The sequence below is a fragment of the Oncorhynchus gorbuscha genome, unplaced genomic scaffold (assembly GCF_021184085.1).
Source record: "Oncorhynchus gorbuscha isolate QuinsamMale2020 ecotype Even-year unplaced genomic scaffold, OgorEven_v1.0 Un_scaffold_536, whole genome shotgun sequence".
Classification (NCBI taxonomy): domain Eukaryota; kingdom Metazoa; phylum Chordata; class Actinopteri; order Salmoniformes; family Salmonidae; genus Oncorhynchus; species Oncorhynchus gorbuscha.
The window spans coordinates 337,136-408,784 of record NW_025745360.1 but is presented as its reverse complement, the minus strand read 5'-3'; the positions used below and the strand labels follow the sequence as shown (position 1 = coordinate 408,784).

General features: G+C 45.2%; 4 protein-coding genes across 4 annotated transcripts in view; 1 reads left to right on the top strand and 3 right to left on the bottom strand.

The window, feature by feature from the left end:
• LOC124018513 (tumor protein p53-inducible protein 11-like) overlaps positions 1 to 2,449 on the bottom strand; it is a 73,207-nt gene extending 70,758 nt beyond the window's left edge. Inside the window, exon 1 of the mRNA XM_046333843.1 lies at positions 2,286 to 2,449. The gene's annotated coding sequence lies outside the window, so the exon portion shown is untranslated. The remainder of the gene's footprint in view (positions 1 to 2,285) is intronic.
• A 9,684-nt stretch (positions 2,450 to 12,133) lies between these two features.
• On the bottom strand, positions 12,134 to 42,406 carry LOC124018489 (histone-lysine N-methyltransferase KMT5B-like). The gene is made up of 11 exons (XM_046333818.1): positions 42,167 to 42,406; positions 31,738 to 31,988; positions 25,313 to 25,460; positions 24,653 to 24,818; positions 22,367 to 22,476; positions 21,733 to 21,899; positions 21,273 to 21,292; positions 17,596 to 17,732; positions 17,138 to 17,343; positions 15,987 to 16,893; positions 12,134 to 15,542 (listed from the first exon to the last, which is right to left on the bottom strand). Exons 2-11 carry the CDS (start codon positions 31,904 to 31,906, stop codon positions 14,819 to 14,821), a joined length of 2,754 nt encoding a protein of 917 aa, XP_046189774.1. The 5' UTR covers positions 31,907 to 31,988; positions 42,167 to 42,406; the 3' UTR covers positions 12,134 to 14,818.
• Positions 42,407 to 44,795: 2,389 nt separating this feature from the next.
• Positions 44,796 to 51,753, bottom strand: LOC124018504 (heat shock factor-binding protein 1-like). Its single transcript, XM_046333834.1, has 4 exons — positions 51,597 to 51,753; positions 51,017 to 51,083; positions 50,325 to 50,449; positions 44,796 to 44,866 (listed from the first exon to the last, which is right to left on the bottom strand). The coding sequence occupies exons 1-3, from the start codon at positions 51,642 to 51,644 to the stop codon at positions 50,328 to 50,330; spliced, it is 237 nt and encodes a 78-aa protein (XP_046189790.1). The 5' UTR covers positions 51,645 to 51,753; the 3' UTR covers positions 44,796 to 44,866; positions 50,325 to 50,327.
• Positions 51,754 to 52,253: 500 nt separating this feature from the next.
• On the top strand, positions 52,254 to 65,229 carry LOC124018503 (solute carrier family 66 member 2-like). Its single transcript, XM_046333833.1, has 6 exons — positions 52,254 to 52,520; positions 52,769 to 53,040; positions 53,483 to 53,616; positions 54,939 to 55,155; positions 62,952 to 63,054; positions 65,041 to 65,229. Exons 3-6 carry the CDS (start codon positions 53,529 to 53,531, stop codon positions 65,167 to 65,169), a joined length of 537 nt encoding a protein of 178 aa, XP_046189789.1. The 5' UTR covers positions 52,254 to 52,520; positions 52,769 to 53,040; positions 53,483 to 53,528; the 3' UTR covers positions 65,170 to 65,229.
• Positions 65,230 to 71,649: the final 6,420 nt, after the last annotated feature.

Sequence of the window (71,649 nt, the reverse complement as noted above, 5' to 3'; positions counted from 1 at the left end):
CAGAGCCCTATTCCCTATATAGTGGAACTACTATAGACCAGAGCCCTATTCCCTATATAGTGGAACTACTATAGACCAGAGCCCTATTCCCTATATAGTGGTACTACTATAGACCAGAGCCCTATTCCCTATATAGTGGAACTACTATAGACCAGAGCCCTATTCCCTATATAGTGGAACTACTATAGACCAGAGCCCTATTCCCTATATAGTGGAACTACTATAGACCAGAGCCCTATTCCCTATATAGTGGTACTACTATAGACCAGAGCCCTATTCCCTATATAGTGGTACTACTATAGACCAGAGCCCTATTCCCTATATAGTGGTACTACTATAGACCAGAGCCCTATTCCCTATATAGTGGTACTACTATAGACCAGAGCCCTATTCCCTATATAGTGGTACTACTATAGACCAGAGCCCTATTCCCTATATAGTGGTACTACTATAGACCAGAGCCCTATTCCCTATATAGTGGTACTACTATAGACCAGAGCCCTATTCCCTATATAGTGGTACTACTATAGACCAGAGCCCTATTCCCTATATAGTGGTACTACTATAGACCAGAGCCCTATTCCCTATATATAGTGGTACTACTATAGACCAGAGCCCTATTCCCTATATATAGTGGTACTACTATAGACCAGAGCCCTATTCCCTATGTAGTGGTACTACTATAGGCCAGAGCCCTATTCCCTATGTAGTGGTACTACTATAGGCCAGAGCCCTATTCCCTATATAGTGGTACTACTATAGACCAGAGCCCTATTCCCTATATAATGGAACTACTATAGACCAGAGCCTAAAAGGAGAGGTAAAACTCAATTCACTACCTGACTAAAAGGAGAGGTAAAACTCACTTCACTACCTGACTAAAAGGAGAGGTAAAACTCCCCACCTGACTAAAAGGAGAGGTAAAACTCCCCACCTGACTAAAAGGAGAGGTAAAACTCCCCACCTGACTAAAAGGAGAGGTAAAACTCCCCACCTGACTAAAAGGAGAGGTAAAACTCCCCACCTGACTAAAAGGAGAGGTAAAACTCCCCACCTGACTAAAAGGAGAGGTAAAACTCCCTACTTGACTAAAAGGAGAGGTAAAACTCCCTACTTGACTAAAAGGAGAGGTAAAACTCCCTACCTGACTAAAAGGAGAGGTAAAACTCCCTACCTGACTAAAAGGAATCCACGGATTACGGTACATACTTTTGTGCGTGAAATCCTCTCGTCATACCTGAACAGCAGACATTTTGAACATTACAAGCAATGGTTCATTGGATCAGTCTAAAACGTTGCACATACACTGTCGCCATCTAGTGGCCAAAGTCTAAATTGCACCTGGGCTGGAATAATACATTATGGCCTTTCTCTTGCATTTCAAAGATGATGGTACAAAACAAATGTCTTTGGCCAATTTCTTTGTATTTTCTGTTACCAGACCTATTATGTTATATTATATATCTACTAAATTAATTTAACATTTCCACAAACTCCAAAGTGTGTCCTTTCAAATGGTATCAATAATATGCATATTCTTGCTTCAGGTCCTGAGCTACAGGAAGTTAGATTTGGGTATGTCATCTCAGGCGAAAATTTAAAAAAAAGGGCGGATGCTTGGTTAATGTACATGACATTATGTGATGACTGTATAGTGTTAATGTATAGGCAGCTGTCCAACATCATTGGATGTGGACGAGAGGAGGACGAGAAGGGGGAAGGGGATGAGAGGAGGACGAGAAGGGGGAAGGGGATGACAAGGAGGACATACCACATTATTAACCCGGAGATATCCGCCTCCTGGCTGTTGTAAAACACGTGGGAATGAGAACAATTCAGGCTGCGTAGTCTGGTGTGGTAAAGAGAGGACGCTTCTCCATAGTAAGAATGAGCCATACAACTACAAGACAACAGCAAACAAGTGTACTGTATCCTACACACACGCGGGACAACAGTCAAATGCGGAGGAAAAGCTAAATAACATGTTGAAATCCATCAAAACCGATCAACAATGATGTTTTCTCTGTAATATTTAGGAGGATTTGATATATATTTACGAGTTGTTCAATGCGTAAATGCAATCATTTAGCCCATGTCGCCCAGTCTGTATGAACGTTAAGTCATGTGTGTAAAAACACAACATTGTTTACATAAATCGTCAGTTCACTGCACTTCGTATCAATAAATTAAACCTTGTAACGTTTCATAAAATAACATACCCACAAATAACACCACGAACACCTATTCTATTTTGAAAAAAAGTAGTAGTTTTTCGAGCGCCTTACCTTGTAGACAAAGAACTTTCCTTCCAATAGTTTACAGATCCAAGGCAGTATGTCTCTCGCAGAACGCCACGCTGACTACAGTCCAAACAGAACACAACACATTTACCGTAAAGGTGTGACAACCGGATTGCGCGGCGCAAAGGTATGTACCGTAATCCGTGGACTACACAACGCCTTCGAATAATTATTGATTGACAGGTTGAATTAATGCCATATTTCATGAATCCATGTCGTCCATTTTCGTTTTTAATCTGAATATATACAGTTATAATACAGAAGTAATAGTGCAGGTATATACAATGTATAGAGCTTTACACAAAAATATATTGACAACCTTGCTATGATTAACATATCCAGTATTATAGCTCGTTTTTTCAGTTCGCTGCAGCTAGCTGCAACAAACAGTCAAACTGGACAGTTTGATCTCAATCTCTTCATTCAAAGACTCGGACATGGACACTTACTTACTTAGTTGTGGCTGCTTTGTGTGATGTACTGTTGTCTCTACCTTTGTGCTGTGGTCTGTGCCCAATAATGTCTGTACCATGTTGTTGTGTTGCTACCATGTTGTGTTGTCATGTGTTGCTACCATGTTGTGTTGTCATGTGTTGCTACCATGTTGTGTTGTCATGTGTTGCTACCATGTTGTGTTGTCATGTGTTGCTACCATGTTGTGTTATGTGTTGCTGCCATGTTGTGTTGTCATGTGTTGCTGCCTTGCTATGTTGTTGTCTTGGGTCTCTCTTTATGTAGTGTTGTGTATCTCTTGTCCTGATGTGTGTTTTGTTATATATATATATATATATCTTTAAAAAAAATTTTTTATCCCAGCCCCGGTCCAACAGGAGGCCTTTTACCTTTTGGTGGGCCATCATTGTAAATAATAATTTGTTCTCAACTGACTTGCCTAGTTAAATAAAGATGAAATAAATCAAATAGCTTGTGAGGGGAAATTGATGTTGAGTGAGAAAGGGTAATGAAGGGAAGGTAGAAATATATATAATAGATCCCACAGATACAATATAGATATAGACAATAGGTAAAATATACAATATAGATAATATATATAATAGATACAATATAGACAATAGAGATAATAGACGACAAAGATATAGACAATATAAACAATAGATATAGACAATAGATATAATATACGATATACACTACCAGTCAAATGTTTTAGAACACCGACTCATGTGTTTTTCTTTATTTTCTACATTGCAGGATAATAGTGAAGACATCACAACTATGAAATAACACATATGGAATCATGTAGTAACCAACAAAAAGTGTTATATAAATTATATTTTGATTTGTTTATGAATTTCTTCAAATAGCTACCCTTTGCCTTGATGACAACTTTGCACACTCTTGGCATTCTCTCAACCAGCTTCACCTGGAATGCTTTTCCAACAGTCTGGAAGGAGTTCCCACATATGCTGAGAACTTGTTGGCTGCTTTTCCAACTCATCCCAAACCATCTCAATTGGGTTGAGATCGGGGGATTGTGGAGGCCAGATCATCTGATGCAGCACTCCATCACTCTCCTTCTTGGTCAAATAGCCCTTATGGCGTATCGCTGCAGAATGCTCTGATAGCCATGCCGGTTAAGTGTGCCTTGAATTCTGTAGACTGTCTCATCGTCGCTGGTGATTAGGCCTACCACCGTCATGTCATCAGCAAACTTGATGATGTTGTTGTAGTCATCGTGGGTACACAGGGAGTACAGGAGGGGACTAAGCACATACCCCTGTCAGCGTTGCCTACCCTCCCCACCCGGGGCCAGCCTAGCAGGAAGTCTAGCATCCAGTTGCAGAGGGAGGTGTCCAGCCCCAGAGTCTCAAGCTTGGTGATGAGCTTGGGGGGGACTATGGTGTTGAACGCTCTGTAGTTAATGAACAGCATTCTCACGTAGGTATTTTCCTCTCATCTAGGTGGGTGAGGACAGTGTGGAGTTGCAACTGAGATTGCGTAGTCAATGGATCTGATGGGAAGGTATGCAAATCGGAGAGTGGGTCTGGGATGATGGAGTTGATGTGTGCCATGCCTTTCAAAGCACTTTCTGATTACAGATGGTGAGTGCTACAGGGCTGTAGTCGTTGTGGCAGGAAGACCTTAAAGAGCCCCTGGGAACAGGAACGAGGGTGGTCAACTTGAGGACGTGGGGATTAACAGACTGGGACAAGGACAGGTTGGAAAAAAAATGACCATGAATATGCCTGCCAGTTGTTTTCTTCGCGTGCTCTGAAAACGCACCATGGGATACCGTCCGGCCCCGCGGCCTTGTGAGTGTTGACCTGATTAAAGCCGTCCGGCCGATATCCTGGTTCTGATATCCTGGTCTGGACAGATGGTTCTGATATCCTGGTTCTGATATCCTGGTCTGGACAGATGGTTCTGATATCCTGGTTCTGATATCCTGGTCTGGACAGATGGTTCTGATATCCTGGTCTGGACGGATGGTTCTGATATCCTGGTCTGGACGGATGGTTCTGATATCCTGGTCTGGACGGATGGTTCTGATATCCTGGTCTGGATGGTTCTGATATCCTGGTTCTGATATCCTGGTCTGGACAGATGGTTCTGATATCCTGGTCTGGATGGTTCTGATATCCTGGTTCTGATATCCTGGTCTGGACGGATGGTTCTGATATCCTGGTCTGGACGGATGGTTCTGATATCCTGGTCTGGACGGATGGTTCTGATATCCTGGTCTGGACAGACGGTTCTGATATCCTGGTCTGGACAGACGGTTCTGATATCCTGGTCTGGACAGACGGTTCTGATATCCTGGTCTGGATGGTTCTGATATCCTGGTTCTGATATCCTGGTCTGGACAGATGGTTCTGATATCCTGGTTCTGATATCCTGGTCTGGATGGTTCTGATATCCTGGTCTGGATGGATGGTTCTGATATCCTGGTCTGGATGGTTCTGATATCCTGGTCTGGACGGATGGTTCTGATATCCTGGTCTGGACGGATGGTTCTGATATCCTGGTCTGGACGGATGGTTCTGATATCCTGGTCTGGATGGTTCTGATATCCTGGTCTGGACGGATGGTTCTGATATCCTGGTCTGGACAGATGGTTCTGATATCCTGGTCTGGACAGATGGTTCTGATATCCTGGTCTGGACAGATGGTTCTGATATCCTGGTCTGGACAGATGGTTCTGATATCCTGGTCTGGACAGATGGTTCTGATATCCTGGTCTGGACAGATGGTTCTGATATCCTGGTCTGGATGGTTCTGATATCCTGGTCTGGACAGATGGTTCTGATATCCTGGTCTGGACAGATGGTTCTGATATCCTGGTCTGGACAGATGGTTCTGATATCCTGGTCTGGACAGATGGTTCTGATATCCTGGTCTGGACAGATGGTTCTGATATCCTGGTCTGGATGGTTCTGATATCCTGGTCTGGATGGTTCTGATATCCTGGTCTGGATGGTTCTGATATCCTGGTCTGGATGGTTCTGATATCCTGGTCTGGGATGGTTCTGATATCCTGGTCTGGACAGATGGTTCTGATATCCTGGTCTGGACAGATGGTTCTGATATCCTGGTCTGGACAGATGGTTCTGATATCCTGGTCTGGACAGATGGTTCTGATATCCTGGTCTGGATGGTTCTGATATCCTGGTCTGGACAGATGGTTCTGATATCCTGGTCTGGACAGATGGTTCTGATATCCTGGTCTGGACAGATGGTTCTGATATCCTGGTCTGGACAGATGGTTCTGATATCCTGGTCTGGACAGATGGTTCTGATATCCTGGTCTGGACAGATGGTTCTGATATCCTGGTCTGGACAGATGGTTCTGATATCCTGGTCTGGACAGATGGTTCTGATATCCTGGTCTGGATGGTTCTGATATCCTGGTCTGGATGGTTCTGATATCCTGGTCTGGATGGTTCTGATATCCTGGTCTAGATGGTTCTGATATCCTGGTCTGGACAGATGGTTCTGATATCCTGGTCTGGACAGATGGTTCTGATATCCTGGTCTGGATGGTTCTGATATCCTGGTCTGGATGGTTCTGATATCCTGGTCTGGATGGTTCTGATATCCTGGTCTGGATGGTTCTGATATCCTGGTCTGGATGGTTCTGATATCCTGGTCTGGATGGTTCTGATATCCTGGTCTGGATGGTTCTGATATCCTGGTCTGGATGGTTCTGATATACTGGTCTAGATGGTTCTGATATCCTGGTCTGGATGGTTCTGATATACTGGTCTGGATGGTTCTGATATCCTGGTCTGGACAGATGGTTCTGATATCCTGGTCTGGACAGATGGTTCTGATATATACTGGTCTGGACAGATGGTTCTGATATACTGGTCTGGACAGAGATGGTTCTGATATCCTGGTCTGGATGGTTCTGATATCCTGGTCTGGATGGTTCTGATATCCTGGTCTGGATGGTTCTGATATCCTGGTCTGGACAGATGGTTCTGATATCCTGGTCTGGACAGATGGTTCTGATATACTGGTCTGGACAGATGGTTCTGATATCCTGGTCTGGACAGATGGTTCTGATATACTGGTCTGGACAGATGGTTCTGATATACTGGTCTGGACAGATGGTTCTGATATCCTGGTCTGGATGGTTCTGATATCCTGGTCTGGACAGATGGTTCTGATATCCTGGTCTGGATGGTTCTGATATCCTGGTCTGGACAGATGGTTCTGATATCCTGGTCTGGATGGTTCTGATATCCTGGTCTGGACAGATGGTTCTGATATCCTGGTCTGGACAGATGGTTCTGATATCCTGGTCTGGACAGATGGTTCTGATATCCTGGTCTGGATGGTTCTGATATCCTGGTCTGGACAGATGGTTCTGATATCCTGGTCTGGACAGATGGTTCTGATATCCTGGTCTGGACAGATGGTTCTGATATCCTGGTCTGGATGGTTCTGATATCCTGGTCTGGATGGTTCTGATATCCTGGTCTGGATGGTTCTGATATACTGGTCTAGATGGTTCTGATATCCTGGTCTGGATGGTTCTGATATACTGGTCTGGATGGTTCTGATATCCTGGTCTGGACAGATGGTTCTGATATCCTGGTCTGGATGGTTCTGATATACTGGTCTGGACAGATGGTTCTGATATACTGGTCTGGACAGATGGTTCTGATATCCTGGTCTGGATGGTTCTGATATCCTGGTCTGGATGGTTCTGATATCCTGGTCTGGATGGTTCTGATATCCTGGTCTGGACGGATGGTTCTGATATCCTGGTCTGGACAGATGGTTCTGATATCCTGGTCTGGACAGATGGTTCTGATATACTGGTCTGGACAGATGGTTCTGTGGTCTGGACAGATGGTTCTGATATACTGGTCTGGACAGATGGTTCTGATATCCTGGTCTGGATGGTTCTGATATCCTGGTCTGGACAGATGGTTCTGATATCCTGGTCTGGATGGTTCTGATATCCTGGTCTGGACAGATGGTTCTGATATCCTGGTCTGGATGGTTCTGATATCCTGGTCTGGACAGATGGTTCTGATATCCTGGTCTGGACAGATGGTTCTGATATCCTGGTCTGGACAGATGGTTCTGATATCCTGGTCTGGATGGTTCTGATATCCTGGTCTGGACAGATGGTTCTGATATCCTGGTCTGGACAGATGGTTCTGATATCCTGGTCTGGACAGATGGTTCTGATATCCTGGTCTGGATGGTTCTGATATCCTGGTCTGGATGGTTCTGATATCCTGGTCTGGATGGTTCTGATATCCTGGTCTGGACAGATGGTTCTGATATACTGGTCTGATGGATGGTTCTGATATACTGGTCTGGACAGATGGTTCTGATATCCTGGTTCTGATATCATGGTCTGGATGGTTCTGATATCCTGGTCTGGACAGATGGTTCTGATATACTGGTCTGGACAGATGGTTCTGATATACTGGTCTGGACAGATGGTTCTGATATCCTGGTCTGGATGGTTCTGATATCCTGGTCTGGATGGTTCTGATATCCAGGTCTGGACAGATGGTTCTGATATACTGGTCTGGATGGTTCTGATATCCTGGTCTGGACAGATGGTTCTGATATCCTGGTCTGGACAGATGGTTCTGATATCCTGGTCTGGATGGTTCTGATATCCTGGTCTGGACAGATGGTTCTGATATCCTGGTCTGGATGGTTCTGATATCCTGGTCTGGACAGATGGTTCTGATATACTGGTCTGGATGGTTCTGATATACTGGTCTGGACAGATGGTTCTGATATCCTGGTCTGGATGGTTCTGATATCCTGGTCTATCCGGGATGGTTCTGATATCCTGGTCTGGATGGTTCTGATATCCTGGTCTGGATGGTTCTGATATTCTGATATCCTGGTCTGGATGGTTCTGATATACTGGTCTGGATGGTTCTGATATCCTGGTCTGGATGGTTCTGATATCCTGGTCTGGATGGTTCTGATATCCTGGTCTGGATGGTTCTGATATACTGGTCTGGATGGTTCTGATCTGAACAGCCAGTAGAACGCTGAGCTTTATTACCAAAGCCATTCTACTCAGAGATGTCTGGCTGACGGTAACACACACACCTCTCTCTCTCTCTGCTTCTGTTTAAGATATAACACATACAAGCCAGTGGATCTTATATGAATGCTTCCTGTGACCTTTACACTTTGAAAATGCAGTTTACTTTTCATCCGTTTTCCTCTGAGATGGCGACAAATAGATGCTTTTTTAAAACTTTGCGGTCTGATGATTCTGTATCTACTGCTGGGCAAAGGCCATTTATTTGATTCAGTGTTCCTCTGTGAGGGAGGGTTAAGAGATGGAGGGAGGGTTAAGAGATGGAGGGAGGGTTGAGAGACAGAGGGAGGGTTAAGAGACAGAGAGGGAGGGTTGAGAGACAGAGAGGGAGGGTTGAGAGACAGAGAGGGAGGGTTGAGAGACAGAGAGGGAGGGTTGAGAGACAGAGAGGGAGGGTTGAGAGACAGAGAGGGAGGGTTGAGAGACAGAGAGGGAGGGTTGAGAGACAGAGAGGGAGGGTTGAGAGACAGAGAGGGAGGGTTGAGAGACAGAGAGGGAGGGTTGAGAGACAGAGAGGGAGGGTTGAGAGACAGGGAGGGAGGGTTGAGAGACAGAGAGGGAGGGTTGAGAGACAGGGAGGGAGGGAGGGTTAAGTACATGTGACTGTCTGTCTCTAGGAGAGAGGGCTAAGTGCCTTTCAAGGCCTTGTAACTGTATTTTACTCTAAACCATGTTAAATACCAATAATTACTTTTTTCCTTGGAAAAACCCCCATTTTGGAATGTCCCAAGTCATTTTCCTGACTGAGAGACAGAGGGAGGGCTGAGAGACAGGGAGGGCTCTAGGAATATTTTAACCCAGTTAACCCCAAACTTCCCCAACTTTCCACCATCATCTCCATCTCCCCGTGCAGACCAAACAGAGGGTCTAGAGGCCTAACAGAGGGTCTAGAGGCCTAACAGAGGGTCTAGAGGCCTAACAGAGGGTCTAGAGGCCTAACAGTGATCCCCAAATTTATAAAGAGGGTGTGAACTGCCAGGAGATGCTCCAGTCTGAGGAGGGTGGGTAACAATGTTCACACAATTAAGAACAGCAAATCTCAATGGTCACAACACACACAAACAATCAATTAAGGACAATCAGTAGGTCAACTAAGGTCAATCAGTAGCTCAACTAAGGTCAATCAGTAGGTCAACTAAGGTCAATCAGTAGGTCAACTAAGGTCACTCAGTAGGTCAACTAAGGTCAATCATTAGGTCAACTAAGGTCAATCATTAGGTCAATCAGTAGGTCAACTAAGGTCAATCAGTAGGTCAACTAAGGTCAATCCGTAGGTCAACTAAGGTCAATCAGTAGGTCAACTAAGGTCAATCCGTAGGTCAACTAAGGTCAATCAGTAGGTCAACTAAGGTCAACTAAGTTCCATCATAAGTAAAAACATGCATCAGATTTATTGAAGTCTTGAAGCTGAAATCCCCCTTCTGTTACACAGGTTCATTATAGGAGGATGCAAACTGTCGTGGTAAAGACAGAGACTGCTCCCTCTGCTGGGTAGGGTTGTCCTGTCCTCCTGAATCCTCACCATTCTGGAATTAAACCTCCCTCATTTAGTATAATGTTCTTATCCAGAGTGACTCACAGTGTATTAAACTAAGCTAGGCTAGGCTACCACAGTCATTGTATTAAACTAAACTAGGCTAGGCTACCACAGTCAGTGTATTAAACTAAACTAGGCTAGGCTACCACAGTCAGTGTATTAAACTAAGCTAGGCTAGGCTACCACATATCACAGTCAGTGTATTAAACTAAGCTAGGCTACCACATATCACAGTCAGTGTATTGAACTAAGCTAGGCTACCACATAAATCACAGTCATTGTATTAAACTTAAACTACAGCTAGGCATATCACAGTCAGTGTATTAAACTAAGCTAGGCTAGGTTATCACAGTCATTGTATTAAACTAAGCTAGGCTACCACATATCACAGTCAGTGTATTAAAATAAACTAGGCTACCACATATCACAGTCATTGTATTAAACTAAGCTAGGCTACCACAGTCATTGTATTAAACTAAGCTAGCTACCACAGTCATTGTATTAAACTAAGCTAGGCTACCACAGTCAGTGTATTAAACTAAGCTAGGCTAGGCTACCACAGTCATTGTATTAAACTAAGCTAGGCTACCACAGTCATTGTATTAAACTAAGCTAGGCTACCACAGTCATTGTATTAAACTAAGCTAAGCTAGGCTACCACATATCACAGTCATTGTATTAAACTAAGCTAGGCTAGGCTACATATCACAGTCATTGTATTAAACTAAGCTAGTCTACCACAGTCATTGTATTAAACTAAGCTAGGCTACCACAGTCAGTGTATTGAACTAAGCTAGGCTACCACAGTCATTGTAAACTAAGCTAAGCTAGGCTACCACAGTCATTGTAAACTAAGCTAAGCTAGGCTACCACAGTCATTGTATTAAACTAAGCTAGTCTACCACAGTCATTGTATTAAACTAAGCTAGGCTACCACAGTCAGTGTATTGAACTAAGCTAGGCTACCACATATCACAGTCAGTGTATTGAACTAAGCTAGGCTACCACATATCACAGTCATTGTATTAAACTAAGCTAGTCTACCACAGTCAGTGTATTAAACTAAGCTAGGCTAGGCTATCACAGTCATTGTATTAAACTAAGCTAGGCTAGGCTACCACAGTCATTGTAAACTAAGCTAGGCTGAGTTGCAGCTAAGACATGGTCAGTTCCAGGAGGTGGTGCTCGGCCTGTTTTTAGTTGATACATTAGTCATGTAAAACCTGCCAGGGGCTGTGAAATGGGCTGTTGTTATGATATAGGTCAAACCAGACAAACATCCCCAACTCACTACATAGAAAACAACTTCCTGCTTAACCGCAGTATCCAGGCAACAGAGCCTAGTGAAAAATACATTAGTCCCAAGACTTAAAAAAAAAAGCCCTTTCAAAAAGCCCTCTATCATGAATGCCAGGGGTAGTCCGTACAACTTAGACGGTCCACTTCTCCAGTCCTACTTAGTGTTCATTCTCCCTGGTAGTTTGATCATATATATTGATTGGCTGGGAAGTGCATTCACTTTGGGTAGTATTCATTAGTGTACACCATAGGGAAAAACAGTTCTTATTGGACAAATTTTGGTAGATCCCTGCCATTTGGTTCCTAGTGAATACGAGACCCAGGCTCCACGCTCAGTAGGCTTAAAAAGTATTGGAAACATTTCAGATTAAAAAATAAAATAAAAAAAAACATTTAAAAAATAAGTGTAATAATTCCTTATTCTAACATGTTTAGAAGCAAGACATTAACCACAGAAAAATAGTTTATTCTCACAAAGAAGCTTTATGTTTTCAAGTATTCCAAAACGGTTAAATAAGTACAGGGTGTGTTCACGTGATTTTTGATTTTACATACTGGACATAAAAGCACTGCTCCGGTTTAAAGGTCTGTTTTTAAGTGTGTTTTCCCCCACTAACTCAACTCAACACTAAAAATGTCTGCAAACGATTCACATTTCTTTCATTTGTTTGTTTGTTTGTTGTTGTTGTTATTGAATTTCATCCAATCAGAAATGTCGACAGCTGGCTATTGAACATAAGATCACACAGTAACACCTGGAGAACAGTACAGAATGGAGAGTGACTGATGCTCATACAGGGGGAGGTACACGTATAGCCAGGGTTGTGTTCATTAGGGCACACAACAGAAAATGTTTTGCAACAGAAAAAAAAGTGACAATTTCTTATTGGACAAGTCAAGGAAGCCCCCTCCCATTTCAGTGAAGCCCCCGCCCCCCTCCCCTCCTCTTTTTGTGCCTTCATGAACACAACCCTTGTTTATCACTGTGATTCGCTGCTTGCTGGTGATATGAACAGTACAGGACAACAGAAAGTGGAGTTAACATTCATCTCAGCTGATCCCTTGATTACATTTGGCAGTTCAGTACTTCCACACTCAAAAGACGGGTTTCCCAGACAAGGATTAAAGACTTTAAAAACAAAACACGGTCGATGGAGAATAGCTTGGTAGATCGAGGCTAGTCTGAATATGTCTGGGAAACCAGCCCTAAAATAACTCAAATAGAAAGACTATACAGAAAGACTGGGGGGGGGAAGAAAGTGTTCCCATAGTTACAGTTACCGAGGGACGACCTACAGTTCTTCACCTTCTGATAATAATTTTTTCTAAAAAACTAGGCCTTCAACAGATACCCCAAGAGTTGTTTGTAAGGCACCTAATACTGTTTGTGAAAATGACTAATTTCGTTGGGGATAATATTCTATGAAGTTGTCATGTGTTCATTTATGTCTGATTTGGATCTGAGAAAAACAACAACTAAATAGTGAGTTTGAACTCGTTTTCCAGAACATGATTCAGTCTTTCTGTCACCTGACTTCTGGTCTTCTTTGTGTTACTTCCTGATGACGTGTTTAAAAACAGCACACAGCGTACACGCCGTGTATTCATTCAACTGATTAGTGTTTCAAACGTTAAACCACCCCTCTTGTGGCTAGACGGTATACAGCGTGTGTTCTATGGAGGGCTAAAGTGTATTGCAGGTTTTCGCTCCTCCACTTGTACTCGATTGATGAATCAAGGTCACCTAATTAGTAAGGAACTCCCTTCACCTGGTTGTCGAGGTCTTAAAGGAACAACCAACAAAAACAGCAGACACTTTGGCCCTCCATGGAATGAGTATGACACCCCTGGTATACAGCAAAAATATTAAACGTTGCACGTTGGAGTCGGGTAGAATATTAGCATTTCAGCTAACTCCAACCCGTTTCCTAACCTTTAACCTAATTCTCCTAACCTGCTAGGAAGTTAATTATGTCCGTAGCTGTATACGATCTAGTCAAAACCAAATCAGAGGCTCCAGAAATCAGAAATGAAGCTTAAAAATTACCAAAACATTGGTCCATTTGTTGGCTTGTCAATGACCCATTTTACCCATCATGCTGTAAACAGTACTGTGTGAGCTTTAAAACACATTGGGATATTGCAGCCAGGGTCAACGTTCTCTTAGAGAATAACAAAAAACACAGCCAGGAGGACAGGAGGAGCAGGGTTGGACTCAATTCCATTTCAATTCAGACAAGGAAGCAAACTGAGATTCCAATTCCAATTCGGAATTCCTGTTTGTTTCCGGAATTGGAATGGAGCTCAACCCCGATGAGCAGCTGATAGAACCCACTATGATTCCAGTGTGTTGGTGGGACTGACTTCATTCATGAGTTGAACGGTTATAGAAACCTGTCATTATTACTACAACTGAACGGATTGATCCCGATCAGAACGTTACTGGACCCATATCCCCATATAATATGGGTTTTTTACAAAAACTAAATTAAAAATAAAAACAAAAAGTCTGGTTTGCCAACAGAGTTTAGAATTGCGTACTGTGAGACAAAATCTAAAATAAAAAGTTCAATAAAGTCTGTCTGTGGGACAGAGGATAGTCACCATAATATCTGTACACCTTCTACAATATTCAAGTTCATTATGAATATTAATCATGACAGAAGTGCATTCACTTTTCATTTATACAAACATCTTCCTTCTGATTCGCTTTTTTTTTTTTTTTTTTTTGTTCCAACTTTTAAAGTTTTAATTTTTAATTTTTAAATGACTGTACTTCTTTAAACATCAACACAACAGTTGATTAGTGAGTCAAGTGTTTTCTGTACATGTAAAGGTGGAGTGATGGACTGCGTCCCAAAACGGCACCCTATTCCCTACCTAGTGTCCTGCTATTTACCACATACAAAGTAGTGCACTGCACAGGGAACAGTTTGACATTTGGGACGCAGATATGAACTCCATTCAGAGAGCTTTATCAGGCGTTTAGCCTCAGAGACTGGTCCTCTCTCCTCCGGGATGAGATATCAGATATGAACTCCATTCAGAGAGCTTTATCAGGCGTTTAGCCTCAGAGACTGGTCCTCTCTCCTCCGGGATGAGATATCAGATATGAACTCCATTCAGAGAGCTTTATCAGGCGTTTAGCCTCAGAGACTGGTCCTCTCTCCTCCGAGATGAGATATCGATGTCTATTGAGTCTTTCCCCACGATGAGACGCAACCGCTTCGCCGGTGGGAGTGGAATGAAATCGTCCTCAAACTCATCGTCAAAGTAGTCATCGTCGTCATCCTCCTCTTCCTCCTCCTCCTCATCAGACGAAGACTCATCTACCACAATGTTTTGTATCCTGTGCCCTCCGTGGTTCCCACCATTCCTGGCTTCCAGGCCGAAGGCCCCAACACCCAGACCGCAGCCCTCCTTGTCCCCCCTGTTGTCAGTGTGCGTCTGGGCCCGTCCGTCGTCCTCCCTCTTCAGCTGGATCTTCAGCTTGGTGGAGCTGCTGGTGGTGTGGAGCCCGGGAGGCCCAAACCCGTTCAGCTTGGACACGTGGTAGGAGCTGCAGGAACTGCCCTTCTCCCTGTCCTGAGACGGGTCCTTCCTGAACATAATGCTGATCTTGGACGTTGATGAGGAGGAGGATGACGAAGAGGAGTTGACCGGGGGTTGGGCGGTAGGCTGCGGCGTCGTGGTGGTGCTGCTAGCCTGCTGCTGCGTGCTGATTGGCTCGCTGGGCTCGTTGGTCTTGCTGCTGCTGCTGTCTCTGCGCCGGCGGAGCGTCAGTTTGGGGATCCCTCCACTGTTCTCCAGGATCAGCTGGGCGTCGTAGCGCGTGATCCTCTGTTTCTTCTTCCCTTTGCTCTGCGCTCTGTCCCCTCTGTGGCTCCGGTAACCTCCCTTCCCTTTATGCCGACGCCCTTTCTCCCTCCCCTTGTTCCTGTTCCTGTCCTCCCCCCGCTCTCTCCGGAGGGGCTCCCTCCCCTTGTCCCTGTCCCTGTCCTCCCCCCGCTCCCTCCGGAGGGGCTCCCTCCCCTTGTCCCTGTCCCTGTCCTCCCCCCGCTCTCTCCGGAGGGGCTCGCTCCCCCTGTCCTCCCCCCGCTCCCTCCGGAGGGCCTCGCTCCCCCTGTCCTCCCCTCGCTCCCTCCGGAGGGCCTCGCTCCCCCTGTCCCTGTTCCTGTCCTCCTCCCGCTCCCTCCGGAGGGCCTCGCTCCCCCTGTCCCTGTCCTCCTCCCGCTCCCTCCGGAGGGCTTCGCTCCCCTTGTCCTCCCCCCGGAGGGCCTCACTCCCCCTGTCCTCCCCTCGCTCCCTCCGGAGGGCTTCGCTCCCCTTGTAGTCCCAGTGGTGCTCTGGGACAGAGAGGCCCAGCAGCATCTTGTTGCAGTCTGCAGTGTCGGCAGTACTGTGGTGGTGACGGGGTTGTTGGGAGGACGCCACCGGGGCCACCCCTACCGGCGGGAACAGCTCGCCGTACGACGAGTCCTCGCGCTTTATCGTCCGTTCGGGCCGGAGCTGGGTGAGCTGGCTGCGTCTGGTACAGACCCCTCTGCTCGTGTAGCCAGCACCCACACCTCCGCCCAGCTCCGAGCCCAACCCATGGCCCAGGTACTGCTCCAGGTCAGCAGGCTCCGTTTTAATCTCCACCCCTCCAGGGACGGTGCCGTGGCCCTCCAGGCCCCCAGGCTCCAGTTTAACCCCAGCTGGCCCGGCTACAGCGTCCTGGACCTTTACCAGGGTCCTGGTGGACCTGCGAGTCCTGGAAGTGCAAGGTTGGCTCTGGCTGCCCTCGCAGACTGCCGGGGTGTTGTTCTCCTTGGTCGCATGGCGGGTCAGACACCCCCGCTGGCCCAGTGCTGTCTGGGCTGGTCCCTGTGCATCCTTCTCCTTCTTCACCGACACGCCCGCCTTACACAGCGACGACGTCCTCGGCTCCCGGAGACCCAGGCGACCAGGCCCGGTGGTACCCAGCACCTCCCCTCGGGCCGACGCCGCTTTGGGCTCCGAACCTCTGCCCCTGCTGCATCTACTGCGCAACCGGACCTTGGAGAGCGAAGGCGTGGCGGGTTTGGATCGGAGTCTCTTTGGTATCCTGCCAGTGTTTCTGTGACTTTGTTTAGAAGGTGAGGTAGAGGTTAGTGCTCTGGAAAGAGACGATCTGCTTTGAGTTCTGGTTCTGCTGAACTTCATATTGGAGGAAGTCCTTTTCCTTCCAGCTGAGGGGGGGAGAAGAGGGGGAAACTAAACATCAGATCATTTCGAAATTCAATTTAAACGTCATTCCTGAAGTAACTGTTGAAATTGTGGTTCGTTTTATACATTTCAAATAAAATAAAAAATCCCCAAATTCAGCATAGAGAATTCTAACAATACAAGGGGAGGGGATCCACCTAAAGCCCCAAACTGAATGAACCCCAAACCTCAGTCCTAATTTCAACCCTGGTTTCTACCTGTTCTTACATGTGTGTGTGTTTGGTGTGTCCTGAGAGTCTATGTCAGTGTGGGAGCCCACAGAGTGGCTGTCGGAGTTCCTGCTGCCTTCTCCTGCCTCCATCTTCTTCAGCCGGTTCAGACGCTTGTCCGTCTCCCGTAACCCGTACGCGCTGTTGATCACCGGAGCCTCCGCCGGCAGCCCGGCCTTGGATTTGAACGCGCCAGTGAGACGTCTGTAAAACAACAAACAAACAAAGGACCAGTAAAGGTCACAACATGTGCCTTGGGTAACGCCCTGTTTTCATATTCCTCCAGCCAAATTAATAAACACTGCTTATTAAAAAAAAAAAGTGTTTTAATGTTTTTTTGTTGTTGTATTTAATTGTGCCATTACGTCACATGACCTCAAACGATGTACAAAAACAAAAGGAGATTTGTGTTGTTATTCAGATCAATAGAAAATGGATGTCAAGACCATTACATACCGTTCACACGTGTAGCATTCACAATATTCGTTGTTCTCCCCGAAGAATCCGTCGCCGTAGTAACAGGAGATCTCCTCTCCCGGTTCGATGTCCCTTAGCACCTTGACACAGGCCGTGTCACGACCCGTCGACACAAACTGGAACACACCAAGACACTCATTTAACACCTTCAGCCATCTAGATACACAACTAAAACACCAAGACACTCATTTAACACCTTCAGCCATCTAGACACACAACTAAAACACCAAGACACTCATTTAACACCTTCAGCCATCTAGACACACAACTAAAACACCAAGACACTCATTTAACACCTTCAGCCATCTAGATACACAACTAAAACACCAAGACACTCATTTAACACCTTCAGCCATCTAGACACACAACTAAAACACCAAGACACTCATTTAACACCTTCAGCCATCTAGATAACACAACTAAAACACCAAGACACTCATTTAACACCTTCAGCCATCTAGACACACAACTAAAACACCAAGACACTCATTTAACACCTTCAGCCATCTAGACACACAACTAAAACACCAAGACACTCATTTAACACCTTCAGCCATCTAGATACACAACTAAAACACCAAGACACTCATTTAACACCTTCAGCCATCTAGACACACAACTAAAACACCAAGACACCCATTTAACGGTAAGGTTGGTGCTGGGTACCGGGGCATTTAACGGTGCTGGGTACCGGGGCATTTAACGGTGCTGGGTACCGGTGCATTTAACGGTGCTGGGTACCGGGCATTTAACGGTGCTGGGTACCGGGGCATTTAACGGTGCTGGGTACCGGGGCATTTAACGGTGCTGGGTACCGGTGCATTTAACGGTGCTGGGTACCGGGGCATTTAACGGTGCTGGGTACCGGTGCATTTAACGGTGCTGGGTACCGGTGCATTTAACGGTGCTGGGTACCGGTGCATTTAACGGTGCTGGGTACCGGTGCATTTAACGGTGCTGGGTACCGGTGCATTTAACGGTGCTGGGTACCGGTGCATTTAACGGTGCTGGGTACCGGTGCATTTAACGAAAAAATTACCAATAATATATTTTATTGTCTGTGTGTGAACCACAAGTGTATTGTGTTAACCTCTTCTGCCTATTGTATTGATCTTAATCAAGCCCTGGGCTGCTGGGTACCGGTGCATTTAACGGTGCTGGGTACCGGGGCATTTAACGGTGCTGGGTACCGGGGCATTTAACGGTGCTGGGTACCGGGGCATTTAACGGTGCTGGGTAAAGGTGCTGGGTACCGGTGCATTTAACGGTGCTGGGTAACGGGGCATTTAACGGTGCTGGGTAACGGTTGCATTCGGCGCATATGACAAAATACAATTTGATGAATACGATCATATGGAGGGGAAGGACACGATCCTAAAATCAGCACTTTATAAATATGGACCCTGAGGTCACCTTTAATCACAGGTGGGAAGCAGAATCCAAACACTGAAGGGAACCATTCAAAGCAAAGGAAAATTATTAAAAACTTTTAATGAAGTGAATATTTCCAGTCACAACTTTAAGGTGTGATTTACCAAACTTTTGTTGTCACCAAGAAAGAAAAAATTACAAATAATAATATATTTTATTGTCTGTGTGTGAACCACCCTCTTTCTGCCATCTTAATCAATACACCAAGTGTATTGTGTTAACCTCATTCCACACCAAGGGTAGCAGCCTATTGTATTGAGCCCTGGGCTTCGTCACTCTCACCAAGGGTAGCAGCCTATTGTATTGAGCCCTGGGGGCTTCGTCACCTCTCACCAAGGGTAGCAGCCTATTGTATTGAGCCCTGGGCTTCGTCACCTCTCACCAAGGGTAGCAGCCTATTGTATTGAGCCCTGGGGGCTTCATCACTCTCACCAAGGGTAGCAGCCTATTGTATTGAGCCCTGGGGGCTTCATCACTCTCACCAAGGGTAGCAGCCTATTGTATTGAGCCCTGGGCTTCATCACTCTCACCAAGGGTAGCAGCCTATTGTATTGAGCCCTGGAGGCTTCATCACTCTCACCAAGGGTAGCAGCCTATTGTATTGAGCCCTGGGCTTCACTCTCACCAAGGGTAGCAGCCTATTGTATTGAGCCCTGGGGGCTTCATCACTCTCACCAAGGGTAGCAGCTTATTGTATTGAGCCCTGGGGGCTTCATCACTCTCACCAAGGGTAGCAGCCTATTGTATTGAGCCCTGGGCTTCATCACTCTCACCAAGGGTAGCAGCCTATTGTATTGAGCCCTGGGCTTCGTCACCTCTCACCAAGGGTAGCAGCCTATTGTATTGAGCCCTGGGCTTCGTCACCTCTCACCAAGGGTAGCGGCCTATAGTATTGAGCCCTGGGCTTCGTCACCTCTCACCAAGGGTAGCAGCCTATTGTATTGAGCCCTGGGGGCTTCATCACTCTCACCAAGGGTAGCAGCCTATTGTATTGAGCCCTGGGGGCTTCATCACTCTCACCAAGGGTAGCAGCCTATTGTATTGAGCCCTGGGCTTCATCACTCTCACCAAGGGTAGCAGCCTATTGTATTGAGCCCTGGGGGCTTCATCACTCTCACCAAGGGTAGCAGCCTATTGTATTGAGCCCTGGGGGCTTCATCACTCTCACCAAGGGTAGCAGCCTATAGTATTGAGCCCTGGGGGCTTCACCTCTCTCACCAAGGGTAGCAGCCTTGTATTCAGCCCCTCTCACCAAGGGTAGCAGCCTATTGTATTGAGCCCTGGGCTTCGTCACCTCTCACCAAGGGTAGCAGCCTATAGTATTGAGCCCTGGGCTTCGTCACCTCTCACCAAGGGTAGCAGCCTATAGTATTGAGCCCTGGGCTTCGTCACTCTCACCAAGGGTAGCAGCCTATTGTATTGAGCCCTGGGGCTTCTCTCTCACCAAGGGTAGCAGCCTATTGTATTGAGCCCTGGGCTTCATCACCTCTCACCAAGGGTAGCAGCCTATTGTATTGAGCCCTGGGCTTCATCACCTCTCACCAAGGGTAGCAGCCTATTGTATTGAGCCCTGGGCTTCATCCCTCACCAAGGGTAGCAGCCTATTGTATTGAGCCCTGGGGGCTTCATCACTCTCACCAAGGGTAGCAGCCTATTGTATTGAGCCCAAGGGTAGCAGCCTATAGTATTGAGCCCTGGGCTTCGTCACCTCTCACCAAGGGTAGCAGCCTATTGTATTGAGCCCTGGGCTTCGTCACCTCTCACCAAGGGTAGCAGCCTATAGTATTGAGCCCTGGGCTTCGTCACCTCTCACCAAGGGTAGCAGCCTATTGTATTGAGCCCTGGGCTTCGTCACTCTCACCAAGGGTAGCAGCCTATAGTATTGAGCCCTGGGCTTCGTCACCTCTCACCAAGGGTAGCAGCCTATTGTATTGAGCCCTGGGCTTCGTCACCTCTCACCAAGGGTAGCAGCCTATTGTATTGAGCCCTCACCAAGGGTAGCAGGGCTTGAGCCCTGGGTCACTCTCACCAAGGGTAGCAGCCTATTGTATTGAGCCCTGGGCTTCGTCACCTCTCACCAAGGGTAGCAGCCTATTGTATTGAGCCCTGGGCTTCGTCACCTCTCACCAAGGGTAGCAGCCTATTGTATTGAGCCCTGGGGGCTTCGTCACTCTCACCAAGGGTAGCAGCCTATTGTATTGAGCCCTGGGCTTCGTCACACTCACCTTGCAATTTGGCCGGCAATCTGAAAAAACAAAGCAACACAGAAGATTAGGATCCTAGTTTCCTCACAGAGAGAGACTGCAGCATAACTTCCATTGTTCTTCTGGAACACTTGACAAAGGGTCGCGCCCCAAACGACACCCTAGTACTTATTTAGTGCACTACTTTAGACCAGGGTCTGATAATAAACACCTATTATCTGTTTCCGTGTTGGAGACGGACCCAAACATCCATTGTAACTGTCCAGAATAAATCAGTCCATTGTAACTACCCAGAATACATCTATGGGTAAACTCTATTTGGGAGTGCTGGCTGTATTTTTTTTTCATGTAAGTTGTTTTAGTTTTTATATTTTGATTCATTTAAAATGTGGTGTAGTAATTTATACAGGTAAGTGAATGAAGAGCCCGTTGGTATTTTCAATGACAACCTGTACTGTGTTGGCAGTGGAGACTGACGTACCGTGGTTGATGAAGGCTGCAGGCCCCAGCCACAGCTGAGCACAGTTCTTGCGTGTCGAGTACATGACACTGAAGTCATTCTCCCCGTGACGCAGAAGCATGTTCTCCTCGCTCTCCGACAGCTCGGCGATGCAGCCCACCAAGTACTCAATCTTATCGTTCCTTTTCCTGAAGTACAAGAGAAAGAAAGAGAGAAATAAAGGAAGAAAACGAGAGAGAGAAATAAAGAGAGAGAGAAATAAAGAAAGAGAGAAAGAGTGAGAAAAAGAAAGAAAGAGAGAGAGAAATAAAGAGAGAAATAAAGAAATAAAGAAAGAGAGAGAGAAATAAAGAGAGAAATAAAGAAATAAAGAGAGAAATAAAGAGAGAAATAGAGAGAGAAATAAAGAAAGAGAGAGAGAAATAAAGAAAGAGAGAGAGAAATAAAGAGAGAAATAAAGAAATAAAGAGAGAAAGAAAGAAAGAGAAAGAAAGAAAGAAAGAGAAAGAAAGAAAGAAAGAGAAAGAAAGGTCCATTTCAATGACAACGATGATGTCAGAACAACAGGAAGTGTGACGGTCGGTCCATTTCAATGACGACGATGATGTCAGAACAACAGGAAGTGTGAAGAAGAAGAAAACCCAGCATTCCTCACCATTCCTTTGTGGCCACGATCTTGGCTCCGTTCTGCTCAGAGGAGTAGCGGTTACACGGGAGAATCTCAAACCCACTGTCAGCCGCAAACATCCGCAGATACACAAACACCTGGAACAAAATGGAAAACAAACAAACAAGTTACAAGGAAAAGGGACTGGATGTTGTGGAAAACCAAACTAATAAAATATCTGTTGTTGAATCAGTTGATTGGTACAGACTCTACTTCATTTAGTATTATTCATTGAACCTTGGTTTAACTGGTCAAGTCAGTTAAGAACAAATTCCTATTTTACAATGACGGCCTACACCCGGGCCAAACCCCAACCTGAACGACGCCCGGGCCAAACCCCAACCTGAACCGGGCCAAACCCCAACCTGAACCGGGCCAAACCCCAACCTGAACCACGCCCGGGCCAAACCCCAACCTGAACCACGCCCGGGCCAAACCCCAACCTGAACCACGCCGGGCCAAACCCCAACCTGAACCACGCCAAACCCTAACCTGAACCACGCCGGGCCAAACCCCAACCTGAACCACGCCAAACCCCAACCTGAACCACGCCGGGCCAAACCCTAACCTGAACCACGCCAAACCCTAACCTGAACCACGCCAAACCCTAACCTGAACCACGCCCGGGCCAAACCCCAACCTGAACCACGCCCTGGCCAAACCCCAACCTGAACCGGGCCAAACTCCAACCTGAACCACGCCCTGGCCAAACCCCAACCTGAACCGGGCCAAACCCCAACCTGAACCACGCCTGGCCAAACCCCAACCTGAACCGGGCCAAACCCCAACCTGAACCACGCCCTGGCCAAACCCCAACCTGAACCGGGCCAAACCCCAACCTGAACCACGCCTGGCCAAACCCCAACCTGAACCGGGCCAAACCCCAACCTGAACCACGCCCGGGCCAAACCCCAACCTGAACCACACCCGGGCCAAACCCCAACCTGAACCACGCCCGGGCCAAACCCCAACCTGAACCACGCCAAACCCTAACCTGAACCACGCCGGGCCAAACCCCAACCTGAACCACGCCAAACCCCAACCTGAACCACACCGGGCCAAACCCTAACCTGAACCACGCCCTGGCCAAACCCCAACCTGAACCGGGCCAAACCCCAACCTGAACCACGCCCTGGCCAAACCCCAACCTGAACCGGGCCAAACCCCAACCTGAACCACGCCCTGGCCAAACCCCAACCTGAACCGGGCCAAACCCCAACCTGAACCACGCCCGGGCCAAACCCCAACCTGAACCGGGCCAAACCCCAACCTGAACCACGCCCTGGCCAAACCCCAACCTGAACCGGGCCAAACCCCAACCTGAACCACGCCCGGGCCAAACCCCAACCTGAACCACGCCCGGGCCAAACCCCAACCTGAACCACGCCCGGGCCAAACCCCAACCTGAACCACGCCCGGGCCAAACCCCAACCTGAACCACGCCCGGGCCAAACCCTAACCTGAACCTGCGCTACTCGGGAGCCTTATATAATGACTATTCATCAGCCCAGCACCTCATCAATAAGAGATATGTGTTGCCTTATATAATGACTATTCATCAGCCCAGCACCCCATCAATAAGAGATATGTGTTGCCTTACATAATGACTGTTCATCAGCCCAGCACCTCATCAATAAGAGAGATGTGTTGCCTTACATAATGACTATTCATCAGCCCAGCACCTCATCAATAAGAGATATGTGTTGCCTTATATAATGACTATTCATCAGCCCAGCACCCCATCAACAAGAGATATGTGTTGCCTTACATAATGACTGTTCATCAGCCCAACACCTCATCAATAAGAGATATGTGTTGCCTTACATAATGACTATTCATCAGCCCAGCACCTCATCAATAAGAGATGTGTTGCCTTACATAATGACTGTTCATCAGCCCAGCACCTCATCAATAAGAGATGTGTTGCCTTACATAATGACTGTTCATCAGCCCAACACCTCATCAATAAGAGATATGTGTTGCCTTACATAATGACTGTTCATCAGCCCAGCACCTCATCAATAAGAGATATGTGTTGCCTTACATAATGACTGTTCATCAGCCCAGCACCTCATCAATAAGAGATATGTGTTGCCTTACATAATGACTGTTCATCAGCCCAGCACCTCATCAATAAGAGATATGTGTTTCACTATCAACCCTGCTACTTGTGGGCGTGCATCCCAAATGATACAGTGCACTACTTTTCACCAGAGTCCTATATGTGACCTGGCATCGGGTGTCATGTGTTACTCTGTGGTGTTGTAATCTCACGTGCTGTTTGAAGAGCTTCTCCTGGGCTTTAGACTTGTGTAGGAAGTGGTGTCTGGACCAGTCTCCAGAGGTGAGTGCTCTGAAAGCCTTCTCCAAGTTGTCGTGCTTCTTGAACCGCTCGATAATCTCCTTCAGCTCTTCCTGTCTTCCCTTGATTGGTCGAAACCTGTCACGACATCACAGGTGTCGTCGATAACAACAAAACATTCCGGTTTCCAAATACCATTTATATTATCTAGCAAAACGTTCTTGCCAAAATATCACACTCTTTAAAGTAAAGTGACTGTTCCACTGGATGTCATAAGGTGAATGCACCAATTTGTAAGTCGCTCTGGATAAGAGCGTCTGCCAAATGACTTAAATGTAATGTAAATGTAAAATCAGTCTAGAGTTTAGCAAGGGAAGCCCAGGTATTGGATGAGGATGAGGGTCAGAGTCAGGTTTAAGATTAGGGTTAAGGCCCCAGACTGACCTGGTGTTCATCTTGTGTGTCTGGAAGCCCAGATAAGGGTCGAGGATGAGGGTCAGAGTCAGGTTTAAGGTTAGGGTTAAGGCCCCAGACTGACCTGGTGTTCATCTTGTGTGTCTGGAAGCCCAGATAAGGGTCGAGGATGAGGGTCAGAGTCAGGTTTAAGGTTAGGGTTAAGGCCCCAAACTGACCTGGTGTTCATCTTGTGTGTCTGGAAGCCCAGATAAGGGTCGAGGATGAGGCTGGTGGTGAGGTCATCGTGCTCACACAGCTCCTTGGCGGTCATCCCAGAGGACGGGATACAGCGTCGCTCCGCCTCCAGGCTGGCCGCACTGAACCCTGGGAAAAACATGAGAGTAAATGAGTATGGTGAAGTTACCCCTAAGACCAGCGGTTCCCAACCTTTTCCATTCCGGGGAAACACACAAATCAGTATTTAAAAGCTCGAGGACACCATACTCGGAACCATTTTAACATGTCTTGGCGGTCATATTATTATTAACTATTTGCATTGTGAAGAGTAATGTAATATCGATTATAATACGATTAATACTCCCAACTGTAATTCATTTAAAAAAGAACAATAAAAAAACATTTTGTAAAAATAAATAAATTTAAATTGTGGACCAACGTGGACGTTCGTCAAATTATTATTATGATTTATAAATGTTTTCTTCCACAAAATGAATAACAATTGGGAGTATATAATCATAAGCAATGTTACATTCAAAATTAATATCAATAATAACTAATAATATGCCTTTAATTTGTTATATTCACTGCAAAGATTGACAACATTTGACCGCCGATTTATTTAGTTAACTTCTTATGGGCAGGTGAGACAGTAGCGTCCCACCTGGCCAACATCCGGTGAAATGGCAGGTGAGACAGTAGCGTCCCACCTGGCCAACATCCGGTGAAATGGCAGGTGAGACCGTAGCGTAGCGTTTAACTTCTTGTTAATCCAGATTTCAAAAAGGCTTTACACCATGTGATTATCTGAGGACAGCGCCCCGCATACAAAAGCATGAAAAACATATTTCAATCAGGCAGGTGCGCCACAAAAGTAAGAAATAGCGATATAATAAATGCCTTACCTTTGAAGATCTTCTTCTGTTGGCACTCCAAAAGGTCCCAGATACATCACAAATGGTCCTTTTGTTCGATAATGTCCTTCTTTATATGCATAAAAACTCAGTTTAGCTGGCGCGCTTCAGTCAATAATCCACCCAGTTTCCCTCCATCAAAATGCATACGAAATGAATCCCAAACGTTACCAATAAAATTATCCAAACAAGTCAAACAACGTTTATAATCAAACCTCAGGTACCCTAATACGTCAATAAACAAAACAAAAGTAAGACGGAGAAACGTTATCGTCTTTCCCAGAGAAAAATACCAAAGAACGCGCTCTCTTCCACACGCTTGGAAACACTACAGCCAAAATGGGAGCCACCTAGAAAAACTACAATTTCTGGCTCATTTGTCTCTAGCTTTGTGTGACAACACCAGTATCAGGTCTTATTAGGTTCTTCATCTCCAGGTTTGTATTTCAACTGGTTTTCACTGTGGAGAAAGAAAGTGCTTATTGCCCTCTAGCTAAATAAAGATCCAGTCTGTCGAACAGCTCCCAGCTAAAAAAAGGTCTGTGCCCAAAGTAATGTGTCATGTGAAAAAATACATTGGAAAACAGTGACCATAATTCTGAACGGACAGGCAGGGAATTATGGGAGAACAATTAAACATATTTTCAGTGTAATTTGGGGGGAGGAGGAACAGGGAAAGGACATGACTTATCACAACACCACATTATTGAGCAATCAACACTGGCTCCATACCATTCATACCGTTTTTTCCGGTTCCGGTTTGGAGAAACGCACGGCGTTCGCTCCCGCAGGTAGTATAACTTTTTTACATTTTACATTTAATTATATTTCATTATAGCACAACGGTTTGATTTGTCTAATCTTAGCAATTTCTTCTCAGCTAGCTACATAGCCGTCTTTGTATCAAAGATAATTGTGTAATTATCGTATTTCGCTGTCCTAACGTAGTCTTCACTAGCCAGCTAGCTAACGTCCACTGATTAGCTGCACTGGGAAAACTATTACACTCAACTGAACGACTTGATCAGTGTAGTGTTAGTTAGCTACATAGCTGTCTTTGCTGTCTTCGTATCTTCGTTCCAAGATAATTGTGTTGTTTAGGTCTAGAGTGTGTAGTCTTAGAGTGATTATCTTAATTTACCGAGGTTAGCTAGCCAGCTATTTGTCGTCCTTAACGTAGGAGACTCTGCTAGCTAGCCAACAGCTAGCCAACGCTAGCCAACGTCTTCTGAATAGAACTCAACAACCCGGTCGCATTCACAGGTAGTATCACATTTTCATTTCATTACAGTACAACGGTTTGATTTGTTTGATCGTAGCTAGCTACATAGCCGTCTTTGTATCAAAGATAATTGTGTAGTCTAGAGCGATTTTCTAGGTTAGCTAGCCAGCTATTGTCGTTCTTTTAACGCAACGTAACGTAAACAACACTACTAGCTAGCCAGCTAGCCCCCGAATAGCAGCACTGTAGAAACTATTACACTCAACGGAACGACTTGATTAGTGTAGTGTCAACAACACACCCACTGCCAGCTAGCCTACTTCAGCAGTACTGTATCATTTTAATCATTTTAGTCAATAAGATTCTTGCTACGTAGCTTAACTTTCTGAACATTCGAGACGTGTAGTCCACTTGTCATTCCAATCTCCTTTGCATTAGCGTAGCCTCTTCTGTAGCCTGTTAACTATGTGTCTGTTTATCCCTGTTCTCTCCTCTCTGCACAGACCATACAAACGCTCCACACCGCGTGAACGCGGCCACCCTAATCTGGTGGTCCCAGCGCGCACGACCCACGTGCAGTTCCAGGTCTCCGATAGCCTCTGGAATTGCAGATCTGCAGTCAACAAGGCAGAGCTCATCTCAGCCTATGCCTCCCTCCAGTCCCTCGACTTCTTGGCACTAACGGAAACATGGATCACCACAGACAACACTGCTACTCCTACTGCTCTCTCTTCGTCCGCCCACGTGTTCTCGCACACCCCGAGAGCTTCTGGTCAGCGGGGTGGTGGCACCGGGATCCTCATCTCTCCCAAGTGGTCATTCTCTCTTTCTCCCCTTACCCATCTGTCTATCGCCTCCTTTGAATTCCATGCTGTCACAGTTACCAGCCCTTTCAAGCTTAACATCCTTATCATTTATCGCCCTCCAGGTTCCCTCGGAGAGTTCATCAATGAGCTTGATGCCTTGATAAGCTCCTTTCCTGAGGACGGCTCACCTCTCACAGTTCTGGGCGACTTTAACCTCCCCACGTCTACCTTTGACTCATTCCTCTCTGCCTCCTTCTTTCCACTCCTCTCATCTTTTGACCTCACCCTCTCACCTTCCCCCCCTACTCACAAGGCAGGCAATACGCTCGACCTCATCTTTACTAGATGCTGTTCTTCCACTAACCTCATTGCAACTCCCCTCCAAGTCTCCGACCACTACCTTGTATCCTTTTCCCTCTCGCTCTCATCCAACACCTCCCACACTGCCCCTACTCGGATGGTATCGCGCCGTCCCAACCTTCGCTCTTCTCCCCCGCTACCCTCTCCTCTTCCATCCTATCATCTCTTCCCCCTGCTCAAACCTTCTCCAACCTATCTCCTGATTCTGCCTCCTCAACCCTCCTCTCCTCCCTCTCTGCATCCTTTGACTCTCTATGTCCCCTATCCTCCAGGCCGGCTCGGTCCTCCCCTCCCGCTCCGTGGCACGATGACTCATTGCGAGCTCACAGAACAGGGCTCCGGGCAGCCGAGCGGAAATGAAGGAAATGTTTCGCCTCCCTGCGGACCTGGCATCCTTTCACTCCCTCCTCTCTACATTTTCCTCCTCTGTCTCTGCTGCTAAAGCCACTTTCTACCACGCTAAATTCCAAGCATCTGCCTCTAACCCTAGGAAGCTCTTTGCCACCTTCTCCTCCCTCCTGAATCCTCCTCCCCCTCCCCCTCCTCCCTCTCTGCAGACGACTTCGTCAACCATTTTGAAAAGAAGGTCGCAGACATCCGATCCTCGTTTGCTAAGTCAAACGACACCGCTGGTTCTGCTCACACTGCCCTACCCTGTGCTCTGACCTCTTTCTCCCTCTCTCTCCAGATGAAATCTCGCGTCTTGTGACGGCCGGCCGCCCAACAACCTGCCCGCTTGACCCTATCCCCTCCCCTCTTCTCCAGACCATTTCCGGAGACCTTCTCCCTTACCTCACCTCGCTCATCAACTCATCACTGACCGCTGGCTACGTCCCTTCCGTCTTCAAGAGAGCGAGAGTTGCACCCCTTCTGAAAAAACCTACACTCGATCCCTCCGATGTCAACAATTACAGACCAGTATCCCTTCTTTCTTTTCTCTCCAAAACTCTTGAACGTGCCGTCCTTGGCCAGCTCTCCCGCTATCTCTCTCTGAATGACCTTCTTGATCCAAATCAGTCAGGTTTCAAGACTAGTCATTCAACTGAGACTGCTCTCCTCTGTATCACGGAGGCGCTCCGCACTGCTAAAGCTAACTCTCTCTCCTCTGCTCTCATCCTTCTAGATCTATCGGCTGCCTTCGATACTGTGAACCATCAGTTCCTCCTCTCCACCCTCTCCGAGTTGGGCATCTCCGGCGCGGCCCACGCTTGGATTGCGTCCTACCTGACAGGTCGCTCCTACCAGGTGGCGTGGCGAGAATCTGTCTCCTCACCACGCGCTCTCACCACTGGTGTCCCCCAGGGCTCTGTTCTAGGCCCTCTCCTATTCTCGCTATACACCAAGTCACTTGGCTCTGTCATAACCTCACATGGTCTCTCCTATCATTGCTATGCAGACGACACACAACTAATCTTCTCCTTTCCCCCTTCTGATGACCAGGTGGCGAATCGCATCTCTGCATGTCTGGCAGACATATCAGTGTGGATGACGGATCACCACCTCAAGCTGAACCTCGGCAAGACGGAGCTGCTCTTCCTCCCGGGAAGGACTGCCCGTTCCATGATCTCGCCATCACGGTTGACAACTCCATTGTGTCCTCCTCCCAGAGCGCTAAGAACCTTGGTGTGATCCTGGACAACACCCTGTCGTTCTCAACCAACATCAAGGCGGTGGCCCGTTCCAGGTTCATGCTCTACAACATCCGCAGAATACGACCCTGTCTCACACAGGAAGCGGCGCAGGTCCTAATCCAGGCACTTGTCATCTCCCGTCTGGATTACTGCAACTCGCTGTTGGCTGGGCTCCCTGCCTGTGCCATTAAACCCCTTCAACTCATCCAGAACGCCGCAGCCCGTCTGGTGTTCAATTCCCAAACGTCACCCCGGTTCTCTCCACTGGCTTCCAGTTGAATTCGCATCCGCCAAGACCATGGTGCTTGCCTACGGAGCTGTGAGGGGTACGGCACCTCAGTACCTCCAGGCTCTGATCAGGCCCTACACCCAAACAAGGGCACTGCGTTCATCCACCTCTGGCCTGCTCGCCTCCCTACCACTGAGGAATTACAGCTCCCGCTCAGCCCAGTCAAAACTGTTCGCTGCTCTGGCCCCCAATGGTGGAACAAACTCCTCACGACGCCAGGACAGCGGAGTCAATCACCACCTTCCGGAGACACCTGAAACCCCACCTCTTTAAGGAATACCTAGGATAGGATAAGTATTCCCTCCCCTTTAAGATTTAGATGCACTATTGTAAAGTGACTGTTCCACTGGATGTCATAAGGTGAATGCACCAATTTGTAAGTCACACTGGATAAGAGCGTCTGCTAAATGACTCAAATGTAAATGTAATGTAAATGTCATTTTTCCAAAAACCAGCAGTTCCTAGGGCTTCCACTAGATGTCAACAATCTGCGAGGACGTGTCGCCTTATAATAAAAGTGACAGCCATTGAAAACAGTGGTAGGCTGAACTTTTTTTGGGGGGGGGGGGGGGGGGGGGTTGTCCTCAGGGTTTCGCCTGCCATATCAGTTCTATTATCCTCACAGACATCATTTTAACGGTGTTAGAAACTTTAGAGTGTTTTCTTTCCAAATCTACCAATTATATGCATATCCTAGCCTCTGGGCCTGAGTAACAGGCAGTTTACTTTGGGCACGCTTTTCATCCGGACGTGAAAATACTGCCCCCTACCCAAGAGAGGTTAAAATGGTTCCGTGAATGGTGGAGCTTTTGACAGTGATTTGGTGTTCCCCGGGAACGGAAAAAGGTTGGGAACTGCTCCCAAGAAGCTAATCTTGTTGCATTTTCCCCACTATTGGTTAAGGTTAGGATAAGTGGGTCATTCCATAGCGAAACATTTTGCAACAGAAAGCTAAAACCTGTGCTGTTATTGGACAGTATCAAGTACACAGTAGGCCTACGGCTCCGTTTCAAAATGTTGTGTCCTAACTGAACTAGGCCCAGGGTCATTCACGAGGAAACAAACTGAACGTGTCCAATAAGAATAAGAAACTCTGTTTTTTGCTGCAAAATGTTTTCCCCATTGTAAAATGTTTTGATACGGTGTACACTTATGAATATGACCCACATATGATAGAATATATTCCCAGTCCCAGTACTCACGGCGGCTACATCTCCTGCTGCCAGTCCCTGGTCGGAGAGAGCTCCTCTGTGGGTGTAGCTGCTGCTGGGAGCGGGTCTGGCTCTGGCTCACGGGCTGCTGCTCACTGGTAGAGTACCTGCTGCCATTCAACACCATGCTCTTGGATTGGCCCAGCCACTTCATACCCATAAGCCCCCTGGTCCAGTTGCATTGAGTCTCTGAGTTGAGGGAGCACTCAGAGTGGGGAAGACTGGAAGCTAGGGGCTGTCACCTGGGGTGGGAAGAGGAATGGATGAAGGCCGGGTTAGACACACCATCTCATTACATCATCCAGTCATACTGAAGACATGGTCTCCACCCTGAAGAGATGGGTATGGGCCCGATCAAAGTGCTTGCGTACCCATATTTTAAGTCCGAGCCAGCCCTAGCATTTTGGGGCCCCTACGAGAAATTGTTGCCCCCCACCTTGCGAGCAAATCACTTTTAGTCCCCAAACATTTTCTTCTCTGCTGTCCGGTGAGGAGGAGGGGGGCTCCTCCTCACCGGACAGCAGAGAAGAAAATGTTTTATAATTCATTTCCTGCCATTCTACACATTTTGCCATGGGGCGAAGAAAAGATTTAGCAATTTTATAACTTCATGCAATTATACTGATTTTGCCAATAGGGCAGAAACAAAACCATGCAGTTTCACAGCTCATTTCCTGCAAATCTACACATTTTCCCATATGGTGGAGAGAAATGTTTGCAGTTTTTAATATGATATTTGAGTGAGAGAGAGAAACTAAAAATCAAAAGTGGTCGGTAATTCAACCATGACTACGACAAGTTTAGATAGCTAGCCGCTAGACAAACTTACAAATAGTTTTTTTTTTGCTGACAAGGGCTAATTGAGTGACTGTCAGTGAATGATGAGAGAAACTGCTGATGCACAACCACATTTATAATTTGCAACTTGTGTATTTGGTGAGGTGACGCTGCAACATGTCCCCCTGTGCAACTAGAGGCGACTTGATCTCCTTCACTCCACACAGAAACACATACAAAGCTCTCCCTCACCCACCATTTGGCCAAATATGACCATAACGATATCCTTCTGATTCCTGCTTACAAGTAAAAATTCTAAACAGGAAGTACCAGTGACGGAAGTGGTCCGATGAAGCGGTTGCTAAGCTACAGGACAATTCAAAACAGGAAGTACCGGTGACGGAAGTGGTCCGATGAAGCGGTTGCTAAGCTACAGGACAATTCAAAACAGGAAGTACCGGTGACGGAAGTGGTCCGATGAAGCGGTTGCTAAGCTACAGGACAATTCAAAACAGGGAAGTACCGGTTGCTAAGCTACAGGACAATTCAAAACAGGTGGTGACGGAAGTGGTCCGATGAAGCGGTTGCTAAGCTACAGGACAATTCAAAACGGGAAGTACCGGTGACGGAAGTGGTCCGTGAGCGGTTGCTAAGCTACAGGTCAAAACGGGAAGTACCGGTGACGGAAAGCGGTTGCTAAGCTACAGGACAATTCAAAACGGGAAGTAAATTGAATTAAATTGCCAAAATTACATAGAGAGGAGTAGGCTAATTAGGCTGTACAGAACTAAATCGAATCATTCATATAAGCTACTAAAGCATGATTTGGCCACAGAGGGTCATTAACTTCCCTAGCCGTAATGAATATATTTTAAATCACATTGCCTACAGTTGGAAGGAAAGGCAGGCCGCTTGGTAAATACCCTAATAGATGATTGAGTTGTGACAGTCAGTGTGAAGTAGAAGACGCCCAGCCAGGCATATCGCAACATTTATCAATTCAGTGTCGGGAAAACCTAGTTTGGAAAGCTACTGTTTTAAAAGAGAAGAAAATGAAAAGACGAAACCTATCGTTTAGTTCTAAACTTAATAGATGGGAACAACAGTAGGCCTCGAGCCCATCTCCTAAGCACCAGTGAAGAGCATCGGCCATATCCCCGGGTGAGTCATTTTATTGCACACATATGCAGTAAACATTTTGGGATTACATAATGAAAAGTTGGACAGCAGAAATACGCAGCATTGACGCGTTAATCCCCTCCTGTACTTCATGTTCACCAGGACTGCGTCGCCAGGCACGACTCCAAAAACACCATCATCAAGTTCTCTGACGACACGGCGGTGTTAGGCCTGACCACCAACGACCGCCTGTAGGGGAGGTGGTCAGTGACCTAGCAGTGTGTTGCCAGGACAACAACATTTCCTTCAACGTGTCAGCAAGACAAAAGGAGCCGATGGTGGACTACAGGAAACGGAGGGCCCGAGCCACCCCCAATCTACATCGACGGGGCTGTAGTGGAGCAGGTTGAAAGCTTCTCTGTGTCCACGTCACTAATCAATTATCATGGTCCACACACAACAACACAGGGGGTCGTTAAGAAGGCACGACAACGCCTCTTCCCTCTCAGGAGGCTGCAAAAAGATGTGCCATGGGTCATCAGATCCTCCGAAAGTTCTACAGCTACACCACTGAGAGCATCTTGACTGACTGCTTCACCGCCTGATATGGCAACTGCTTGGCATCCGACCACAAGGCGCTACAGGGGGTAGTGGGTACGGCCCAGTACATCCATGGTGTCGACCACAAGGCGCTACAGGGGGTCGTGGGTGCGGCCCAGTACATCCATGGTGTCGACCACAAGGCGCTACAGGGGTAGTGGGTACGGCCCAGTACATCCACGGTGTCAACCACAAGGCGCTACAGGGGGTAGTGGGTACGGCCCAGTACATCCATGGTGTCGAACCACAAGGCGCTACAGCTACAGGGGGGTAGTGGGTCCACGGTGTCGACCACAAGGCGCTACAGGGGGTAGTGGGTACGGCCCAGTACATCCACGGTGGACCATCCAGTACATCCACGGTGTCGAACCACAAGGCGCTACAGGGGGTAGTGGGTACGGCCCAGTAACATCACTAGTGGCGTGTTTTCTATTTGAAGAAACGTAATGCTGTTTGTTTGTTTGCCAGCATGCGGAGTTAAAGCCTCAATTCCCACCCTATCTGCAGTCTTCTTGTTTATGCAAACATTTGGTAATAGCGTAAACCCAAGGATGGTATGAAGGTATTGGGGAAAAATGGATACCGCCCTATTGTAAAACATCACTGCTCTATAGGAGATCTGCATGGAGGAATGGGCCAAAATACCAGCAACAGTGTGTGAAAACCTTGAAGACTTACAGAAAACGTTTGACCACTGTCATTGCCAACAAAGGGTATATAACAAAGTACTGAGATAAACTTTTGTTATTGGCCAAATACTTATTTTCCACCATAATTTGCAAATAAATTAATATAAACTCATACAATGTGATTTTCAGGATTTTTTTTCTCTCATTTTGTCTGTCATAGTTGAAGTGTACCTATGATGAAAATTACGGGCCTCTCATCTTTTTAAGTGGGAGAACTTGCACAATTGGTGGCTGACTAAATACTTTTTTGCCCCACCGTATACTGTTACACTGGCAATACTAAAGTGCCTATAAGAACTAGAGGTCGACCGATTATGATTTTTCAACACCGATACCGATTATTGGAGGACCAAAAAGGCCGATGCCGATTATTGGAGGACCAAAAAGGCCGATACCGATTATTGGAGGACCAAAAAAGCCGATACCGATTATTAGAGGACCAAAAAAGCCGATACCGATTAAGCTGCTGATTTGTACTTATTTATTTGTAATAATGACAATTACAACAATACTGAATGAACTTATTTTACCTTAATATACTACATCAATAAAATCAATTTAGCCTCAAGTAAATAATTAAACATGTTCAATTTGGTTTAAATAATGCAAAAACAAAGTGTTGGAGAAGAAAGTAAAAGTGAAATATGTGCCATGTAAGAAAGCTAACGTTTCAGTTCCTTGCACAGAACATGAGAACATATGAAAGCTGGTGGTTCCTTTTAACATGAGACTTCATTATTCCCAGGTAAGACGTTTTAAGTTGTAGTTATTATAGGAATTATAGGACTATTTCCCTCTATACCATTTGTGGAGAATTATGTGGATATATTGAAGCAACATCTCAGGACATCAGTCAGCTTGGTCGCAAATGGGTCTTCCAAATGGACAATGACTCCAAGCATACTTCCAAGGTTGTGGCAAAATGGCTTAAGGACAACAACGTCAAGGTATTGGGAGTGGCCATCACAAAGCCCTGACCTCAATCCTATAGAAAATTTGTGGGCAGAACTGAACTGGCCAAAATTCACCCAACTTATTGTGGGAAGCTTGTGGAAGGCTACCCGAAACATTTGACCCAAGTTAAACAATTTAAAGGCAACGCTACCAAATACTAATTGAGTGTATGTAAACTTTTGAACCACTGGGAATGTGATGAAAGAAATAAAAAGCTGAAATAAAATCACTCTACTATTATTCTGACATTTCACATTCTTAAAATAAAAGTGGTGATCCTAAGCGACCTAAGACAGGTTATTTTTACTATAATTAAATGTCAGGAATTGTGAAAAACAGAGTTGAAATGTATTTGGCTAAAAGGTGTATGCAAACATCCAGCTGTACATACCCCAACCAGAAGACATGGATTACAGGCAACATCCGCACTGAGCTAAAAGCCAGAGCTTTCAAGGAGCGGGGCTCTAACCCGGAAGCTTATAAGAAATCCTGCTATCCCCTCTGATGAACCATCAAACAGGAAAAGCGTCAATACAGGTCTAAGATCGAATCGTACAACACCGGCTCTGATGCTCGTCGGATGTGGCAGGGCTTGCAAACCATTAGAGACTACAAAGGGAAGCACATCCGAGAGCTGCCCAGTGAAAAGAGCTTACCAGACGAGCTAAACTACTTCTATGCTCGCTTCAAAGCAAATAACATTGAAACATTCATGAGAGCACCAGCTGTTCCATGCTCTCTGCAGTCGATGGGAGTAAGAACTTTAAACAGGTAAAAATTTGCAAGGCCAGACGAATTACCAGGACGTGTACGGCGAACATGCGCTGACCAACTGGCAAGTGTCTTCACTGACCTTTTCAATCTCTCCCTGCCCGAGTCTGTAATACCAACATGTTTTAAGCAGACCACCATAGTCCCTGTGCCCAAGAACGCTCAAGTAACCTGCCTAAATGATTACCTACATCTGTAGCCATGAAGTGCTTTGAAAGGCTGGTCATGGCTCACATCACGACCATTATCACAGAAACCCTAGACCCACTCCAATTTGCATACCGCCCTAACACATCCACAGATGATGTAATCTCTATTGCACTCCACACTGCCCTTTCCCACCTGGACAAAAGGAACATCTGTATGAGAATGCTATTCATTGACTACAGCTCAGTGTTCAACACTATAGTGCCCTCAATGCTCATCAATAAGCTAAGGAAACTGCAACAGGCCTACATTGAGACAGGTCTACATTGTCTGATGCTCTATGGCGCCGACTGATGCTGTCTGATGCTCTCAACTTCCGGCGCAGACTGAGATGGCCGCCTCGCTTCGCGTTCCTAGGAAACTATGCAGTTTTTAGTTTTTTTACGTGTTATTTCTTACATTAGTACCCCAGGTCATCTTAGGTTTCATTACATACAGTCGAGAAGAACTACTGAATATAAGATCAGCGTCAACTCACCATCAGTACGACCAAGAATATGTTTTCCGCGACGCGGATCCTGTGTTCTGCCTTACAAACAGGACAACGGAATGGATCGCATGCAGCGACCCAAGGAAACGACTCCGAAAAAGAGGGAAACGCGGCGGTGTTCTGGTCAGACTCCGAAAAAGGGCACATCGCGCACCACTTCCCAGTATTCTTCTTGCCAATGTCCAGTCTCTCGACAACAAGGTTGATGAAATCCGAGCAAGGGTGGCATTCCAGAGGGACATCAGAGACTGCAACGTTCTCTGCTTTACGGAAACATGGCTTACTGGGAAAACGCTATCCAGGGAGGTGCAGCCAACGGGTTTCTCCACGCATCGCGCCGACAGAAACAAACATCTATCTGGTAAGAAGAGTGGGGGGCGTATGCCTCATGACTAACGGGACATGGTGTGATGAAGGAAACATACAGGAACTCAAATCCTTCTGTTCACCTGATTTAGAATTCCTCACAATCAAATGTAGACCGCATTATCTTCCAAGAGAATTCTCTTCGATTATAATCACAGCCGTATATATCCCCCCAAGCAGACACATCGATGGCTCTGAACGAACTTTATTTAACTCTTTGCAAACTGGAAAACATTTATCCGGAGGCTGCATTCATTGTAGCTGGGGATTTTAACAAAGCCAATCTGAAAACAAGACTCCCTAAATTTTAACAGCATATCGATTGAGCAACCAGGGGTGGTAAAACCTTGGATCATTGTTACTCTAACTTCCGCGACGCATATAAGGCCCTGCCCCGCCCCCTTTCGGAAAAGCTGACCACGTCTCCATTTTGCTGATCCCTGCCTACAGACAGAAATTAAAACAAGAGGCTCCCACGCTGAGGTCTGTCCAACGCTGGTCAGACCAAGCTGACTCTACACTCCAAGACTGCTTCCATCACGTGGACTGGGACATGTTTCGTATTGCGTCAGATGGGAATATTGACGAATACGCTGATTCGGTGTGCGAGTTCATTAGAACGTGCGTCGAAGATGTCGTTCCCATAGCAACGATAAAAACATTCCCTAACCAGAAACCGTGGATTGATGGCAGCATTCGCGTGAAACTGAAAGCGCAAACCACTGCTTTTAATCAGGGCAAGGTGACTGGAAACATGACTGAATACAAACAGTGCAGCTATTCCCTCCGTAAGGCTATCAAACAAGCTAAGCGTCAGTACAGAGACAAAGTGGAATCTCAATTCAATGGCTCAGACACAAGAGGCATGTGGCAGGGTCTACAGTCAATCACGGACTACAAGATGAAATCCAGCCCAGTCACGGACCAGGATGTCTTGCTCCCAGGCAGACTAAATAACTTTTTTGCCCGCTTTGAGGACAATACAGTGCCACTGACACGGCCGGCAACGGAAACATGCAGTCTCTCCTTCACTGCAGCCGAGGTGAGTAAGACATTTAAACGTGTTAACCCTCGCAAGGCTGCAGGCCCAGACGGCATCCCCAGCCGCGCCCTCAGAGCATGCCTAGACCAGCTTGCCGGTGTGTTTACGGACATATTCAATCAATCCCTATACCAGTCTGCTTTTCCCACATGCTTCAAGAGGGCCACCATTGTTCCTGTTCCCAAGAAAGCTAAGGTAACTGAGCTAAACGACTACCGCCCCGTAGCACTCACTTCCGTCATCATGAAGTGCTTTGAGAGACTAGTCAAGGACCATATCACCTCCACCCTACCTGACACCCTAGACCCACTCCAATTTGCTTACCGCCCAAATAGGTCCACAGATGATGCAATCTCAACCACACTGCACACTGCCCTAACCCACCTGGACAAGAGGAATACCTATGTGAGAATGCTGTTCATCGTCTACAGCTCGGCATTCAACACCATAGTACCCTCCAAGCTCGTCATCAAGCTCGAGACCCTGGGTCTCGACCCCGCCCTGTGCAACTGGGTACTGGACTTCCTGACGGGCCGCCCCCAGGTGGTGAGGGTAGGCAACAACATCTCCTCCCCGCTGATCCTCAACACGGGGGCCCCACAAGGGTGCGTTCTGAGCCCTCTCCTGTACTCCCTGTTCACCCACGACTGCGTGGCCACGCACGCCTCCAACTCAATCATCAAGTTTGCGGACGACACAACAGTGGTAGGCTTGATTACCAACAACGACGAGACGGCCTACAGGGAGGAGGTGGGGCCCTCGGAGTGTGGTGTCAGGAAAATAACCTCACACTCAACGTCAACAAAACTAAGGAGATGATTGTGGACTTCAGGAAACAGCAGAGGGAACACCCCCTATCCACATCGATGGAACAGTAGTGGAGAGGGTAGCTAGTTTTAAGTTCCTCGGCATACACATCACAGACAAACTGAATTGGTCCACTCACACTGACAGCGTCGTGAAGAAGGCGCAGCAGCGCCTATTCAACCTCAGGAGGCTGAAGAAATTCGGCTTGTCACCAAAAGCACTCACAAACTTCTACAGATGCACAATCGAGAGCATCCTGGCGGGCTGTATCACCGCCTGGTACGGCAACTGCTCCGCCCTCAACCGTAAGGCTCTCCAGAGGGTAGTGAGGACTGCACAACGCATCACCGGGGGCAAACTACCTGCCCTCCAGGACACCTACACCACCCGTTGTTACAGGAAGGCCATAAAGATCATCAAGGACATCAACCACCCGAACCACTGCCTGTTCACCCCGCTATCATCCAGAAGGCGAGGTCAGTACAGGTGCATCAAAGCTGGGACCGAGAGACTGAAAAACAGCTTCTATCTCAAGGCCATCAGACTGTTAAACAGCCACCACTAACACTGAGTGGCTGCTGCCAACACACTGTCATTGACACTGACCCAACTCCAGCCATTTTAATAATGGGAATTGATGGGAAATTATGTAAATATATCACTAGCCACTTTAAACAATGCTACCTTATATAATGTTACTTAACCTACATTATTCATCTCATATGCATATGTATATACTGTACTCTACATCATCGACTGCATCCTTATGTAACACATGTATCACTAGCCACTTTAACTATGCCACTTTGTTTACTTTGTCTACACACTCATCTCATATGTATATACTGTACTCGATACCATCTACTGTATGCTGCTCTGTACCATCACTCATTCATATATCCTTATGTACATGTTCCTTATCCCCTTACACTGTGTATAAGACAGTAGTTTTGGAATTGTTAGATTACTTGTTGGTTATCACTGCATTGTCGGAACTAGAAGCACAAGCATTTCGCTACACTCGCATTAACATCTGCTAACCATGTGTATGTGACAAATAATTTGATTTGAAGATAGATCATAATGCATTTGATTTGTGTTAGACCTTTCTTACGTGTGTGGGGGGGGGGGGCGGGGCTTGAGTTTTCGGACAAGAAAATATAAAATATCATATTTCCTACCTGCTAAAAACGTTAAACCCTGATATCTTTCTATAATTATTATATTTTTCTCTCTGCATTGTTGGGAAGTAAGCATTTCACTGTTAGTCTACACCTGTTGTATTTACAAAGCATGTGACGAATAAAAAAGTTATTTATAGTTTAACTCTCAACAGTAAATTGAGACCCAGACTGAGTTCAACCCCAAAAAATCTATATAATAATCTAAAATATAAATAGTGTAGAATCTTCAGATTATATCTGCAGCGCCACTTAGTGGTCGAATGAGGGAAGCCGCGTTGGCCGACTCAAATTTGGTACGTTTGAGACGTGCGTGATGATGTCTTATTTGGCAGCCAGACACACACATAACAATAAAATATCGATCGGAAGTTAAGCTAAAGGGCAATAGAAGCCATGCATGTATTTTATGGAACAATGGATTTGGTTTAGCTAGCTGCACCCTTGAACACTTAGCAACAGAAATACGCCCCGGCGTAACGTCAGTACAAGCTAACAACAACACCGTCGGTTGTACCGACAGGGCCTCGTCAAAAACCAGCTGGCAAATTAGTGCAACACCTCATGCTGAGGGGGGTATATCAATGTCAGAAACGTTACCACATCATGTGCCAGTTTACGTTCGCTAGTTAGTTGACTGTTTTGAGAAAAGTGTTCAACGAGGAACCCGGAAGGACACCACTGATACATGTTTGTCAACTTTCCATTTCAAACAGAGGCCTGATGATAGCCAACTCGCCGTTAATGTGGTCTATTTGCATGTCAGAGGGTGGACATTACACAATATTTAGCGATGTTACATAGCTATGTAGGTTGGCCCGGGCATTAGCTTAACAATTTATGGAAAGGCTTGAAAACTTGAAAGCGACTTAACTATTTACAGAAAGTTGACATACGTCTCACTCACCGACACTGCTAATATTCGTTTCAATGCCTTGGTGTTAACAGGGTTTAGTAATGTTTAGTTAGCTAACATTAATCAATAACAGTAGAGTAAAACACCCGTGTTAACTTGCTAAAGCAAATCATCTGTATAGCTAGCTAATTATCTACCAGTTTAGATAGGTACCGAAACAATCTAGCTAGTGATTCAACACAAAAGTCGAGCCTAAATACACCTAATATACAAACAATGTACGATAAACACGTAGCTAAACGTTAACTATCTGTTTTTGAAAAAGCAAAATAGACAAAACACTCGCTCAGGCCCAATAACCGAGGTTAGCTAGCATCGCTAACGCTAGTTCAGGAAAACTGACTAGCTCGTCCATATCTCGTTTTGTTTTCTTTATTACTAGGTAACTTACTATCATGGCTGAGTTTGGAATGTTTACTAGTAGTTATCTACATGATCTGACAACTGTTACAGTAACTAGCTGACTATAAAAACGGCACAGTTGTTAGCGAGGTAACTTACGTTCTGAAAACATTTTTCCACCCATAGAAAAGTGTCAGGGACGTCTTGCAACGACCATTCACCGATTGAACAAATAACGTTTAAAAATAAAATAAAAAATACTCACTAAATATTTATTCCAAGATGAGCAGGAACATTAGATAATCCTTCAACAACAAAAAAAAAAAATAATAATCCAGAATTGGTACGATACTGTAATCGGGAAAAATATATCGTCGGAAACAAAAACATTTCAGAAATTAAAGATTAAAATTCAAGATGGCGGCTATAAGCGCAGGGATCGAGGAGAAAGGCGAAGCACTGCCATCCAGAAGAAATAGACCCGAGGAATACTCCAGCCATTCGGCATCAATCATGTCCAATAGTTTAAGATTAAACATATATTAAAAACCGTTTTCACAATTCAATTAAGTTAACTGATGATTTCGAGAAATAAAACACTTAATTCATGATTGTGTAAAAAAAAATATCGGATGTACACAAAAGTAGTGCTGCATAAACAAACCTCTAAAGCGCTTCCTAAGAATCCAACGACAGCTGATAGGATCTTCTGTAGTCAACACTCCGATAGAAAGCAAGTGAAGAGCAGCAAATATCGTGCAATAAGTCTATCTGCATAAAGATGGCATGTGAGCACAAAGGACTATTCTATACGGCAATACTACATTGACTCTCACCACTACTCTTTTTTTTATTCCAAGTACAATTTAACCAGTTGTTCAGAAACCGGTTTCCCGGTCGACCTATCTGTGGCACAAGTTGATGTACAGTAGCTATAGTTCTAAGGTATTTGTAGTTAAATCCATACACGCCAGCAAACGATATATCTATACATCTGGGCACAGAGGGGCAATACAGAAATCTGCAATTTAAACGACATTATTTGTCTAATCTCAGTTGTAAAGACACCTCTGCTGATGTCATGTTCAAAGCATTAATAGTCTTAATCACACAAAACATGAAGAAGCTAACGCTGCCAGCTGCAAGACTTTCTCTCTCACACACACACACAGCTGGGCCGATTTGGCTACAATGGGTGAATTGCCCTGTCCTGATGGACTTGCAAGACATTCTGCACCACATTTTCAAACGAAGCAAGATATTTCAGGGTTGTTGTTTTCTTATTTGACAGTGTAGATCAGTGCCCAAACCTATGTAATTCCATGGTATTCGGAGTAATGACACATTTGTAACATGTAACAGTTTGCAATGTGTCATACATTGACTTTCCAATTGAAAATATTAGAATAAATTGCAGTAGCATACAAGTTGTGCATTTCCATTTCAAGCGTCCCTCGGTTGCATTTTAAAACCCAACTCCTTGAGTATGGTAGATGTGGGTGTTCAGTGCTTTTTAAACTGGGCATTATATCCTTCCCTCTGTTGCATTTTAAAACCCAACTCCTTGAGTATGGTAGATGTGGGTGTTCACTGCTTTTTAAACTGGGCATTATATCCTTCCCTCTGTTACACTTTTAAAACCCAACTCCTTGAGTATGGTGGATGTGGGTGTTCAGTGCTTTTTAAACTGGGCATTATATCCTTCCCTCTGTTGCATTTTAAAACCCAACTCCTTGAGTATGGTGGATGTGGGTGTTCACTGCTTTTTAAACTGGGACATTTATTATATCCTTCCCTCATGTTGCGTTTTTTTGAGAGAAAAACCCAACTGGTTTATTGTCTTGAGTATGTTTTTGAACATTTGATTAGTAAATGTTTTGTGTTGAAATATTGTTAAAAATGTTCAATTCTAGATGACATAATCAGTTACTTTTTAAACTGGGCATTATTATATCAAGTTAAGTTAAATATCAATTCCCTCTGTTGCATTTTAAAAAAAAAAAAAAACTCCTTGAGTATGGTAGATGTGGGTGTTCACTTTTTAAACTGGGCATTATATATAAAACCCAACTCCATGTTACATAAACTGGGCATTATAATTAGATCTGTTACTTTTAAAACCCAACTCCTTGAGTATGGTGGATGTGGGTGTTCAGTGCTTTTTAAATGGGCATTATATCCTTCCCTCTGTTGCATTTTAAAACCCAACCTTGAGTATGGTGGATGAAGGTGTTCACTGCTTTTTAACTGGGCATTATATCCTCAATTCCCAAAATTTATTCAGAGATATTGACAGCTTCTTTGAAGCATTTACAGTGCTCATGTCCTCAGGCCGTTTTCAACCTGTATGAGAGAAGAGGAACAAACGTGTGTATGCAAGCCCTGGTTTATTGTCAAAACGACTGAAAGTAATGAAGACATTTTAACACACAACATGTTTTTATGTCTGAACATTTGATTAGCAGTAAATGCTTTTTGTGTTGAAATATTGTTAAAAATGTTCAATTGTATCAGCTAGATGACATAATCAGTTATGTCTGTATCAGCCCAGCGAGTCACCTGAGTGAGCCTGATGTCTGTATCCTGAGTGAGCCATTATTCAGGATAGTGTCTCAAGTTAAGTTAAATATCAATTCAAAAAATCAATGTCTGTATCAAAAAACAAAAAAAAGTCAAGAGTGAACATTATTACAAGAGTTAATATAAAACATGTTGTGTCTGTATCAGCACAGTAAATTAAAATACTTAGAGTAATAATTAAAACAAAAAAAAAAAAAAAAAGCTTAGAGTAAATATACAATATGTCTCCGGAAATGGTCTGTTTCCCATTTAGTCTCCACCATCCTGTTACTTGGAAACCTGATGGAAAGAGAAGCTTAAGCCATCTTAAATAAATGTCTGTATCAAAGATCTTTCAAATCACAAAAACAAAGTAGTTACTGGATGTCTGTATCCTGATGTCTTTATCACAGTGCCATCAGAAAATATTCAACGTTTGGTTGTGTTACATGTCTGTATCCTGAACTCAAAACGGATTACATGACCCCTCGGGTATGTCTGTATCCTCTCCTAATCAATGTCTGTATCACAATAACCCATGTCTGGTGAAAACACGTTTGTGTCTGTAAGCTTTTGTCTCATTTATTTAACATGAAATACAGAAATCTAATTTACATACATATTAACAGCTGAGTCTATACTTTGTGGAAGCATCGTTTGGAGGCAAAGATGTCTGTAGCCTTGAGTAGAGTAGGGTATGTCTGTATCAGTGTATGTCTGTATCTTAGAGTAGTGTCGGGTATGTCTGTATCAGCTTAGAGTAGTGTCGGGTATGTCTGTATCAGCTTAGAGTAGTGTCGGGTATGTCTGTATCAGCTTAGAGATGTCTGTATCAGCTTAGAGTAGGGTATGTCTGTATCAGCTTAGAGTAGTGTCGGGTATGTCTGTATCAGCTTAGAGTCGGGTATGTCTGTATCAGCTTAGAGTAGTCTTGGGTATGTCTGTATCAGCTTAGAGTCATGTTGGGTATGTCTGTATCAGCTTAGAGTATAATAATAGTGGGTATGTCTGTATCAGCTTAGAGCGTATCAGTCATGTGTGGGTATGTCTGTATCAGCTTAGAGTAGATGTCTGTATCAGCTTAGAGTCATCTTGGGTATGTCTGTATCAGCTTAGAGTCGTGTCGGGTATGTCTGTATCAGCTTAGAGAGTCTGTATCAGGGTATGTCTGTATCAGCTTAGAGTCATCTTGGGTATGTCTGTATCAGCTTAGAGTCATCTTGGGTATGTCTGTATCAGCTTAGAGTCATCTTCAGGGTATGTCTGTATCAGCTTAGAGTATCTTGGGTATGTCTGTATCAGCTTAGAGAGTGTCTTGGGTATGTCTGTATCAGCTTAGAGTAGTGTATGTCTGTATCAGCTTAGAGTAGTGTCGGGTATGTCTGTATCAGCTTAGAGTCATCTTGGGTATGTCTGTATCAGCTTAGAGTCGGTATGTGTTGGGTATGTCTGTATCAGCTTAGAGTCGTGTCGGGTATGTCTGTATCAGCTTAGAGTCGTGTCGGGTATGTCTGTCTTGGGTATGTCTGTATCAGCTTAGAGTCATCTTGGGTATGTCTGTATCAGCTTAGAGTGTGTCAGGGTATGTCTGTATCAGCTTAGAGTCAGTCTTGGGTATGTCTGTATCAGCTTAGAGTCATCTAGTGGGTATGTCTGTATCAGCTTAGAGTCATCTTGGGTATGTCTGTATCAGCTTAGAGTCATCTTGGGTATGTCTGTATCAGCTTAGAGTCATCTTGGGTATGTCTGTATCAGCTTAGAGTCATCAGTTGGGTATGTCTGTATCAGCTATCAGAGTCATCTTGGGTATGTCTGTATCAGCTTAGAGTCTCGGGTATGTCTGTATCAGCTTAGAGTAGTGTAGAGTCATCTTGGGTATGTCTGTATCAGCTTAGAGTCATCTTGGGTATGTCTGTATCAGCTTAGAGTCATCTTGGGTATGTCTGTATCAGCTTAGAGTCAGTAGTGTGGGTATGTCTGTATCAGCTTAGAGTATCTTGGGTATGTCTGTATCAGCTTAGAGTAGTGTCGGGTATGTCTGTATCAGCTTAGGTATGTCTGTATCAGCTTAGAGTCGTGTCGGGTATGTCTGTATCAGCTTAGAGTAGTGTTGGGTATGTCTGTATCAGCTTAGAGTAGTGTTGGGTATGTCTGTATCAGCTTAGAGTAGTGTATGTCTGTATCAGCTTTGGGTATGTCTGTATCAGCTTAGAGTCTGTGTAGAGGGTATGTCTGTATCAGCTTAGAGTCAGCTTAGAGTAGTGTATGTCTGTATCAGCTTAGAGTAGGGTATGTCTGTATCAGCTTAGAGTATGTCTGTATCAGCTTAGAGTAGGTATGTCTGTATCAGCTTAGAGTAGTGTAGGGTATGTCTGTATCAGCTTAGATGTCTGTCAGGGTATGTCTGTATCGGGTATGTCTGTATCAGCTTAGAGTATGTTGGGTATGTCTGTATCAGCTTAGAGTCATCTTGGGTATGTCTGTATCAGCTTAGAGTCATCTTGGGTATGTCTGTATCAGCTTAGAGTCATCTTGGGTATGTCTGTATCAGCTTAGAGTCAGTGTCTTGGGTATGTCTGTATCAGCTTAGAGTAGTGTAGGGTATGTCTGTATCAGCTTAGAGTAGTGTAGGGTATGTCTGTATCAGCTTAGAGTCAGCTTAGAGTAGTGTGTAGGGTATGTCTGTATCAGCTTAGAGTATGTCTGTATCAGCTTAGATGTATGTCTGTATCAGCTTAGAGTAATGTAGGGTATGTCTGTATCAGCTTAGAGTAGGGTATGTCTGTATCAGCTTAGAGTAGTGTAGGGTATGTCTGTATCAGCTTAGAGTAGTGTAGGGTATGTCTGTATCAGCTTAGATGTCTGTATAGCTTAGAGTAGGGTATGTCTGTATCAGCTTAGAGTAAGTGTAGGGTATGTCTGTATCAGCTTAGAGTAGTGTAGGGTATGTCTGTATCAGCTTAGAGTAGTAGTGTCGGGTATGTCTGTATCAGTATGTCTGTATCAGCTTAGAGTAGTGTAGGGTATGTCTGTATCAGCTTAGAGTAATGTCGGGTATGTCTGTATCAGCTTAGAGTAGTGTCGGGTATGTCTGTATCAGTGGTATGTCTGTATCAGCTTAGAGTGTGTCGGGTATGTCTGTATCAGCTTAGAGTAGTGTCGGGTATGTCTGTATCAGCTTAGAGTAGTGTAGGGTATGTCTGTATCAGCTTAGAGTAGTGTCGGGTATCTGTATCAGCTTAGAGTAGTGTCGGGTATGTCTGTATCAGCTTAGAGTAGTGTCGGGTATGTCTGTATCAGCTTAGAGTAGTGTAGGGTATGTCTGTATCAGCTTAGAGTAGTGTAGGGTATGTCTGTATCAGCTTAGAGTAGTGTCGGGTATGTCTGTATCAGCTTAGAGTAGTGTAGGGTATGTCTGTATCAGCTTAGAGTCTGTGTAGAGGGTATGTCTGTATCAGCTTAGAGTAGTGTCGGGTATGTCTGTATCAGCTTAGAGTAGTGTAGGGTATGTCTGTATCAGCTTAGAGTAATGTCGGGTATGTCTGTATCAGCTTAGAGTAGTGTCGGGTATGTCTGTATCAGCTTAGAGTAATGTCGGGTATGTCTGTATCAGCTTAGAGTAATGTCGGGTATGTCTGTATCAGCTTAGAGTAGTGTCAGGGTATGTCTGTATCAGCTTAGAGTAGTGTCGGGTATGTCTGTATCAGCTTAGAGTAGTGTAGGGTATGTCTGTATCAGCTTAGAGTAGTGTAGGGTATGTCTGTATCAGCTTAGAGTAGTGTAGGGTATGTCTGTATCAGCTTAGAGTAGTGTAGGGTATGTCTGTATCAGCTTAGAGTAGTGTAGGGTATGTCTGTATCAGCTTTGCACATCTGGATTTTGGGCATTTTCTCAAATTTTTCCATGCAGATTTTCTCAAGCTCTGTTAAATTAGATGGGGAGTGGCGGTGAACAGCAATCTTCAAGTTTTTCCACAGATTTTAAATGGGACTCAAGTCTAGGCCACTCAAGGACTTTCACATTCTTGTTCTGAAGCCATCCAAGCGTTGCTTTGGCTGTATGCTTTGGGGTCCTTGTCCTGTTGAAACGTAACTCTTTGCTCCCAGTCTCAGGTTGTTTGCGCTCTGAAGCAGGTTCTTATCACAGATGTTCCTGTACTTGGCTCCATTCATTGTTCCCTCTATCCTTTACCAGTCTCTGCTGCTGAAAAGCATCCCCATAGCGTGACACTGCCGCCACCATGCTTCACAGTAGGGAATGTGTTAAGATAGGTGATGAGCTGTGCCTGTTTTATTCCAGACACTGATTTACATTCACGCCAAAGAGTTATATATTTTGTCTCATCAGACCACAGGATATTTTGCCTCGTGCTCTCAGTCTTTTACATGCCTTTTTGCAAACACCAGGTCATGTACCTTTTCCTCAGGAGTGGCTTCCATCTGACCACTCTCTGTAGCTCAGTTGGTAGAGCATGGCGCTTGTAACGCCAGGGTAGTGGGTTCGATCCCCGGGACCACCCATACGTAGAATGTATGCACACATGACTGTAAGTCGCTTTGGATAAAAGCGTCTGCTAAATGGCATATATTATTATTATTATTAAGCCCAGATTGGTGTAGAGACTGTTGTCCTTCTGACAGGTTCTCCCATCTCAGCCAAGAAACTCTGTAGATCTGTTAAGAGTAGTCATTGGGTTCTTGCCCAATTGCTCAGTTAGGTCAGACAGCCAGCTCTAGGCAGTCTGGGTAGTTCCATATTTTTTATATTTCCTATGATGGAGACCACTGGGCTCATGGAAACTTCTTCAACACTGTAAACATGTTTTATACCCTTCCCCCAGATAGAATTGTGATTAATTAAGCATACAGTATATCTCAGAGCACTACGGACAGTTCCTTGGACTTCATGCTATAGTTTCTGCTCTGTCAACAGTGGGACTTTATGTACACACACAGCTGTGTTTCTTTCTCAATCATGTCCACATGTAGACTTCAAATCAAGTTGTAGTGACAAACCCAAGGATGATCAAAGGACATTGGAGGCAATTTGTAGCGTCATAGCAAAGAGGTGTGAATACTTATGTAAATTAGATATATATTTCCGTATTTCATTTTTCAATATATTTTCAAAAAAGAAACAACATGTTTTCACTTTGTTATTATAGGGTATTGTGTGTAGATAAATGGATTAGAAAAATCCATTAAATCCATTTTAAATTCATGTGTAATTAAGTCAAGGGGTACCAGTACTATCACCGATATTGTCCTTTTTAACCGCTAAATCGGTACGGGCGGATATTCACTGATAGCCGATATTGAATATATAGAATGAAACGAGGGAATCTCATGCTGATCTGAACACCTGCAGCCATTTTTTTTGCATGACATTATTATCGTCACAAAGTATGAAATCAACATTTGAAGCAGTTATTGGACAATTGCTCTTCTGGATCCCAATGTCTGAGAATTCAGAGTAGAAAGACAACACGTTTTCACTTCCCTCTCTAAAAAAAAACACACTATATATCGGCATCGGGAACTTTTGACACCCCAAAAATCGGAATCGGACCCCCCCCCAAAAAAAAAACATATGGATCTGGTTCTAGTAGTTACAACCTGAAAACATACACAGTGTTGTTGACAAATATTGGACAGTTTAATTGGAAAAACCCTTCGCACACACACACACACACACACACACACCCTATAGGAGATGACAAAAACAAGCAAGAACGCTCAGTGGACTCCATGTTGATTACCTTTTAAGCAGAGCCCTGTTCCTCCTTGACCTTGTTCTCCGCCTCCATCTCCTCCACACCAGCCTGGGTCATCAGGTCACCAATGTTCTTCTCCAGGTCATCGATGCGGCCGCTCATCTCATCGAGTACTCTTGTCAAGGAAGTGGGAACAACATTCAGGTACCATGCCTACTATACAAAACATCCCAAACTCCTATCCATAGAACTATGTAGCACCAATCCCTTTGGCCCAATCTGTCTGCTTGTTACAGCGGTCCATCAGGAATACAACGCCGATATTAATGTTCTGTATTTGGAAATGTTAGCAAAAAGTTGAACATTTCACTGTTAGTCTACAACTGTTGTTAATTAAGAAGCATGTGACAAATACAAGTGATTGATTTACACAATTGCTTCAAACCCGGGCTGACAAAACTTCCAGGCTTGAGTGCATTACATGTATCTGAATGATCAAGTCATTGATATCATTAGACTACGCTGTGAGCAATCCAACTCAATTGTAACACAAAACGGTGTCAAAGCAGGTGTCACCTTCCGGAGACACCTGAAACCCCACCTCTTTAAGGAATACCTAGGATAGGATAAGTAATCCTTTCTTTGATAGCATTGGTTCCAATTAAGGTGAAAAAATATCATTGACTTAAATGTAAAATGTGAAAAATAGCATTGAAATTGTGAAAAAGGCAGGATATTTCTTCCAATGATCTGGTCTGACATGGTCTGGAATTTATCCTGCATCTGCTGCAGCAATGTCTGGACCTGTAAGAGAGGAGGACAGAACATGTAATCACTGTTTGTTGCAATGTGTGGGTGGACACGTCTATATCCCGTAGCATAGCAGAATCGTATTGCATGCATGCATACTATTGAACTTTGTGGGCGTTGAAGCTGCCTCTGATGCCTACACCGCGGATACCATGGAAACCATGGGGATTTGCAGTTTTTGTCGTCAAAAACAAAACAAACAAAAGTCAAGCTTTTACAAACCGGGGAACACAATTACATTTAGCCATCTAGCACCCATCTATCAGTTACATTTCAATAATAATAGCTGTAGCTAGCTAGCTAACCAGGACTAAAACAAAATGTAATGTAGCTAAACAGAATTTGACTGCAACTATTTAATTGAGATTTTTTTTTAAAGTTAATGTTGCTGCAAAAACGATTGGGGGGTAAAAACAGTAACTTTAGCCAGTTAGCCTGCTAGCTAGTTGTCAGGTTTTGAAATGGGACAGGATATGGCAAGGATTTGGGAGTAATAATAAGACTCACCACCCCAGTCAGGTCCTGTACAGATTTCGGATCCTGGATCTCTGACATTGCACTAAATTCGTGGCTCTGCTGTGCTTATAAACCACTGGCTCGTCCGACACGTCTTCTTCCTTTCTCTGCAGTCGAAACAACCTTGAATGATTGAGGGAATTATTTTACACTGGCCTGGCTTGAACCGGGCAACGGCCGTTTTCCTCATCGGGCAAAAACGGAGAGGGAGGAGCGCCCTTTCTCAAATAGGACAGTAAATCTGCACCGCTTGGTCATGTTGTCAACAAGGCAGCAATGGTGCATCGTCTAGAAACAAACAACATATATATTTTCCAATAAAATACATTTTCTAATTAGTTTTAATTGGGATGGCAGATAAAGCGTTTTTCTTTCAATCAAAAGCAATCACATGGAAAAATACATACTCTTAACTAATTACTACACGTGCTTGATTACCAAACTTTTGTCTTGAACCGATTTCGCAACCTGACGGTCGGATCATGGCACCTGTCTCATGCCCTTAACGGTGTAAAACACGCCAACACGGGCACCAGGACGAGATGAAACGAATCCCTCACTGACGAGCTACAGACCCGACCAACGAGTAAACAGTGAAGCATGCGCATATGATAAATCTCGCGAGTTTACCAAAACGGGAAACGAGCAAAAGGTATTGGATTAGAAGCGTTTATAATATAATGCAACAACATTAGTGAGTATTTGGAAGAAATAGAGCAGAACCTGGAACATGATGCATGGCGAACAAGCATTTAGTATGAAATACATATTTCAAAGGAAATTGCATCCTCCTCGATTTGGTTTATGAAACGCACATTTATTTAATCGCCATTCATTTTCTGCTGGTTGAATTCACTCAACTCTTGACTTTTTCTTCTCCTGGCTTTGATGACCAAAAGCCTCCCTGTCATATAGGTAGGTTGGCTACAGTCCGTTTTTATTTCTCACCTCGTGTTGATTTTGTAATTCATGCCAGAATACGGGCTCAGCAGAAGTTTCAGCTTTGAAATAGGTTACAGTTTACGGTCTGACTGATTGGCAGTTAAAAAAGTAAATAAACAAAACTACAACAACATCTTACAGATTCTGTTTAGGGCCTACCTATATGCGCTATTGAACTAACGGAACTAAAGTCTGACGTTATGTTCGGTGCATTGGATCAGAGCCTACTGGTGGAAAGCTGTGCCGTGGTGTCCTATTCGTTGTGAGAGACATGGACAACAGACTGGGTCTGGGTGATGAAGAGGAGGGAGATGTGGAGACACTGTGGCACTCTTTGGACTGGCTGACGTCCTGTGTGATGGTGGTTGGAGGGGCTCTGCCCTACGCCTCACAGTACCAGCAGATCCTTCGGACCAAGAACACAGACGGCTTCTCTACACGCGTCTGCCTGGTTCTGCTGGTCGCTAACATCCTCCGCATCCTCTTCTGGCGAGTGGGTTTGGGTGTTTGGGGGTAAGGTTTACCTGGAGGTAATGCAGTGTCAGGTTTTCCGCTAATGTGTGTGTTTGTTGGTTGTGTGTGTGTGTGTATGTATGTGTGTGCGTCTGCCTGTTTGTGTGTGTGTGTGTGTGTCTGTCTGTGTATGTTTGTGTGCGTCTGCCTGATTGTGTGTGTGTATGTATGTGTGTGTCTGCCTGTTTGTGTGTGTGCGTCTGCATGTATGTATGTATGTATGTATGTATGTATGTATGTATGTATGTATGTATGTATGTATGTATGTATGTATGTATGTATGTATGTATGTATGTATGTATGTATGTATGTATGTGTGTGTGTGTGTGCGTCTGCCTGCTTGTTTGTGTGTGTGTGTGTGTGTGTGTGTGTGTGTGTGTGCGTCTGCCTGTTTGTGTGTGTGTGTGTTTTCACACCTGCAGGTTTGGGAAGCAGTTTGAGGTGACTCTGCTCCTGCAGAGTGTGGTGATGATTCTCACCATGCTGGTGATTCTCAACCTCTGCTGCTCTGTACAGAACACCAACCGTATCAGCACCAAACAGCACCACATCACAGGTAACAGTAACCATATAGCACCCGTAGAATAACTATCTAACAGCCAACTGACTTCGGCTCCAGGCGTTTGGTTACGTTGAAAGATGATAGCAAAGGCTAACAACATCCTTTTAAAAACCATAAGGCAGCCATCTATCACCCATCTATGCACCATTTAATAACCATCCAGCCACCTCTGCAGCTGTTCTGTTGTTTTACCACTAGAGGGAGATATTGGGGAGGAAAGAGGAAACAAAATCCTTCCATTATTTACCTTCTCTCTCTGTCTGTCTGTCTGTCTGTCTCTCTCTGTCTGTCTGTATCTCTCTCTCTCTCTCTGTCTGTATCTCTCTCTCTCTGTCTGTATCTCTCTCTCTCTGTCTGTCTGTCTGTCTGTCTGTCTGTCTGTCTGTCTGTCTGTCTGTCTGTCTGTCTGTCTGTCTGTCTGTCTGTCTGTCTGTCTGTCTGTCTGTCTGTCTGTCTGTCTGTCTCTCTGTCTGTCTGTCTGTCTCTCTCTCTCTGTCTGTATCTCTCTCTCTCTCTGTCTGTATCTCTCTCTCTCTCTGTCTGTATCTCTCTCTCTCTGTCTGTATCCCTGTCTCTCTGTCTGTATCTCTCTCTGTCTGTATCTCTCTCTGTCTGCATCTCTCTCTCTCTGTCTGTATCTCTCTCTCTCTCTGTCTGTATCTCTCTCTCTCTCTGTCTGCATCTCTGTCTCTCTGTCTGTATCTCTGTCTCTCTGTCTGTATCTCTGTCTCTCTGTCTGTGTCTCTCTCTCTCTGTCTGTATCTCTGTCTCTCTGTCTGTATCTCTGTCTCTCTGTCTGTGTCTCTATCTCTGTCTGTATCTCTGTTTCTCTGTCTGTGTCTGTCTATATCTCTCTCTGGCTGTGTCTGTCTGTGTCTATGTCTCTCTGTCTGTATCTCTGTCTCTCTGTCTGTGTCTATGTCTCTCTCTCTGTCTGTGTCTCTGTCTCTCTCTCTCTGTCTGTATCGCTGTCTCTCTGTCTCTGTCTGTGTCTGTCTCTCTCTGTCTGTGTCTGTCTCTCTCTGTGTCTCTGTCTCTCTGTCTCTGTCTGTCTCTCTGTCTGTGTCTATGTCTCTCTCTGTGTCTGTATCCCTGTGTCTGTATCTCTGTGTCTCTGTCTCTCTCTCTCTGTCTGTATCTCTGTGTCTGTGTCTCGGTCTCTCTCTCTCTCTCTCTGTGTCTGTGTCTCGGTCTCTCTCTCTCTCTCTGTATCTCTGTGTCTGTGTCTCTGTCTGTCTGTGTCTCTGTCTGTCTGTGTTTCTCTGTGTCTCTGTTTCGCTCTCTCTCTCCATCCACCCCATCTCTCTCTCTATCAGATCTGGAATCCCGGTTCTTTTGGAGCTGGGATGGCTTTGAGGACTACCTCATCTTCCTGTTGGCCTTCACGCTGCCCTGTGCCTTCGCCACCCTTCTCCTCCTGGACTCCTCTCTGTTTGTGGAGTCCCTGGGCTTCCTGGCCGTGCTGACGGAGGCCATGCTGGGGCTACCACAGCTGCTCCAGAACCAACGCAAACACTCCACCACCGGCATGAGGTGAGGCTGAGGAAACAAACACATTTTCTTCAGGAAATTGACCCTCACTACTCAGATCTCTACCTGTACATGACCATCTGATCATTTATCACTCCAGTGTTAATCTGCAAAATTGTAACTATTCGCCTACTTCCTCATTTTGCACACAATGTATATAGACTCTTTTTTTTCTACTGTATTATTGACTTGTTAATTGTTTACTCCATGTGTAACTCTGTGTTGTCTGTTCACACTGCTATGCTCTATCTTGGCCAGGTCGCAGTTGCAAATGAGAACTTGTTCTCAACTAGCCTACCTGGTTAAATAAAGGTGAAATAAAATAATAAAATAAAGGTTACCAGCTCTCACTCACCTGCTTCTCTCAGCATCCCCTACCAGCTGTCACTCACCTGCTTCTCTCAGCATCCCCTACCAGCCATCACTCACCTGCTTCTCTCAGCATCCCCTACCAGCCATCACACACCTGCTTCTCTCAGCATCCCCTACCAGCCATCACTCACCTGCTTCTCTCAGCATCCCCTACCAGCCATCACTCACCTGCTTCTCTCAGCATCCCCTACCAGCCATCACACACCTGCTTCTCTCAGCATCCCCTACCAGCCATCACTCACCTGCTTCTCTCAGCATCCCCTACCAGCCATCACACACCTGCTTCTCTCTCCCCTACCAGCATCACACCTGCTTCTCTCAGCATCCCCTACCAGCCATCACTCACCTGCTTCTCTCAGCATCCCCTACCAGCCATCACTCACCTGCTTCTCTCAGCATCCCCTACCAGCCATCACTCACCTGCTTCTCTCAGCATCCCCTACCAGCCATCACACACCTGCTTCTCTCAGCATCCCCTACCAGCTCTCACTCACCTGCTTCTCTCAGCATCCCCTACCAGCCATCACACACCTGCTTCTCTCAGCATCCCCTACCAGCCATCACTCACCTGCTTCTCTCAGCATCCCCTACCAGCCATCACTCACCTGCGTCTCTCTGTCCGCTCTTCATGCCCATCTATTCCTCTCTGTTTTATATTATAATGCAGCCGTGATGGCGAGCGGGGACGCAGACCCTGATGAGTGTTTTGTTGTTACATTTGAATATGTTATACATTGGAGCAGAGCGAGCCAACTTGAGACATTGTATAATTTAATTGCCTGGTCTAACCAAGAGCACGGGCCAGTCTGAGTAGGCTTTGCAATTACACGTTTGCTAGCCTGTCACACAGTCTCTTGAGTGCCAGAGGAAAACTGGAGCACAGCTTCGCGACAGGCATGTCTTCAGCGTTACAGATAGGAAAACGCCTCGTCTCAAAAAACACGAGACATTTTACCAGAGACACCTTTTTGTTCTGCACGATTTCGTGCGCATTTGATATAATTTCACAGAACCACGTCGCGGGCCGTTTTAAACTAATCCCGGGTCGCTAATTATTGGTTTGATAACAAACAGCGTCATGTTCAGTCATGTTACCTAGCTAGCTAACAACCTGGTAACTTCACACTAGGTTTAGGCACATCTGATTGGCCCAGGAAGAAAGGAAAAGGATTTGCTACTCGTGAGATGTGATTCCAAGGTAGGATTCATATTGGCCTAATGGGAGACTAAACTATATAGGATTCATATAGGCCTAATGGGAGACTAAACTATATAGGATTCATATAGGCCTAATGGGAGACTAAACTATATAGGATTCATATAGGCCTAATGGGAGACTAAACTATATAGGATTCATATAGGCTTAATGGGAGACTAAACTATATAGGATTCATATAGGCCTAATGGGAGACTAAACTATATAGGATTCATATAGGCCTAATGGCAGACTAAACTATATAGGATTCATATAGGCCTAATGGGGACTAATGGATTCATATAGACTAAAACTATATAGGATTCATATAGGCCTAATGGGAGACTATATAGGATTCATATAGGCCTAATGGGAGACTAAACTATATAGGATTCATATAGGCCTAATGGCAGACTAAACTATATATGATTCATATAGGCCTAATGGGAGACTAAACTATATACGCTCTATTACTATTCATATAGGCCTAATGGGAGACTATACTATAAAACAACTCTCTTTTTCTTGGGCTACTTAAATTCTGTTTGGTGCCTAAGGTTTAAAAAAAAGTTGGGAGCAGTTTGTTTGTGGGTGTTGTAACTTCAATGTGTTACAAAGTTAATGTTTAAGTTTATTCTTTGAGCTGTATCTGAAGATATTTCTTTATATTTATTTGCATATGTAATTGTATTGGGTTGTGTTGAATTACGCTTTTTGACTGCAAGTCCCAGAATGCCTTGCGAGAGGAATGAGAGATAACCGCCAATTATGTGCAGGTGCGAGTTGATTGTGGCTGACTTTCCGACAGCATCTTACGTGCATTGCTCTGTACCAAAACAATTGTTGTTAAATGTAACGTAAACAAGTATTATTACTAAAAGAAGCTTTCATATCAAAACCGACGTCCCAAGTGATTACTTTGAAGTTAGTTAATCTAAAAGTGGGAGACCGAGAGAGTGGTGTGTGTGTATTTATGAAAACTAGGGTGTTGGGGTGTATTTATGTATTTATGTGTGTTTAACTGATGAGAAAAACAGGTTTCATGTTTTACCATAACTGCCACTTTTTTAAATCTTTATTTAACTAGTCAGTTAGGACGGCCTAGGAACAGTGGGTTAACTGGTCTAGGAACAGTGGGTTAACTGGTCTAGGAACAGTGGGTTAACTGGTCTAGGAACAGTGGGTTAACTGGCCTAGGAACAGTGGGTTAACTGGTCTAGGAACAGTGGGTTAACTGGTCTAGGAACAGTGGGTTAACTGGTCTAGGAACAGTGGGTTAACTGGTCTAGGAACAGTGGGTTAACTGGTCTAGGAACAGTGGGTTAACTGGTCTAGGAACAGTGGGTTAACTGGTCTAGGAACAGTGGGTTAACTGGTCTAGGAACAGTGGGTTAACTGGTCTAGGAACAGTGGGTTAACTGGTCTAGGAACAGTGGGTTAACTGGTCTAGGAACAGTGGGTTAACTGGTCTAGGAACAGTGGGTTAACTGGTCTAGGAACAGTGGGTTAACTGGTCTAGGAACAGTGGGTTAACTGGTCTAGGAACAGTGGGTTAACTGCCTGTTCTGGGGGAACAGTGGGTTAACTGCTGTTCAGGGGAACAGTGGGTTAACTGGTCTAGGAACAGTGGGTTAACTGGTCTAGGAACAGTGGGTTAACTGCCTGTTCAGGGGAACAGTGGGTTAACTGGTCTAGGAACAGTGGGTTAACTGCCTGTTCAGGGGAACAGTGGGTTAACAGTGGGTTAACTGGTCTAGGAACAGTGGGTTAACTGGTCCAGGAACAGTGGGTTAACTGCCTGTTCAGGGGAACAGTGGGTTAACTGCCTGTTCAGGGGAACAGTGGGTTAACTGGTCTAGGAACAGTGGGTTAACTGGTCTAGGAACAGTGGGTTAACTGGTCTAGGAACAGTGGGTTAACTGCCTGTTCAGGGGAACAGTGGGTTAACTGGTCTAGGAACAGTGGGTTAACTGCCTGTTCAGGGGAACAGTGGGTTAACTGGTCTAGGAACAGTGGGTTAACTGCCTGTTCAGTGGGTTAACTGGGGAACAGTGGGTTAACTGCCTGTTCAGGGGAACAGTGGGTTAACTGCCTGTTCAGGGGAACAGTGGGTTAACTGTCTGTTCAGGGGCAGAACGACAGATTTGTACCTTGTCAGGGGGTTTGAACTTGCAACCTTCCGGTTACTAGTCCAACGCTCTAACCACTAGGCTACCCTGCCGCCCGAATATCATTATGCATGTTTCCTTCCTGCCATATCTCCAGACCAATCACAGCTAGGCCTTTGGATATAAGCCAATCAGCCAATCAATGCAGCATTCTATTGTACAGTGAACAATGTGTTGTGTTGACTAGAAGGGTCAAGTTATATTCAATGTGTTGTATTGACTAGAAGGGTGAATATCAGTGACAGGTTTTTGTGTAATGCATAGGCAGAACATTTAGAAAATGAGAACAAGCTCTTCTAAATTTCAGTTCAAAATAAATTATATTTCCTAGCAACAACCGATTTTAAATGAATTTGCCCATGGAGTTTAGAGGATGCAATATATATTTATTTATTTTTATTTCACCTTTATTTAACCAGGTAGGCTAGTTGAGAACACCTCTATTTAACCAGGTAGGCTAGTTGAGAACACCTCTATTTAACCAGGTAGGCTAGTTGAGAACACCTCTATTTAACCAGGTAGGCTAGTTGAGAACACCTCTATTTAACCAGGTAGGCTAGTTGAGAACACCTTTATTTAACCAGGTAGGCTAGTTGAGAACACCTCTATTTAACCAGGTAGGCTAGTTGAGAACACCTTTATTTAACCAGGTAGGCTAGTTGAGAACACCTCTATTTAACCAGGTAGGCTAGTTGTGACCTCTATTTAACCAGGTACTAGTTGAGAAACTATTTAACCAGAGTTACTATTTAACCAGGTAGGCTAGTTGAGAACACCTCTATTTAACCAGGTAGGCTAGTTGAGAACAATGACACCTGGCCAAGATCAGTGTGAAAAAACCAAGTAGGCTAGTGACACGGTAGAAAAAAATAAAGTCTATATACAGTGTGTGCAAAAGGCATGAGGAGGTGGGCAATAAATAGGCCATAGGAGTGAATAATTACAATTTGGCAATATAATACAATGATATAATATAGGTTACCCTTGGAAGCACAACGGGGCCTGGGAGGCTCACAGGAATCCACAGTAGGCCCACTCTATCTATGATCCAGTTTTCAATGCATTACTTCTTTTATTCCCCCCAGAAAATGGTTTAGCACTGTAATTTAAGTTTTAAAACTGCAAAATTATCTTTGCGCCATGGAAACATTTGTACTGTTACCGAAAATTAGCTTTAAAACTGCTAATGTCCTCTCTGTCCCTTGGCAACATGTGTAGAAGTGTAGGAAATTAACATGAAAACTACAACATTTTCTCTCCAATTTGAAGAGAGAGGGGAGAGGGGGGGGTGCTTTAAAATGTCCTTTCCCAGGCCCCAGACTTTAAAATGTCCTTTCCCAGGCCCTAGACTTTAAAATGTCCTTTCCCAGGCCCCAGACTTTAAAAAATGTCCTTGGCAACATGTGTAGAAGTGTAGGAAATTTTCCCAGGACAGACTTTAAAACTTTAAAATGTCCTTTCCCAGTTCCCAGACTTTAAAATGTCCTTTCCCAGGCCCCAGACTTTAAAATGTCCTTTCCCAGAACCCAGACTTTAAAATGTCCTTTCCCAGTTCCCAGACTTTAAAATGTCCTTTCCCAGTTCCCAGACTTTAAAATGTCCTTTCCCAGGCCCCAGACTTTAAAATGTCCTTTCCCAGAACCCAGACTTTAAAATGTCCTTTCCCAGAACCCAGACTTTAAAATGTCCTTTCCCAGTTCCCAGACTTTAAAATGTCCTTTCCCAGAACCCAGACTTTAAAATGTCCTTTCCCAGAACCCAGACTTTAAAATGTCCTTTCCCAGGCCCCAGACTTGGTTAGTCCATTCATGAGCTGCAGCAGTAAAACTCCTGGTATGCTTGTAGTTGCAGAATGTTTTTTTTCTTCTCATTGTGAGGTGAAGCTAATGAGCGTTTTCTCTGACGAGAGCTATCCTCTGAAACACGCTCCAGCCGTACCCTGAGACACACTAACTGACCTACTAAATGAACTAAGTTTGTCTCAAAATGGCACCGTAATTCCCTACCTATAATGCAATGCACCTACACAGTGCGCTATCTGGGGAATAAGTTGGCATTTGGGATGTGATCTAATAATTCTCAGATGACACCCGGCTGTCTGCCAAAACCTGTTGGTTATGATAATGAAGAAGCACCATTAAGTCAACATCCATTGTAGAGTTGAGGTCACGATGATGTTAGACTGTCAATCATGCCATGCTCCTCTGTTTAAATTGGATAAGATAGATAATCAGCTACATATACAGATGCTAAGCTAATACCAGTTTGTGGCTTGGCACATTGCAGAGTTGAGGTCACGATGATGTTAGAATGTCAATCATGCCATGCTCCTCTGTTTAAATTGGATGAGATAGATAATCAGCTACATATACAGATGCTAAGCTAATACCAGTTTGTGGCTTGGCACATTGCAGAGTTGAGGTCACGATAATGTGAGTCTGTCAGCCTTGCCATGCTTCTCTGTTTAAATTGGATAAGATAAATCATCATTAAGATAAGCTACATATTCAGATGCTAAGCTAATACCAGTTTGTGGCGTCTCTCATCTTTTTGGGTGGGAGAACTTGCACAATTGGTGGCTGACTAAATACTTTTTTGCCCCACTGTACTACCCACCACTGGGACCTGTATGCTCTTGTTGGCTGGCCCTTGCTTCATATTTGTCACCTACCTGGTTAAATTTGTACCAATTTGTAAGTCGCTCTGGATAAGAGCGTCTGCTAAATGACTTAAATGTAAATGTAATGTAAATGTGGCTTGGCACAGGGAGAACGGTGCGACTGCAGACCGCCATTCATCTGCAGGAATCCCTCTTCATACTTCGTTGGGTAGAAATGTTATGCTATGACTCCGGGAGGCAGGTGCACTCCAGTACTGTAGGTGGCGGTAACCGTATGCTCGCCAGACCTAAAGAGGACTCCGGTACACATCAGGCGGGAGCCGGCATCGTGTGCTAGCTAGTCCTAAAGAGGACTCCGGTACATATCAGGCGGGAGCCGGCATCGTGTGCTAGCTAGTCCTAAAGAGGACTCCGGTACATATCAGGCGGGAGCCGGCATCGTGTGCTAGCTAGTCCTAAAGAGGACTCCGGTACACATCAGGCGGGAGCCGGCATCGTGTGCTAGCTAGTCCTAAAGAGGACTCCGGTACACATCAGGCGGGAGCCGGCATCGTGTGCTAGCTAGTCCTAAAGAGGACTCCGGTACATATCAGGCGGGAGCCGGCATCGTGTGCTAGCTAGTCCTAAAGAGGACTCCGGTACATATCAGGCGGGAGCCGGCATCGTGTGCTAGCTAGTCCTAAAGAGGACTCCGGTACATATCAGGCGGGAGCCGGCATCGTGTGCTAGCTAGTCCTAAAAGAGGACTCCGGGGTACATATCAGGCGGGAGCCGGCATCGTGTGCTAGCTAGTCCTAAAGAGGACTCCGGTACATATCAGGCGGGAGCCGGCATCGTGTGCTAGCTAGTCCTAAAGAGGACTCCGGTACATATCAGGCGGGAGCCGGCATCGTGTGCTAGCTAGTCCTAAAGAGGACTCCGGTACATATCAGGCGGGAGCCGGCATCGTGTGCTAGCTAGTCCTAAAGAGGACTCTGCTACACCTTCTGGGTGTCATAGGGCTATAGGGCCAGGTTGGGCTGCCTCAGACACCAGTCAGCCTGGCCTACAGACCTTCTGGGTGTCGTAGGGCCATGTTGGGCTGCCTCAGACACCAGTCAGCCTGGCCTACAGACCTTCTGGGTGTCATAGGGCTATAGGGCCATGTTGGGCTGCCTCAGACACCAGTCAGCCTGGTCAGCAGACCTTCTGGGTGTCATAGATTCCATGTTGGGCTGCCTCAGACACTAGTCAGCCTGGTCAGCAGACCTTCTGGGTGTCATAGGTCCCATGTTGGACTACCTCGGGCACCAGTGGGACCTATTCAGTTCGGTGCTCAAACCGGTCTAAAGACACACCTGGAGGCAAACAGGTGCAGCACCATGTTTCCTCTTCTCAGTGACTCTGTCATTCAAAGTGATGGTCAATGATCCTGTTTTCTTATTGACATGTTTTCTGTCTTCAGTGTGAACATGGTCCTACTGTGGATGGCCGGGGACAGCTTCAAGACGGCCTACTTTGTCCTGAAGGAGAGCCCCCTCCAGTTCCTGTTGTGTGGGCTGACTCAGGTACTGGTGGATCTGGCTATCCTCTATCAAGTGTGTCTCTACAGCCAAGACCCCTGGGACAAACTGGCTTAACTAACCCTAACCCTAGCTAACTCTAACCCTAGCTAACTCTAACCCTAGCTAACTCTAACCCTAGCTATCTCTAACCCTAGCTAACTCTAACCCTAGCTATCTCTAACCCTAGCTATCACTAGCTAACTCTAACCCTAGCTAACTCTTACCCTAGCTAACTCTAACCCTAGCTAACTCTAACCCTAGCTATCACTAGCTATCTCTAACCCTAGATAACTCTAACCCTAGCTATCTCTAACCCTAGCTAACTCTAACCCTAGCTAACTCTAACCCTAGCTATCACTAGCTAACTCTAAACCTAGCTATCACTAGGTAACTCTAACCCTAGCTATCTCTAACCCTAGCTATCTCTAACCCTAGCTAACTCTAACCCTAGCTATCTCTAACCCTAGCTAACTCTAACCCTAGCTAACTCTAAACCTAGCTATCACTAGCTAACTCTAACCCTAGCTAACTCTAAACCTAGCTAACTCTAACCCTAGCTATCACTAGCTAACTCTAACCCTAGTTATCACTAGCTAACTCTAAACCTAGCTATCACTAGCTATATCTAACCCTAGCTATCACTAGCTAACTCTAAACCTAGCTAACTCTAACCCTAGCTATCACTAGCTAACTCTAACCCTAGCTATCTCTAACCCTAGCTAACTCTAACCCTAGCTATCTCTAACCCTAGCTAACTCTAACCCTAGCTAACTCTAAACCTAGCTAACTCTAACCCTAGCTATCACAAGCTAACTCTAACCCTAGTTATCACTAGCTAACTCTAAACCTAGCTATCACTAGCTAACTCTAACCCTAGCTATCACTAGCTAACTCTAAACCTAGCTAACTCTAACCCTAGCTATCACTAGCTAACTCTAACCCTAGCTATCACTAGCTAACTCTAACCCTAGCTAACTCTAACCCTAGCTATCACTAGCTAACTCTAACCCCAGCTAACTCTACCCCCAGCTATCTCTAACCCTAGCTAACTCTAAACCTAGCTAACTCTAACCCTAGCTATCACTAGCTAACTCTAAACCTAGCTATCACTAGCTAACTCTAACCCTAGCTAACTCTAACCCTAGCTATTACTAGCTAACTCTAATCGTAGCTATCACTAGCTAACTCTAACCCTAGCTAACTCTAACCCTAGCTAACTCTAAACTTAGCTAACTCTAACCCTAGCTATCACTAGCTAACTCCAACCCTAGCTAACTCTACCCCCAGCTAACTCTAACCCTAGCTATCACTAACTAACTCTAACCCTAACTAACTCTAACCCTAACTAACTCTAGCCCTAACTAACCCTAACTAACTCTAACCCTAATTAACCCTAACTAACTCTAACCCTAACTAACCCTAATTAACCCTAACTAACTCTAACCCTAACTAACTCTATCCCTAACTAACCCTAACTAACTCTAACCCTAACTAGCCCTAACTAACTCTAACCCTAACTAACTCTAACCCTAACTAACCCTAGCTTGGAGAGGAGTAGAAGGTGCTCAACTAAGGTGAGATGAGGTTCAACCTGGCCACATCTACATCATGTTTATCATGGTACACTGGAAACCAAAACAAACTGTTTCTGTCAGTTTGGTAGCAGTTTGTTGCATTTCCTGTCTACTGACAACAGCTACAGGGTCAACAACACATGTCAACACAGGAACAGCCACCCGTAGGAGTCAGACATAAGTCATATACTACAATACCAAGCACAGATATACTGAGTGGACAAAACATTAGGAACACCTGCTCTTTCCATGACATAGACTGACCAGGTGAATCCAGGTGAAAGCTATGATCCCTTATTGATGTCTCTTGTTAAATCCACTTCAAATCAGTGTAGATGAAGGGGAGGAGTCAGGTTAAAGGTATTTTTAAGAGTTGAGACAATTGAGACATGGATTGTGTTCGTGTGCCATTCAGAGGGTGACTGGGCAAGAAATCAATATTGGGTGTGTCAAGAACTGCAACGCTGCTGGAGTTTTCGTGCTGAACAGTTTGCTGTGTGTTTCAAGAACGGTCCACCACCCAAAGGACATCCAGCCAACTTGACACAACTGTAGGAAGTATTGGAGTCAACATGGGGCCAGCATCCCTGTGGAAGGCTTTCAACACATTTAAGTGGAAGGCTTTTAACACCTTGTAGAGACCCTTGGAAGGCTTTTAACACCTTGTAGAGACCCTGTGGAAGGCTTTCAACACCTTGTAGAGACCCTGTGGAAGGCTTTCAACACCTTGTAGAGACCCTGTGGAAGGCTTTCAACACCTTGAGACCCTGTGGAAGGCTTTCAACACCTTGTAGAGACCCTGTGGAAGGCTTTCAACACCTTGTAGAGTCCCTTTTAACACCTTGTAGAGACCCTGTGGAAGACCCTGTGGAAGGCTTTCAACACCTTGTGGAAGGCTTTCAACAGAGTCCCTGTGGAAGGCTTTCAACACCTTGTAGAGTCCCTGTGGAGCTTTCAACACCTGTGGAAGGCTTTCAACACCTTGTAGAGTCCCTGTGGAAGGCTTTCAACACCTTGTAGAGTCCCTGTGGACAGAGTCCCTGTGGAAGGCTTTCAACACCTTGTAGAGACCCTGTGGAAGGCTTTTAACACCTTGTAGAGTCCCTGTGGAAGGCTAGAACACCTTGTAGAGACCCTGTGGAAGGCTTTCAACACCTTGTAGAGACCCTGTGGAAGGCTTTCAACACCTTGTAGAGACCCTGTGGAAGGCTTTTAACACCTTGTAGAGTCCCTGTGGAAGGCTTTCAACACCTTGTAGAGTCCCTGTGGAAGGCTTTCAACACCTTGTAGAGTCCCTGTGGAAGGCTTTCAACACCTTGTAGAGACCCTGTGGAAGGCTTTTAACACCTTGTAGAGTCCCTGTGGAAGGCTTTCAACACCTTGTAGAGACCCTGTGGAAGGCTTTCAACACCTTGTAGAGTCCCTGTGGAAGGCTTTCAACACCTTGTAGAGTCCCTGTGGAAGGCTTTCAACACCTTGTAGAGTCCCTGTGGAAGGCTTTCAACACCTTGTAGAGTCCACGACCTGACAAGTTGAAGATGTTCTGAGGGCTAAAGTGGAGGAGGGGTGTTCCTAATGTTTTGTATATACTCACTGTAGTTCACAGGAGTGAACAACATTTCATTTCAAGCAAATTTTGATTGATCTTCCTGAGAAGACCAGTATTTATGAAGTTGCCAGGTTTCTCATTTTAATGTATTCATGTATTTATTTGGGTCGTTTTTAGTTTTTCTATTCAAGTTATTTTGACTTGAGTTGTATGAGAAGTGTTCAGTATTTAGGAAGTTGTTCATTAATGTCCTATTATATTTATATTTTGTGAATCTGTTTTTTTATTTTTTTTTATGTTGATACGGTTATTTATTGGTCGGCGTCCTCGGGTCGCTCTTCTGAAACACTTAATGTCTTCACATTAATGCATACTACCTGCTTCAAGTGTACTTCCAGGATAAGAACACAATTTGTGTTTTTTAAAAGTGTTGTTCATGAAAATAAACGTGACATCATCATTTGATTTCTTGTTTCCTTATTATTGTCCTCTGCCTCAGTGTCAGATATAAATATCCCGTTGTGATAGCGACACCGGGGGACATCTATCTAGATGTTGTATTGAATACACTGTTACCTATGGAGGTTCCTGTCAGGGGGACGTTGTTCCAATGTCCTCAATGTCCTGGCCTGCTGCTGGAGAATCTCACACACACACACACAGAGAGATTCACACACACACACACACACACACACGGAGAGATTCTCACAAACACACACGGAGAGATTCTCACACACACACATGGAGAGATTCTCACACACGGAGAGATTCACACACACACACGGAGAGATTCTCACAAACGCACACGGAGAGATTCACACACACACGGAGAGATTCTCACACACACACACGGAGAGATTCTCACAAACGCACACGGAGAGATTCTCACAAACGCACACGGAGAGATTCTCACACACGGAGAGATTCTCACACACACACACGGAGAGATTCTCACACACACACACGGCGAGATTCTCACAAACGCACACAGAGAGATTCTCACAAACGCACACGGAGAGATTCTCACACGGAGAGATTCACACACACACGGAGAGATTCACACACACACGGAGAGATTCACACGGAGAGATTCACACACACACGGAGAGATTCACACACACGGAGAGATTCTCACACACACACACGGAGAGATTCACACACACACGGAGAGATTCACACACACACACACACACGGAGAGATTCACACACACACACACACGGAGAGATTCACACACACACACACACACGGAGAGATTCACACACACACACACGGAGAGATTCACACACACACACACGGAGAGATTCACACACACACACGGAGGGATTTGTGAGGAAACCACGCCCCTAACATATAGTAATAGGCCGCCGCCCCGATTATTTAAATGTTCACCATAAGAGGAAAGAACACCTTTGTGAACTGAAAAGAACCATCGAAGAGCTCAAATGGTTCTTTTAGTCATTATGGTTCCGCATAGAACCCTCACCCTTCCCAAAGAACCCTTGAGGAACCCTCTTTTCTTAGTGTGTGGTAGTTTAGCGGCTACAGACTAAACACAGCCGGTTGTGTAGTATTGTGTTTTTAACACGTCGCAGCTCTCATCACTTGTAACTAAGCCTGTGAACATGTACACAACAACATCCGTGTTCTCCAGGGTTACTGGGGATTAGAATCAGACAAGCAGAAGGGATCAGGGAGTTGTGTTTCATTCCCACAGGAGATGAGGAGGGAGTTGTGTTTCATTCCCACAGGAGAAGAGGAGGGAGATTGTGATGTAATGACATTTCCATTCTGTCTCTGTCTCTCTCTCTCTGCCTTTCTCTCTCTCTCTTTGTCTCTCTCTGCCTTCGTCTCTCTCTGCCTTTTTCTCTCTCTCTGTCTCTCTCTCGCTCCTTCTCTATATATAATATAATAATAATAATAATATATAATAATATAATAATATAATAATAATATAATAATAATAATATAATATATCTCTCTGTCTCTCTCACTCTTTGGCTCTCTCTCTCTGACTCTCTCTCTCTGTCTCTCTCACTCTTTGGCTCTCTCTCTCTGACTCTCTCTCTGACTCTCTCTCTGTCTCTCTCATTCTTTGGCTCTCTCTCTGACTCTCTCTCTGACTCTCTCTCTCTGTCTCTCTCACTCTTTGGCTCTCTCTCTGACTCTCTCTCTGACTCTCTCTCTCTGGCTCTCTCTCTGACTCTCTCTGACTCTCTCTCTGGCTCTCTCTCTCTGACTCTCTCTCTCTGACTCTCTCTGACTCTCTCTCTCTGTCTCTCTCTGACTCTCTCTCTCTGGCTCTCTGTCTGTCTATCCGTCCGCCCGCCCACCTGTCCGTCCGTCTGTCTTCTTCTGCATTCTCTCCACTGTGTGTCTTCCTGTAGCTCCCTGATCAGTGTGTGTGGCACTCCTCTGTGTGTGTGTCAGGACGTGCCTCTCTGTCTCTCTCTCTACCGTGTGTTTGCGTGCTAAGCCAGAGAGAGGAGAGACGACTGCCAGCTGATCCTGTCAGCAGAAAGACAGACCAGTGCAACAATGCAAGTCTGACAGCCACCATCTTCCCTCCTCCCTCCACCTCCTCCACTATGGCCCCTGGCCTCAGCTCGGATACAGAGACCAATCTGAATCCCAAATATAACCCTATTCTCTTTATAGTCCACTGCTTTTGACCAGGGCCCATAGAGAATAGGTTCAAAAGTAGTGCACTACATAGGGAATAGGGTATTTGTATTGTATTGTGGATCTCCGTTAGCTGCTGCCAAGGCTGTCCTCCTGGGATGTATTCCATGTTGTTTTCTATTGGTCAACAAATCATTGTACAGGAAGCAGGAACAAGGTGAATTGCTACAACACATGACCTCCTCACAGGACCTCCTCACAGGACCTCATAGGACCTCATATGACCTCATCACAGGACCTCATCACATGACCTCTTCACAGGACCTCCTCACAGACCTCCTCACAGGACCTCCTCACAGGACCTCATCATAGGACCTCATCACATGACCTCTTCACAGGACCTCCTCACAGACCTCCTCACACGACCTCCTCACATGACCTCCTCACAGGACCTCCTCACAGGACCTCATCATAGGACCTCCTCACAGGAACTCCTCACAGGACCTCCTCACAGGACCTCCTCACAGGACCTCATCACATGACCTCCTCACAGGACCTCCTCACATGACCTCCTCACAGGACCTCCTCACAGGACCTCATCATAGGACCAACTCACAGGACCCCCTCACAGGACCTCCTCACAGGACCTCCTCACAGGACCTCATCATAGGACATCCTCACATGACCTCCTCACAGGACCTCCTCACAGGACTTCCTCATATGACCTCATCACAGAACCTCCTCACAGGACCTCCTCACAGGACCTCATCATAGGACCAACTCACAGGACCTCCTCACAGGACCTCCTCATAGGACCTCCTCATATGATCTCCTCACAGGACCTCATCACAGGACCTCCTCACAGGACCTCCTCATAGGACCTCCTCATATGACCTCCTCACAGGACCTCCTCACATGACCTCATCACAGGACCTCCTCACAGGACCTCCTCACAGGACCTCCTCACAGGACCTCATCACATGACCTCATCACAGAACCTCATCACATGACCTCCTCACAGGACCTCCTCACAGGACCTCCTCACATGACCCCCTCACAGGACCAACTCACAGGACCAACTCACAGGACCTCCTCACAGGACCAACTCACTGGACCAACTCACAGGACCTCCTCACAGGACCAACTCACCCCATTGTGTTTCAGGAAGTCAGAAGGAAACATTGAGGGACATTGTGACAGGAATGGAAAATCATTATGTAGTTTGGTTCAACTTTGACCTGTCTTGTTGGGATCCCAGTGTTACAGGTTAGGTACTCCCTCATATGTGGACTGATTGAATAAACACTGAACAAAAATGTCCCAGTTCTTCCATTGCCTGCACACTCACCAGATATATCACCCATTGAGCATGTTTGGAATGCTCTGGATCGACGTGTACCAACAGCGTGTTCCAGTTCCCGCCAATATCCAGCAACTTCGCACAGCCATTGAAGAGGAGTGGGACAACATGTCACAGTCAACAGCCTGATAAACTCTATGTGAAGGAGTTGTGTCGCACTGCACGAGGCAAATTGTGCTCACACCAGATACTGACTGGTTTTTTGATCCACACCCATACTTTTTTTTCAAGTATCTGTGACTAACAGATGCACATCTGTATTCCCAGTTATGTGAAACCCATAGATTAGGGCTGAATGTATTTATTTCAATTGACTGATTGCCTTATATGAACTATAATTCAACACAAGTTGTGTTTTTATGTTTGTTCAGTACATTTGATCCTTCAAAGGAGAAGGCTGCCCCAGCCAGAGACAACATTCCATAGGCTTGTTAAGGTTATCCTCTTAATAAACCCAGGGTAACAACATCCCATAGGCTTGTTAATGTTATCCTCTTAATAAACCCAGGGTAACAACATTCCATAGGCTTGTTAAGGTTATCCTCTTAATAAACCCAGGGTAACAACATTCCATAGGCTTGTTAAGGTTATCCTCTTAATAAACCCAGGGTAACAACATTCCATAGGCTTGTTAAGGTTATCCTCTTAATAAACCCAGGGTAACAACATTCCATAGGCTTGTTAAGGTTATCCTCTTAATAAACCCAGGGTAACAACATTCCATAGGCTTGTTAAGGTTATCCTCTTAATAAACCCAGGGTAACAACATCCCATAGGCTTGTTAATGTTATCCTCTTAATAAACCCAGGGTAACAACATTCCATAGGCTTGTTAATGTTATCCTCTTAATAAACCCAGGGTAACAACATCCCATAGGCTTGTTAATGTCATCCTCTTAATAAACCCAGGATAACAACATCCCATAGGCTTGTTAATGTTATCCTCTTAATAAACCCAGGGTAACAACATTCCATAGGCTTGTTAATGTTATCCTCTTAATAAACCCAGGGTAACAACATTCCATAGGCTTGTTAATGTTATCCTCTTAATAAACCCAGGGTAACAACATTCCATAGGCTTGTTAATGTCATCCTCTTAATAAACCCAGGGTAACAACATTCCATAGGCTTGTTAATGTTATCCTCTTAATAAACCCAGGGTAACAACATTCCATAGGCTTGTTAATGTTATCCTCTTAATAAACCCAGGGTAACAACATTCCATAGGCTTGTTAATGTTATCCTCTTAATAAACCCAGGGTAACAACATTCCATAGGCTTGTTAATGTTATCCTCTTAATAAACCCAGGGTAACAACATTCCATAGGCTTGTTAATGTTATCCTCTTAATAAACCCAGGGTAACAACATTCCATAGGCTTGTTAATGTTATCCTCTTAATAAACCCAGGGTAACAACATTCCATAGGCTTGTTAATGTTATCATGTTAATAAACCCAGGGTAACAACATTCCATAGGCTTGTTAATGTTATCCTC

Bases quoted from the DNA above. Each gene is read 5' to 3' on its own strand.
- LOC124018489 (XM_046333818.1), bottom strand. From the start codon at position 31,906: ATGGGTATGAAGTGGCTGGGCCAATCCAAGAGCATGGTGTTGAATGGC. The intron at 16,894-17,137 runs GTAAGAACAGGT...TCCCCCCCTCAG, and splicing joins CACACCAAACACACACACAT to CTGGAAGGAAAAGGACTTCC. The intron at 15,543-15,986 runs GCGAGGGGAGGA...CAGAGCGCAGAG, and splicing joins AGCGAAGCCCTCCGGAGGGA to CAAAGGGAAGAAGAAACAGA.
- LOC124018504 (XM_046333834.1), bottom strand. From the start codon at position 51,644: ATGTCAGAGATCCAGGATCCGAAATCTGTACAGGACCTGACTGGGGTG. The intron at 51,084-51,596 runs GTGAGTCTTATT...CCTCTCTTACAG, and splicing joins TACAGGACCTGACTGGGGTG to GTCCAGACATTGCTGCAGCA. The intron at 50,450-51,016 runs ATATCCTGCCTT...TGACAAGAGTAC, and splicing joins AGACCAGATCATTGGAAGAA to TCGATGAGATGAGCGGCCGC.
- LOC124018503 (XM_046333833.1), top strand. From the start codon at position 53,529: ATGATTCTCACCATGCTGGTGATTCTCAACCTCTGCTGCTCTGTACAG. The intron at 53,617-54,938 runs GTAACAGTAACC...TCTCTCTATCAG, and splicing joins CAAACAGCACCACATCACAG to ATCTGGAATCCCGGTTCTTT. The intron at 63,055-65,040 runs GTACTGGTGGAT...TGTGCCATTCAG, and splicing joins TGTTGTGTGGGCTGACTCAG to AGGGTGACTGGGCAAGAAAT.